The sequence below is a fragment of the Haemaphysalis longicornis genome, unplaced genomic scaffold (assembly GCF_048455015.1).
Source record: "Haemaphysalis longicornis isolate Haplotype H1 unplaced genomic scaffold, Haemaphysalis longicornis Haplotype H1 scaffold_5, whole genome shotgun sequence".
Classification (NCBI taxonomy): domain Eukaryota; kingdom Metazoa; phylum Arthropoda; class Arachnida; order Ixodida; family Ixodidae; genus Haemaphysalis; species Haemaphysalis longicornis.
The window spans coordinates 7,647,141-7,719,229 of record NW_027526385.1 but is presented as its reverse complement, the minus strand read 5'-3'; positions in this window follow the sequence as shown (position 1 = coordinate 7,719,229).

The following is a 72,089-nucleotide window of genomic DNA, read 5'->3' as shown; positions in this document are numbered from 1 at the left end:
GGTGTTGCGTCATTTGCGCCTTAACGCCTCCGCTGGCTCGATGCAAAACACTTTAGAAAGCGAGCTTATCATTTACTATCTTTGGTCATAGAGTGATATTTCTTATAAAGACGTCCTTTCTATTTTCACTTCATCGTTAGTTTTTGATCCTGCTTGTCTGCAGCTTGCCTTAGAAGCACCGCTGATTTTATTTCTCCCTATTTCCGCAAGGCGAGGAGCGCGCGCACCCGCAGCTGTTGCTATGCGGACGGCGGCGGAATGCGGACGGCGGCGGACGCTTCAGGCTCGCTTAAGAAGTGCATTCGCACTTAAAACGTTGAACCAATACACTGTATTACCACACACTGATGCTTCTGCTGCCTCACCCACCGTAACCTCAATCCACTATATCCAAAAGCATTTAGACCTCCTTTAGCTACACCGCAATATAACGCGTTGAAAATGTAGGACGAAGCCAATCAAATTTGTCCTAGCGGACGCTTACTATCCGTGCAAATGGTCAACGAGCGATTCCCTTAGAAATCGGCTTCGGCAGTGCGGACAATTTGGCACACCGTCGACGCCGTGTGGCCGGTTCGGTTCAGCAGACGGCGTAGACGACGCTCCCACAGTCGCTCCTCCGTGGCTACAGCAACGCGGCGCATGCTCAGTAAGCAGTGAGGGTGAGGGCAAAGCGCTTCTCCCCCCTGAACGGAGCGGCGGAGAGCGCGTGCATCCCGGCACCCAAATTAGTCCAATTAGCTTCGAATACGCGAAGACACCGGCGGGATATCTCTAGAATCGTTTTCTCTAGGGTTCCGGGATATGCTGAAAAATACCCCAATCGACGCACCGCTCAAGCCACAGCGCTTTTCACAAGCACAGTTAAATGGCTATACAAACTTCTCCGGCCTAACGCTACTGCGATCGAAATCACACCGTGACATGTTTGCCGTGTCTCCGGTTACGGAGCCAGATTTCTTGGGGAGGCCACGGGGGACAAATCAGGGGTCGGTGTTTGCTTCGATTGAGACGAATGCGACGGGGTTACGGAGTCACCGGCTGGCCGACGCACGGCGTGTGCCGTGGACGATCCCCCAGACGGCCTTTGAGCGACGCGCCGGGCCACTTCCCTAATTGGCAGACGACACGTGTTGGGGGCGGAAGTCACCTTACTTCCTCTTCTTCCGCTTAACCTCTCTGTTCAGGCGCGCATGTGTTTCGCGTAATCAGGGAGCGCGGTGCAGAGATTCATTTGGGCCCGGAGGAGTTCGCCGATTGCAAGGATATTGAACGGCTCAGCCATATTTTCTTATGCGACGCGTATGATGGCGAACCCCGGCGGGTTTGCTAGCGGAGGCTTTTGGGGGTCAGTACTCCGGCCGCGCTTTTTTGAAACCATTCTCACTGACTTAACCACCGGGAACCGCATATCGTAACAAACAGCATTCCTGCCTCAACAAAACTTATGAACGCAGTGTGGGCAAGACTTTTCGAAACTACAACTGAAACTGGTGGCATGTTTTCCGCATTTCATATTTGTTCGGCACATTAGAAGCCATAGGCGTATTTTTGAGGCAAAACCTAAATACGGAACGGAAAGTATCGATGTTCTTTTAATCAAAATAAACGGTTCAATATTCTGTACGTAAATAAATAAAACAGAATAAATTGGCATCAAAGGGAGGCGAAGTAAAGGCAAATCAAAAATTAAAAAATCTATTCAATTTAGGCGATTTTATTTAAAACCAACGTGTACGGTACACAAGGGGCAAAGCCTCTTAACTTAGCTTGTACGGGCATGGCCATTTTGTACACAGAACAGCAACTTCTGCACAAGAAATGCAATTACAGTTGAAACTCGATTTTGCGAAACCCGATTTTACGAATTTTCCGATTTAACGAACAAATTCGGATTCCCACCGCAGTTGCCTACAGGTTTAATGCTTTTACGCACTCGAAATAACGAAGCAAACTTCGCCACCAAACCCAATTTAACGAAGCAATCCACGAAAAAAAGATGCATAGAAAAAGAGGTTTTTCCAAATTTATGGCGTCTAGAATGTCTGGAAGTGTGCTGCCAGCGCAGGAGCGTTAAAACACTGCCTCCCTACTTTCAAAGGAGCTTCCACACTTCTACTTCAGTGGCTGCGTCGGGCTCCGCAAGCCCGCAACACAAGCAGGAAGAGAAACCACCGAGTTGGAAAGAGCTTCGTCGGAGTGACGAGGTGGCCGCAGATCAGGACTTCGACCACTTCGTGAACGCCGGACGTAGACCCGGACACTGACACAACAGAAGTTCTCGACGACGAGAATATAGTGCAGTTTGTTTCCGGCGCACAAAAAGAGTCTGGAGATGCGAATGATTCGGACACTGCCGAAGCTTCCGTGCCCACACCAAGCCAGGTGATGAACCGCCTTCTGAGGCGGTTTGCTGGGGCACACGAGGGCGCCGAGGTCGCTTTGACTTCACTGGCCAGCTACGAGAAGTGTGTGCTCCCGATGTTCGCGAAGCACGCAGATGAAAATCATGAGCTTTTTCATTTGTCATTCTCTCAATTTTACGAAGTTCCCGATTTGACGAAATAATTCGCGGGTCCTGGTGACTTCGTTAAATCGAGGCTCAACTCTATATACCAAGTGCAGTGCAGTTTACAATACAAATCCAAGTCCGCCCTGGTTTAAAAGAAATTTCACCATGATTCAATGGGCTTACAAATCACACAACGCCAGTGTTTGTATGAAATGGCTTAGGTAAAAATGCCTTTTCTTTTTACGGAAGCAGTGTTTTGCAGTGTAAGAAAAAAAAGGCTGAACCATATATGATAAGTAATACAGTTAAAGATGGCTTATACCATTACAATCAGGCACACCGATAAATGAAGCAACAAAATGGAAAGCTAGGCGAGTTGGTACATATTCATGATGTAATGTAACAGCGCAATGAACGACGAGGGTCACGGAAGAAATCCACAAGACGGGTGCTGACTCGTAACTAGTATATTATTTGAAAAGAACACAAATTTATAGCGGGCGCGTACACGGTTTTGTCAGAGGTTTCAAATTTTGTTTGTTTTCACCACATCAGCTTGTACGCGTCGGCTATAAATTTGTGTCCTTTTCAAATAAAATATTGTTGCGAGTCAGCGCCGGTCTTGTGAATTTTTCTGTGTCCCTCGTCGTTTATTGCGCTGTTATATTACACCAAGAGAAATGATGCATAACGGCAGACATCTTTATGCGAATAATCAATGATATTCTTCGCAACCCCTGAGCGACCCTCGGGGAGATATCGAGTTTTTTTTAGCATTCCGGCGGGGTTGATTGGGACGAAAGGACGCCGACTTGGAGAATAAATTATAAAGTACAACGAGTTTGGTTTTGGTGGGTGCCTACCACCAATATATACCCACATCAATTCCCCACTGTAAACGATTGCGGCTCCAATTCTCTGGATAAAGCGATTTTTTGTAGAATTCTCAATTCAATCATAAAATGTATTTAAAAGAATCCATTATTTCTCACAGGAATTGAACTTGTGGCGGGAACGGAAGTTTCTGAGGTTGTGTTGGTGCCATTTACAGCGTTAGCTATTTTTGCGAATTCCGGGAATTCGAGTTTAGAATAAAAAATTCCTCACCATTAGATGCGACTGCATCTCATTCACTCGCCTTATCCCTGCATCCGGCGTCGGCGTTGTTGTCGGTGTCCGCCCCTCCCCCATTCTCCCCGCCGCGTGAGCTGCGCTCTCCGCCGCTCACCCCCTGTCCTCACCGATAGCGAACACTCTCTCGCGAGGGGCATTAGATTGAATTCGAATGGATTGGATTGGCTTGGCTTGGCTTGGCTTGGCTTGGCTTGGCTTGGATTTGGATTGGATTGGATTAAAGTGGATTGTGTTGGATTGTGTTGCGTCATAGCCGCGGCAGACGCACTGGCGCCGGCGCGTCCCCTCACCGTTATGCGCGCTATAAAACGCGGTGCCTGCGCCGCTCCGCTCCATCGTTCCAGCGCCGTTCCTCCGCTATCCAACGCTGCAACGTGAACCCCCTAGGCGTCGCATCTAAACAGGGGTTCCCGCGAGGGGAGGTGGGAGATTTTTTTCCTTTGTAATCTATGCCTACTATGGACTGGCTAACAAGGGTTATGACGTGATATTTTTGTGGATGCGTTTATAAACACTAAAACCCCTTAATTCGGACTTCCTGGGATCGGAGAGAATGCCCGAATCACCTTAGTTTCCTGGTTATCACGAGAATAGTCATAACAATTGGGAAATTATTTTAACATCTCCAAACATTTTATTTTTTTTAAGTGATCGATTGTCGTTTACTTCGCGGAGGTTACGTGCCATTAAATCACTAGTTGTCAACTTCTTGGAGGTGTTTCAGTCTGGGCGCACTGTCCGGCGAAACCATGCAAATTTTCTCTGGAACGCTCAACGCAGATGCGCACAAGCGCGTTCGTATCCCGTTCGAATCTTGAAGTTTTTTTTTATTTGCGCCTTTGATTTCTGCTGCGAATACGAATCAGCTGAATGATGGCCGTCGCGGAACGCGCTGCTGTTTCCCCGCCCGAAATCGGCGGGAAGTCCTAATTAACGAAATGGACGCCGAATCTGCCGGAATTATGGAGAGTTTTCAGCTATACAGCAATACAGAATCGTGACGGGACCAGACGCCGCGTCCGAATTGATGGGTCAGAATTACCGCGGTTTTACTATAACATGTTACATTAAAATGGACGGATGCTTCGTCGGGCTGTACAACGCCACAGGAGAACCAACAAGAGCAATAGGAGGGAGGCAGCACTTGCCAGCTCAGACATAGAGCGTCAGAAAAAACTGATTAACCACACTCGACAGGTGACAAAATCCAACGGAGTCTCGAATGTAGTCTCCAAGCCACCGGTCTGGAGCAAATATGCATTTCTATTTTTCTCAGTGAACTTAAAAATTATGATCAAAACAAGGTAAATATTTTTGATTTCTTGCCGTTGTCGTCCTTGTAAAAGCACTCTTGTCCATGAAGGTATTATTGCAGAGATGAAGTGGAATTGGTATGTTTGAAGAGTCAGCAAAAAACGTGCGAGTGTTCCAGCTGATGATAGCGCTGTTTAGCAAAACATATTGCCCAAAATGGTGATTGCTTTATCATCCATCTAGTTAAATGTTTGCTCTCATTACACTGCCTCACGTATTTTCTCCCGCGCATTTGTTATGAGTATTCTGTGCTCGATTCTACCTCTATTTTGCCGTAAAATGAACTGTATGCTTATGATACCATAGATTAGGTCACTCCTGGTATGACCTAAGTGACAAATTTGACGTAACAATTCTCTACAAAAATATGCATCAGCCTCTTCACGCAGGAGAAAACCTTTTCTAGCCTTCGATGTTGCGTTGTTCTTTTAGTTATTTTGTCATGTCTTCTGTGTGCCCTTCAATGGAGCAATGCAAGGAATTGGGCTGGCTGTTATTCCATCGTCATTTGATTGTGCTTTATATTACAGTTATTTGGCAGAAAAAGTTATGGAGGACACTGAAATTAAGTGAACATAACGAGCTGCCCATTTCGTTCGCAAGTCGTATAGCTTCTTTCACGTTGTCTCCCCATAACCCAATGCGAACATGAACAATAACCCATTAACACAGGTACTTAATGAAACATAGCTGATGTGCACTTTCAATGGGAATGGTATGTATGACGGTTATCTACGGAGTATTCTCGTGATCCTGAGAAAAAACTGTTTCGCCAGACCGAACCCCTTGATTCTTCCAGTAGCACATCGGACAAAATTTATTTTTCGACTTGCGTAAACCATAAAATGGCATTGTAAATATACTTACAGGAAGCACCCTGCCTGCGCAGACAGAGTGGACGCCGGTCACAACATGGTGATAGCCGCAGATGAAGAACACATTTTCGCCCAAAATCTCCGCCTATTACCAAGCGTACCCATAGTGACGTCACTGATCCTAATAGTAAGTTACACTTCGAGACCCTGGGACAGTTTCTGGAGCATGAACGGTCCGGAAGCAGAGTTTTGATATCTTGTTGGTACTTGTATATAGGATAGCTGAGAATACCAGGCCACAACCATGGAGTATAGAATCAAATTATGTTCCAGCAGTATTTTGCAAGGATAATTTTTTGATGGGCACCATAATCATGTAGCGCGAGGGAATGGCTAAAGGGGGGTCCCCGATCATACGTTACCAGCGGAGTAATTTAGCAAGGTTATTTTAAACAAGTGCAGTGGTCTCATAATCTAAGAAGGCAAAATGAAAATAATTTGCGGCTCTATTTCGAAGCCCCCAGGTCGTATTACATTTTGTTGTGCCCTAAAAATAACCTACAATGCACATCATTCATGCACGCCGTCTTGCTCGCACGTCTTTTTTATGGTTTGACAAACCATGCGGAAGGTTTGCGACTCTACACAGAGGCTTCAACAAAAGCGGAAGTAGAACATTTCGTGTCTGATGCTTTTCGCTCGCTGTTATTTCGCAGGACGAGAAAACGCTCAAAAAAGGCGTACACGGTTTCAGAGAGATGTTCCAGCCGAACAGTTCCGCTTCCCCTTAAAACCTGCGCGAGAATTCAGGCTGTTCCGAAAATTCAATTTCGAAAATGCACTTTGTCGGAGCTGCTTAGATGGGAGAAGGGCGCGTGTATACACGATCGCGAAAGTGGAAGATGTGCACGCTACCATGTCTCTCTGCTCAGCCTAACATTTCATCAGTCACGCTATCAGTTCCCTGAGGAAGGCTCGAACGATGTTCCAGCATTTTTTTAGTTCTTGTTGGAGAATGAGACGTATTCGAAGTCATTTGTTTCACTTGCACGACGACACGTTACAAAACTCTTTCCCTTCCTCCGTTCGTATTCACTTCTATAGTCACCACCATGGAAGGGGAAAGTAGAAACGTGGTAGCATATGAAAGACTAAATGAGTTACACGAATGAAAAGACGTGGTTGATCAAAGCACGTGAAACCTTATTGGCAACGAGTATGAAATAGCCGATGTCTTTTATTAGGCAAACTCACTTTGACGGTACAGTGCCATGTTGATGCCCTACGATTGGTGGTGGTGGGGAGGCTCCGACCCACGTTCCGTCGAGATCCTATCATTGCCAGCTGTCGTTAGTCTTTTTGTCCATGCTAGGTTAACATTTTACTTTTGTTACATGAGTCATAATTTGTACACGCACTGTTGTTGCTACTCGTTTCGAAGTTTGTAAATTAACTGTAAGGCCGCACGCTGATCGCTGCTGAAGTATATCCCATCCTCCAGTTTCTTCCGTGTTCCAAACGGAGGGGAGCGATAAGCACCAGCCCGATACACGCAGATGAAAAGGATGGCTATGACGTTCCTTGCCGGACGTTCATTTGAGAGAAAAACGAGTGTTATGGGGACAGCGCAATACACACAGGAGTTTAAACGGTTTAGAAGAATGGTCGGACAAGAGTAAAAAATAAATCACAGTTGAAAGCAGCAGAGTGTTAATTAGGCAACAAAAATGTCAAATCTGTGTAAAATTATTATTTTTCTGCATGGACAAGGGCTGGGAGCGTTACATAATCGGGAAAGCTTAATGGCTGTTTTTGGAGATTAATTAAACGCTTCTTCCCAAAGAGTGCTATCAGACAAGCGGCTCCAAATGCAGAATAAACATGGCGAAAGAGTTTTTCAAAGGCATCTTCTTAAATAGGCCGACTACTGAGTGCAAGTATGAGCTGAATTCTTGTCCGCTTTATCACGAAGGCTGGTTTCGATTTTTTTCATTGTTTGCAAAGTTTCAATTAATATGAGGTGCAACAACACAGCACATGTTCGATTGTCTCCTCAATCTCGCAGACATCGCAGTGAGCGCTACTGGCCATCCCGATAAGAAAGAAGTAGGCTTTCGTGAAGGCCACTCCCAACCACATTCTACAAAGTAAAGTAGATTTTGATCCAGAAAGCCCACACGGAAGACCACGCTGGAGTAGAGGGTCCTGATTGTAGAGGCGCGGATGAACAAAGTCAGGTGTATTCCATTGAGTAATGGAGGTCCTTCACGCGAACTGATGAAGCATCCTAGCGGCATCAGTCCTTGAAAGCTGAAGTAAGATGGTATTTTCTCTGTCATGGCCTGTCCCGGCAGTGGCATAACCCAAAAAAGGGCCAGTTATTCCACAGTGACTTGGCAGCCACTGAAATAAAATATTATGGCCCTTTATGACGTCCTGGTGAAACAATTCTTGAATTTCTGTCGCCAGTGTGGAAAAGACCTCAGGGCATGCAGGGCTGCTGGGAAACATTGCAGGTAGTCTCTGGAGTCGGTAAAAATAGACCATTTGTGGGGAGGAGCTTCCATTATGTATTGGAGAGCTTCACGGATTGCTGTAATGAGTATCCGTCGAGCTCGTGGCATGGGCGACAGGGAATCGAATTTTCGTTGATTCTGATGGTATGTAACCACCGAATCTGCCGAGCTCTAGGACGTCACAGAACCATCAGTGTATATATGCTTCCGGTCATTGTGTTGTTCGTACAGTAACTGCATGGAAAACTGTCTGAGAGCCAGTGGTGGCAAGTCTGCCTTCTTTCAAATGCCCGGAACGTGAGACGAATGTCTGGTGTTGCCAGGCACCAGCACGGGGAGAATGGTGTGACTTGAGGCGTGCAATTTACGGCACCTCAGCCCTGCGCGCTGAACAATGGCTGCGAAGGAAGAGCGTGGTCAAACGAGCGCCTCGGGTGTGCACTTAAAACGGCTGTAACTGCTGCACCATGAAAAGCATCCCGAAATCAATTTTGTGACAATTAGCCACTAAAACGACTCTACCATTACGCCGAGTTTCATTTACTTGTCAAAATTTTTTGAGCTTCCATTGAAGTTGTAAACGTTACAGAATTACTTTGTGCTGTCAACGCACGGCGATCTACGAAGAGAGTACGGTTAGAGAATACGGCTGCAATCTTTTTTTTTTCAAAACTATGCAAAAAAAATTATGTAAGTATTAGCCGCTAAAGCTACTCTAACGTTACGCACACGAAAAAGGTCGAAGCTGAAGAGAATCTTCGTAAAGACAACCCACAACTCCTCTGTTTCAGCAGATTGCACAATGGGTTGAAGTGGGCTCAGTTTTTTCATATCTGTCATGACCAAAAAATGCGGATGTTTGTGAGTCACATGGATTATGCACACATACCCGCCCACGCACACGCACGCTCGCACGCATGCATGCCCGCACCAGGACGGGAAATATGAAGCTACAAAGAAGGGATAAATATTCTGGCATCCGATGTTCGTCCGGCTGCTTTTCATTTCCAGCATCTAATTCAAGTTTTATCAACTAGATATTCGTAATTTCGCATTGTCCATGGCAAGCGTACACGCTTTGCTAACCGAAAATTGCTTTTCGCTAAATTGCTAACCCCTACCCTATGTGCTGGCGGTGGGCAACATGTGCAGGTTTTTCCGAAGCCATAGTGCGTATTTCACGAATAAAAGACCGAGAATATGTATACACAGGCGAAGTATGTTTTCACTGCAGCATTTTATAGTGACAAATCTGTATGCTTGACTGAAAGACAGCCTGCATCTCTTTGTGCCCTCTGGGATGCGCTTCGCCGGTGACGGCAAAAGACGTTCAGTTCGAATGGGCCTCTCTGAGCTAGGCGGCGTTTTGCACTTCAAGTTTCTTTTCGTCGTCTTCTTCCTCCTGTTCGTTTTAGCAATCTCAACCGAGGAGCTCTGTCCGATTCAAGTGTGGTCGTGCATTCCAAACGTGTCGTGTTTTATTTGAACTGAAAAGTTTTTGATGTGCAAATGTATATATATATATATATATTCCTTTTGGGACACAGATATCTTTCTGAACTGAAACAACCAACATTTAGACGCCTTGAGAATTTAGTATCACCTCACAAATCTTGCTTCATTTCTACCTTCTGAGTTTGCTTAGTAGAATTTGAGGCCTACTGACTGCAAATCTGTCAATCTTTCAAAACAAATAACATTTTTTTGCTTCGTTCATAGATATAATACCAAGCAGAAAAATGGAAACAAAAAGCAGTCGCTCTTGGCAGCAAAACGTGGCTGAGAAAGATGTTGAACATTTTTAATGTAGACGGTGTCTACCTAAACTTCCTGTGCGTGACTAAGGTCTACTATTTTTGTGAAGTACTTTTCAACTCGCGAACGCAGTGGCCTAGCTGCAGTACAACTGAAATCCCCGTTGGCGTATTCCTTGCCATAGCTCACAACGCTGAATTTAAAGAAAATTTCAGACTTTGAACGTTCTTTTAATGCTCACTTTACACGTGCGGGAAAACGCCAACGTTTTGCAAGAGGCAGTACCGCAGTCCGGGCAGATGAGCTTTAGCTGTGAGTGCCAGAAACCTCGAACTGACAGCAACACACAATTGCAGTTGGCATAATTAAAGCTAGCTTTTTATGGTAGTACTGAGAACCTGACTTGTTCCCACTGAGCTCTCTGCGCGAGGGTACGTCTTCGCAAATAAAACTAAAAGGGCTTACACGCCGTTTTAAATTGAATTCAGGCTATTTTATTTTTCAAGCGTAAATACACAGATATATATCGTGGGAAAAACTTTTGCGGTGCGGCAGCACGACACAGGGTTGCATATTGGGCATATTGGAACCTTGTATTAAAATATTGCTTCAAACCACAATAAATTATCATTTTTACCTGCAAAGAGAGCTCATCCTGCTGCTTCCGTCTTTGTGCTTTATTCATCAGAAGTAATCCCACATATATTTTGATTCCCACAAATTTTGGAAGCAGTGAATGCTATGTTGGTTTCAGGCGCCTGTTCCTAGGACACTGCAACTGACATATAAGATTCTAGGAACTCTTTGGCCAGAATAATCCGGTATGGGCACTGCTTTTGCCGTTTGGCCTGAAGAGACCTGATGCACTACAAGATAAAGGCGTTACCTTTCCCTGAAAACTAAGAAAGGAAGGTCTGCTAACAGTTACGTACACAAGATTGTTTTGGGGGAAGTGGGATGAGCGCAAAGTAGACCAGATGAGCCAAAGTAGACCATTTCCAGATAACCATCAGAAAATGGAATCTTTCTATCTCTCCGGAACAGAAATCGCCAAGTGCGTGTTGTTTGAGAGGTGGTAGCATGCTATCGTTTATAGCTGATGTTGGCTTCACCTTTATAACCACAGGTATGGTGTGGTGCACCCTTTACAAGCAAAATTGATGACAACAGGCTGGGCTTATTGAAACATGTATTTCCATCAAAGAAATATTTCGCGTTAAAAAGAAGCAGGTCATGTTGTTATTTATTTAAGTATTTACTCACACATACTGCTACGCTCACCTATGGAGGCTAGCAGGAAAAAAAAAGAACCAGGAAATTAACACTGGCCGATAGGGCAGGGAGTGGCCTTGTCCATCCCCCTCTTGTGTACTCAAAAATACAGGGCGGCGGGGACACCGTGGTCCACGCTGGCAGCAATGGACACTGGCGTACGCAGTGGGATAGACAGTTGAGTGTGGGGGAGGCCGAATCCCCCCTCCCTCCCGTGATATTTACAGGTTCGCAGAGGAGGTGTGCGTGCGGGGGAGGGGGTGCCTTTAATCAAACATCCCTTAGCGTTGCCTCTTGTTCTGGCGCAAGCGATGCACCCAGCTGACGAGACTTGGTACTCAGCTAGCCTCGTTCAAGAACAGACATTTTGCGGTGGCGTTAAAAAAAATGAAGGAAGCTCACACTAACGAGTAATATTTGAAGGTAGCGTAGCTGTACGCATCCTTCACTACTATCACGAAGGTTTAAGCCCATGATTCCAGCCGTTTTGTTACTTCTATGCCGCAACAACCTTCCGCTGCCGCGACAACGAGTGTCACGAAACTTCTTATATCCAACGCACTCAATACGGCAATTGGCACTAGGTGCGGTTATGTCGGTTCGCTCTGCTACGTAGACAAGCAGGGACGTGTAAAAACTAACTCATCCAGGTGGTTTCATCAAGTGATTGCGTCTGCCGTTAAAAAATACCAAACACGCGTAAAAAATGAAGGAAGCTCACACTAACACGTAAGCGATGGCGCAGTGAAGCTGCATGCAACCTTCACGACCACACGAACTTTTCACCCCGCGCTCTGAGGAGCAAAAAAGGTCGGGGACCCCGAAAGAGAGATATGCGTACGCTGGCGCGAGTATCAACTGGCCCGCCGCTTTCTCAACTGTGCCCTGCCTGAGTTGCGGTGGTGCTTACAGCACTAAAGAACACCACGCTAATTTTGGAATGACATTTTTGGATTTTATGGAGAAATGGCGGCCACATAGATGCTTGTTATTGGAAATGATTTCCAATTAACCGATATAATGGGTTTTAGCTAGAAACTATGCAGCAGTTTCATCTACTGACTTGCATGTAAAATTGTCGGGAACAGCATACCAATAACATTTAACCGAAAATTCAAATGAGGCGACCTTTTTCATACGTCAGATGTGTGCTGAGTTGAGGCAACACTGTTCCGTGAATGTCTGCCGACCATCTTTCCTCGTGTCTTATTGTTTCCTATTAAGTATTTTCTGAGAACTTTGGTTTATTGACAACTAAACACAATGACGTCGCAAGAGTTCGGGACATACGGGGGAAAGACGAACAAAGCACTAAAACGAACAGCGAATGGTTCGAGCGCTCTCGCATAGTCTTACAATTACCGCTAACGTATTCCTGCTGACTCACCATCACCAAACCTAAAACAGGGGACACCTTCAAAGCTTCGTAGAAACAGAAAGTCTACTGCGGGGTTCTGAATCCATGTAGGCAACGGCGGGCTCTTTCCAAAGAGGAAACTCGTATGATCTCGGCCACGCGCCACCACTGGGATGCGCAAGTACGGGGCACGGTATACCCTCCAAGGTGGGAGTTAGAAGCAGGCGCCACCACGCGGCCAGCCAATGTGAAAAGAAGCGGGAGAAGAGGGAGGACGGGGAATAAGGCAGATGAACGACTGCGACCCTTAAGCCGCCGCTATCGCGTCGAATTAGCGGCCTGACTACAAACGCGCTCCGCCCCGACCGCGCTCCCTTACTTGCTGGAAGCCGCCGCACGGGGCGCTGCACTCGGGGCTCGCGACGCCCGCGGCTACTCGCGGCTCACGCCACGCCGTTGGTCGCTTTGAGGAGGTGACATGCTACCGCTGATAGGCGGTGCGTGTGGCGCACAACTTCAGAGATCTACCAAGTCTATTAAAAAAAAAAACATCTGTGTAAAAGCAGCATTGAATTTGCAACAGAAGGGGGCCAGGCAATCGCAGACAAAACATTTCCCGTAATATACACTTACTAAAAGCATTTCACAAACAGGCCGACGAAATATGCGAATAAAAGTTAACATTTACCTATGACATAAGCATCCTGAAGGGCATCCGCACTGAAAATTCGACGCTGTTTCTGTATAATATGGACGGAATGTTATGTGCCAATGCTTGGAAAAAGTAATTAGTTCGGGGAAATGGTACTAGCCACATATCAGGTTTGCGAGTTGAGTAATTCTGGCTCCGGATTGTTAGGCAAGATAATCGTTTCAGGAACTGCTGATTGAGAGCATCAGAAAAGTGGAATTGGAAAAGCAGGCGGTAATCGTATAGATTATCGATCTTTACTAATTTATGCTGTGTAAAAAGTGCCGAGTGGGATGAAGGTTGAGTACGTTGTTAATGCAGCGAACCCCATTCTTCTCTGACAACATTAGGGTGGTAATATTATTAGATGCAGAGCATCTGATTCACTCGCCTTGTCCCTCCGGCGTCGTCGTCGTCGTCGTCGGCGTTGTTAGCCCCTCCCCCATTCTCCTCGCCGCGCCAGCTGCGCTCTCCGCCGCTCACCTCCTCTCCTCTCCGATAGCGAACACTCTCTCGCGAGGGGCATTGGATTGGATTCGATTGGATTGCCTTGGATTGGATTGGCTTGGCTTGGCTTGGCTTGGCTTGGCTTGGCTTGGATTGGATTGGATTGGATTGAATTAGGATTGGATTGGATGAAAGTGGATTGTGTTGGATTGTGTTGCGTCATAGCCGCGGCAGGCGCGCTGGGGCCGGCGCATGTGCAGTACTCTCTCTCTTCCGCGGTTTCCTCTCCTTCGGGCGCGCTGCGCATATAACCGGTGTGCCGTTCTCCGGCGAAGCAACATCCACGCTTTGCTCAAACACCTAGAGTCCACGCCGCTTTACAAGTACGCCAACGTCGTCATCGACTGGGACCGGCTTACGCAGTCCCCTCAACTTTATGCGCGCTATAAAACGCGGTCCCTTCGCCGCTCCGCCTATGCGTCGCATCTACACAGGGGTTCCCGCGAGGGGAGGTGGGAGTTTTTTTTTTTGTTGTTGTTGTTGAAGTGCCCTAAACCAACGTGCAATAGTTTAAACGTGATCTAAAAATACAGCGGCGAATTTAAAGTTTGATACTGAGTGGGAAGAAGTCGTATAGCAGCATGCGTATAGCAGCTTTTATGCCAGGGTGACTTTCAACATTGTATTGTTGAAAATAAAATTTGATTTGATTTGATTTGATTTGATGCAGTTTTGGCCTTCTCGCGGTTTCCATTTCTTTTCACGTGGCAAGCAGTTCCTGCGAAATGTCAGTGTTTTTATGGAACATGGTGAACGAGGGAAGGCGGCAAGAGCGAGCCAAAGCCATTAAGAAAAGGTTTCAAAATTCTAGGGACGTGATCTACGTCGATGCGGCAGAATAGGCCACGTGTGATTCCATGTCAATGGCAGCAGTAGACTGTGAAGGTAAATTAACCTGTTGCGGAACGGTCGTAACCGCAAAATCCGAGACGGCCGAGGAATGCGCCATCGCAATTGCGGTGGCCTCCACGACAGATAAATACATAATCAGTGACTCGAAAACGGCAGTTCGAAATTTTATTAAAGGGCGCATATCGCCGGAGGCACGACGCATTGTGCTAAATTTCCGAGACGAGAGAAAAATCCAAATATAATGGGCACCTGCACACTCTTCCCTCCCGGGTGACGAGGCAGCTCACAACACGGCTCGAGGACTGGCATGCCAAGCCACCGAGCAGCCTCCGCTGAGGTCGGGAAGAGACCGCATGGTCTCATACAGGGCAATGACTAATCATTACAGACTCGAACGGGCCCGTTATCCTCCCGCTCATCCATCCCTAAACAAAGGGCAGTCGGTGGTCTGGCGTCTCCTCCCAACGAATACATATCCAAACTCCGTGGCATAGTCATTACTACCCTGGCCAATATTCAGGCATGCGCGCACTATGTAAGGACCGGGCGGACCTGTCACATATACTGTGGGCTTGTCCTCAGGCGACCCAAGAAGGCCGTAAGATCGCGAATGACGAGCAGTGGGAGACCGTCCTGCTCAGCTCTGACCCAAAAGACCAACTCTGGGTGTCCAGTTGGCTGAAAACGCCGCCAGGGCCCAAGGGCTACTGGCCGCCGTTTAGGGAGGAGGACTCCTTACAAACAACTGGACAAAAATAAAGTTCTCTCTCTCTCTCTCTCTCTCTCTCTCTCTCTCTCTCTCTTTCTCTCTCTCTCTGTGGCATTTTATGAAGCAGTATTTTGAAAAGTTTCTTCATAAAAGCAATCCGCAGGGTATGAATTACTCAGCAGCTCATGGCAAGTAAGTATAAAAAATAACAAAGCTTAGCCTTTAGGCCGATGTGTAAAAAAAAATTTTTTAGGAGTGCTACTTTTGAACGACATTTCTCTCGCAGCTATGCTTGAGAAATATTTTTAGAAAAATATAAGAATAAAGAATTCAATTTTTTCAAATACAGCACAAAAATTTCCAGATATATGGCCAAAAACGTAGGAAGATATGGAAAATTCTCGCTTCGTTTTACAGGTCGCCTCGCGAGGGATCTACCTTTGCGAATAAAGTTTACCACCACCACCACCACCCACAGGTCGCCAGATTGGCCACGCTAAGCAATGGGGAAAGTAGCCCTGCCCAATCATGTTATAACTAATTATTAAACAAACTACAGTGTTCCTCACTAAAATAATGCCAGTTCCATGGTAAAGATACAGCGTTCTACACAATGTTGACGTTTCATCTCAAACAAAAATAGGTCATGACTGTCCTTATCTCAGCACACCCTGTGGTTATTCATCTAAACTTTTCTGGTGAACAAAAGTAAGAAGCAGCCCCCGAAAACACCTGGATAACGCGAGAAATTATCCACATAGCGCGAAACATTCAGCTTACTAGAAAACACATGTCATAAGGTTTCCGGTTTCAAAAATAAAAGAAATTGACTAAAAAAAGTGTGGTCTAGCAAAAACATTTTCGAATCCGTAAAATTACTGCAACTCAAGTTTTTGGCGCCACATCAAAGCAAGCGTTGGCGCCACATAACAGTTAGTAATCAAAACTTTCCAGACTGCATTATGTTCCGCAATCAAATCGTTCGAAAGGAGAAACAAATAGTTCCACCATTCAACTGGTACTTTCACTCGTTTTTTCAAAACCATGCGTGTTCGAGAATGCAAGTGCTAACTGCGCAGAAATTCAGGCTGACTTAAACATTTGAGGGTATCTTTTCTATGCTTTTAAGCATTGAAACAAACCCTTCTTGCCGTCCGGATCTTAAACCCAATGTAGTTTACGTCCCGAAGATTACTCGCTTTCCCGATTTCCTGTAATATTTAGTTCATCCTTGTCACAAGGCATTGTACACGCGGACTGACGCATCTCTCGAGTAATCCTAGTACTTAAAAAATGGAACAGTGTCTTCATAATGAACTACAGACCGTTATCGCTTACTAGCATGTGTTGTAACCTCCTGGAGCAAATAATGTCAAATTACATGATCAAAATGCTCTATGGCCATTTAAACATGGCTTTCGCAAAGGTCTTTCTACAACTACCCAACTAATTTTTTGCGTCCAAAGCTCCTACTCTGTTCTGGATAAATCAGACTAGACCTATGCTATCCTCCTTGACCTCAGCAAGGTACTTATTATAATATCGCACTGCGAAATATTGCGTCAACAAAGCAACTACTTATTTACAGAACACTACAATAGGAACCCCTAGTTTACTAACAGATATTAGAAATATCTTGGCGTAACAGGCACTAGCAAACTTATTTGGTCCTGCCACGTTGGACGCATTCGTTCATCCGCACGTAGGAAACTACCCTCGTTAAGGCATGAACTCAAAAGGTCTCAGCCTCGTACAAGCACCCTTGCATACAATGCAGAAATCTGCTCTAGTTTTTAATATGCATCCGAGGTTGGGATCAACATACCACAAACAATAGTAAAACATCGAGAAAATCTAACGACTGGCTGCTCATTTTAATTTCAACTGCTTTGTCCAGCCTGACGGCCCAAACTAGCTAAGGAGTAATAACGAAATTCGAACATTCGAATGTCAAAGGAAAGGAGCAAGGCTAAAAAAAAAATTTGACCTATTTAGAAAAAAGGCGTACTTTACCTAACAAACGTCCTAGATCGGTTACCTTCGCGTACAGCAAGACGGTCTCAATACAACCACTTCACTCTTATCTTTGCCGGGACTTCCAATTTTAAATACTATTTTTTTTCGTCGCACAATAACAGATTGAAACGAACTAAAACGTCAAATATCTGAGCCTGGAAACGTAAGAAATTGTGCTATAAATATATTGTGAAGAGTGATTTTTAACTTATACATTACTGTGTTGTATATCTGCGTGTCTCGTTTGACACTCTTTTATTATTTCCTGCTTGGTCATGGTTATTTGTTTTGTAACACCCCCTTCTTCCTGCTTGAGCTATTCTTGGCATGTAGTGTTTCCTAAATAAAAATGTATTTTAATTGCACATAATATACCATCCCGTTAGAAAATTTTTATAAGAAATATTTCTTGGTAGTGCAGTTTGGACCCCGATGTGGCACGTTTTGACGACGCAATGTATTCTGTCTTACGGGTATTATCTTTCCGCATGTTTTTAAAGATTAACAAATGTTTTTTCGCGAAATAGCTTCCGGCTACCGCCGATGCCGCTGAATCAGCTCCCACCGCCGCCAGCCAAGCTCCCTTCTTGCAATTATCGAATTGGAAATATGTACTAATTTTTCTGCCGGTGAATGCAGCACAAAACTCTGACGATGATAATAGCCGTGGTTCAAACCATTTCGCTGGTTTCAAAAAAGACGGTATGAATTGCGTGAAATATCCGTGTTGTGCTTCTATTGCGTGACCAGTTCGCACGCTATAAAAGCTTGACCGGAACGACATGATGTGGCGTCCCCTAGCACTGTCCCGACAGTTTCGCGCTAAACCGAGGATCAATCGCCAGAAGCCCCGGCGCTAAGGAGAGGCTCGCCTCTACAACTCAGCCAGGGAAGCGGCAGCCGGCAGTCATCCGTGATGTCTAATCCTTGGACGATGGTGCGTGAGTCAGACGGGAGATGGCGCTCAGATTGGAAGAGAAACACCACCATCCACCGCCGTAGAGAGGGCACAGCGCGGAGAGCCTCCGCCTCATCGCCGCATATATTTTACTCGCGCTTATCACTCCCCAGCGGAAGCGATGATGGGTCGGTGATAAGATCTATCGGGACGGGAACTCTCCGTTCATACGAGCACGTCGGGAACTTTTGTGGCGGCGCCTCGGAGGGACCTAATCATTCGCCTGGCAGGCAGAGAGGGGGGGAGAGTGAGTTTGTTATTACCTTAATTTTCTTGGCGTCAGGATATCAATTTGTTGGAATTGTTTTAACCCTGACAGGAAACAATACGGACATACGCTCCGAGTTTCCTATTAATTATTGATTTCGAATTCAGGTCAGACAAGCAACGATTGCGGAATGAGGCAGTAGATTATTTCCAATCTACGCTGGAGGGGGACACGTAGCTTTGAAAGAAACTGAAGCGAGTGGACGTAATTCCGATACTTCTTCGGAACTTTCCACATGGATATGCGCCATTGCTGGTCAAGAAAACAGCAGTGCTGAAGATGTTTCCCACGGGATGCTAGACTGCCAAATATATTCCCCCAATGACTTGAACTCTACAGCAAACTGCCATTCGATAACCATCATGTGGTGTGTTTAGCATCTCTACTAAGACCATGGCCTGAAGCTGATCTTCAAAATAAGGTTTTTCGTGTCTTGAATGTGGTTTTTACCTCTAATGAAATCGCGTCAAACTGTTATGCTTTTCCCGTGAATCCATGAACACTAAGTCAGCAGGACATTTTATAGACAACCATTAGAACTCATAAAAATTGTCGTGAACAGTTGATTTTTATTACCGGGTCTATGACCCTTTACTGGTGAAATGGAGTGGCGGGGCGCATATTCGCTTCCAACCTCTTCAATCAATAAACAAGTTTACCAGACAGCGGAAGCAAGATGCGAAAAATCTAATATTTTATTTGTGCTTTTCATACACCGAGAGCTTACACATTTGAACTGACTAATAATGCTACCGTGCAGTATATCATGTTGGCCAGCACCTCACCAGAGGTGTTGGTTCTTAAAGACATTTCTATTTGGTCAGCCCATATCTCAAAAAACGTATGAAGGGCTAACATGAATGCATGTCTTCTCGTGTATCTACTTGTCCATAATTATATGTGTAGCGCAGAAAACTGAAAAAAAGGCAGACGATCACACAACGCCTTCTGTCTGTTTTTTTACGTACGGTTTGGAAAGCATCAAAAGCATATCTATGCAACTTCATGGAGTCTAATGTGCAGATTTTTAAATCGGCCACAGGAGACTTGTGTTGCTTCCTAGAGTTTCAGCGTTTAGAGGAAAGTATAGGATAGTCAAGCACGTTTTGTTTCATATGTTGACTTAGTCAAATATCGAGACCAATCCCACAATAAAAGTGGTCGTATTCAGCTTGAGTACACAATCTTTATTGTGTGCTGAAATGCTTTTCTTTTCTACTGCGATATTTCTGCGAGAGCTGTATGGTTTATCTTCCACCTGTATATTTGCATTTCGTGCGGATGTCGAATTTTCTCTTTAAACAAACCTACTCCACCTTGGTGTTTTTCTAAAACTGGTCGTCTACCACTACTTATGAATCTGCGCGGGCGCTTGTCAGCATTTTCCTAAGGAATGAATGGGAACTAAAATAATGACTTTGTTATCGCAGAACAGAACTCCATAATGTTTCCGCTGGGACCCATTACAGTTGCCGAATGTTGACAAGAAAGTTTGGAAAATTGCGCGTGCACTGTGCTCCTGTAGCTGCTTCTTGAGTGTCTACTGCATTCGCGACCCATATTGCAGCTAGCTCAACATAACACTGAAATTTTCATCTATTGGTTCTTTTTGACTCAAGGGAAAATGCCAAAGCAAGCTGCAGGTATTTAGAAACATAAATAAGAAAACAGGGACAAAAACGACTGCCCAGGATGTCATCCGTCAGTGAAAACCATAGGGGCGATCACCAAGACTTGAAGGCCTCCAAAGAAGAAGGCCTCCAAAGAAGCAGGAGCAAATCCCCTCGAGAAGTGCTTTTGCTTTGTTGATGAAAGCCATTAGCCATTTAGACAAATAATCATGCACCCTTCCGCCTAAAGACAACGATGGTTGAACGCGTAGCTTTCTCGTGATCGATTTCTTGCTTGGCCAACCGCATACTGCCAGCATGTGCTACTCTGTAGGTACGCACCACTTTTTTTTAATTTACCCACACCAACTGCCGGGTGGACACTCCGTAGGCCTAACGTTTGGGTTTGGGGTGTACTGCACGAATCTATAGCTGTTGCTTGGCGTTCAGTGAGCAGCTTATATGGTGTAGGTCGGTTTCAGGTGTTAAACCCCAAGATGGGACATTAGCCAAACGCCCTCAACCTCAAAACAGGAAATTAGGCCTAACATTTTGTGGCTAACAGACTTACTGCACTCAGAGCAATGCCGTTATGTCCTGAATTATCCTTTAATTGTCGCCTGCATTTTTCAAACCGCTTGGGCCATTTTGAAATGGAGCAATCGTGTAGGCGCCGGATTCATAACGCGAGGGACCCAGGTTCGGCACCGGGCACGGGAAGGTTTTTTTTTTTTTTCCAATTCACCCATGATCATTCTAATCACCAGGGAAAGTTGGCTTTCCTGCTGAGAATATTGGCGTACAAAGGAATCAGTGGCGGCACTTCACTTTAAAAAGCTGGAATTCACATGTTTAGAATCGCACAACGGAGTAAAAACTTGCTGAGTAAACACCTCGCTCCGTAAGCGTTATATTGAAGCTTACAGCGTTATTGATATTACGTTACCGCTCGACGTCAAAAAAACGTGGTGGCACTGACGCCAGTTTCGAGAATGTCCGAAATAGCGGTAGCTTGAATCTTTTAGCATTCATGCGGCAAATGCGTAGAGCTTTTATCACTAACGTCCGCAGCACCATCGTGCTTTTTTTTCTCCAACAAGTACCTTCCCTGTAGGTTGACAAGCCAAGAAAGGGAGACTTAGGGCCGCATTCTGAGTCCCTCCTCCAGTACAGTCGCTCGGTACACTCGGCTGAGGGGAGGATTCCAAATGCTTATGAATAGAGAAATTGATTTCAAGGATATCCTCCGCTGGAGGATCGAATGGAGGAAGGACTCAATACCAGGGTTAATGTCCCTGAGGAGCGCTCCTAGCTGCGCTCCCTACAGCCCCCGTTTCGTATCTGCCATAGCTATTCTAGATGTGTCATGTGTAAGCGGTACCATTTCAGTACCATGGCTAGTGATAAAAATGCTACGCATGATGTTTGCACTGAACAAAATATCCTGCCGTTTGTCCTTTTATCTGTCCCATCTTCTTTGCGGGGTCCTGTGCGGATATAAATCAACCCCCCTTCAATTTTCTGGGACCAAGTGACAGAGAACAAACGTGCCCTGTTTGCTGTAGGTCAACCCTATCTGCGATGCAAGTACAGTAAAATCTGGTCAATTCGAGCTCGAAGGGGACCATAAAACTGTTCGAATTAAGCGGAGTTCGAATTAGCGGGTGGGCGCTAGAATGAATGGGAATCGCACCACAATACCTCAAGGGCCTCCGCAGTGGAGGCATTACATGAGGGGTGGTACAAAAAATACACGTGGTACAAGCATTGAAGGGTGACATGACCTTCGTAATAACAAGAAAAGAAGAAAAAGCACGAGCGCCGGTTGGAAAACATGGACAAGAAAGTTTGCAGTGAATAGAACATGCAGTAAATAGAACAATACCGTTTTCCCGCACGCCGTTCATTTGAATGAAATTATTTACCTATAAGTAGGGGCGGGGAAATCCAAACGTGTGACAATTGGAGAAAGGTGCACAGCATCGTGATACCTTCATGGCAGTTGGGTGTCACGGGATCGGTTCGACACCATCACGATATTTGGTATAGGGCTTCGCAACAAAGGAAGAGAGAGAATAAACATATATTGATAAGCGTTAGAGCTGAAAATAAAAAATAGGCAATTATTTATCGGTGAATGCCAAGATATCGGCTGATTTTTCGACATGTCTGCCAGAGAAAAGAAATATCGCCTTATCATAGTGGGGGTATACTGATGGCATTTAACGGGGCAACCAGAATACCGGTTACTGAGTAGAGTGCATTCGTATGCATTGACACTGCAAGCAGCAGTTTTCTTGATGTTTTTTTTTAACAGCGGAGATGTTTAAGCTTCAGCTTTCTACAATAGCGTTAGCAAAAAATGCTAAAAAGACCTGGCGCGAACCACCCAGCATGAACGCCGCGCCGAGCCTCGAATAACTTCGTGCAGCTGCGTAGGCGGAGCCAAGCCTCGCCGAGCTATGATGTGACTGCGCCAACGCCGACGCAGCGATACACAGAGTCTCGTGACTACACGCCATACACATCGTTTAGGTTCCCGCAAAACATCAGTCGGCCGAAGAAATATGTAACGCCGGAGGAAGAGCAAGCGCAGAGCGAACGCCGTCATATCGCTGCTCGAGAACGTATGAGCTGCTACGATCCGACCCCGAGTGTCGCGCCGAAGCCGCCACGCCTAATCTTTCGCGAAGGGCGGAAGGTCCCAAGTACCGCGCTGGTGATGTGGACTACAAACTGATTAGAGGGCAATACGACGCCGGCCTTCGTGTAACGTAGCACTTCCAACGTCAAGCCCGCAAATCCTTGGGTGGAACAAACGGCCTGTTACAACGCGAATTCCTTAGAACCTAGTTTCGCCACAGCTCTCGCGTCTGCGACAGGCTGTGGTTTGACACCAACTTGTGACTGAGAGGAGCGGAAGATTGCGATGCAAGTTATATTTAGCAAAGCCTAGGAAAACGTAGTGGGAGGGGGGTGTAAAGGACGAGTTGGTATTTGGCGTTCCGACTGGTTACAGGGAGCGATTATGAATCAGACATGATCGGTAGCAAGAATGTAATTTGCAGTTTAAGGACCCCTTAGCTCATGCAATAATTGGACCTCATATATCTGTCCATTACGCTTTTCACTGCTACAACCTTGTCTCTTGACCGATAACCGTTATCCCTTTGAGAGAGAGAGGAAGGGAGCGGGAGTTGTACTCGTCATTCCTTTCATAGCCAGCAAACTTACTAAAGAAATTCATTCCGCACGACACAACTCGTCCTTTTTTGTGCAATTTTCATTGGCGAAGTCATTGAAAATAAACAAATGGCAATGGTTGTCCCACACTGTTGAGGCCATTGGTCTTCCGATTCGAAAACACGCGCCCAGAACAAGACGTGCTCGCGGCTCTACTCAGGAGTACTGCGTGTCTTGCATTGTAAAGCTGGCGTAAAAGCACAGAGTTTCTTCACCTGGCCGCTTACGCTGCGATTTCAGTTATTTTGCGTTTTGTCCCCCACCTGTGTATTACATGCACTGGCTTGGTGTACCCAGTGACGCATCAGTCCCTGATGTCCATCAACTGCCCCAAAAGAGTGAATGGAGGAACCGGCAAAGGCACAGGAATACTCCTAAAGATGACCTCATCAGTGTAGGGCATTGCGAGTGGGGTGCGGCAGCACTTTGCCATTTACTCTGCATATGGGCTCATAGCGATGGGATGGCTTTCGAAGGCAACATGCTGTATGATGTTTGTGTTTATTGTTCTTCATACGGTATAAAGGAGGGGGTCCCGAAGTCGCAGTACCTGTCTAGGTCACCTTTTATGAAAAGATTTGACCCACGTACAACCCTTAGCAACTAAAAATAGCTATTATTTCATATTGTACTCAAATAAGCATTATAGTTTAAACATCAGCAAATAATTATTGATGGCTTTTTAGAGTGGGAGCGTGGGCGTGTTGGTAATTCGTTTTGGAAAAAGGTTCATAGCGCGGGAGACGAGGACGACGAAGAACACAGGAAAAGCGCTGGCTTTTGTATTCGTTTGGGTTTATTTTGGTGCCAGATTAGTATTTCGAACTATGCGCTTTCAAGCGTAAGAGGTTTTACTTTATGCCACTGTAAACGAGTCGTGGCTGAAATTGCTTGCTGTTCACTGAAAACCTCTTTGAAACTGTGATGAACGCTTGTGATGTTGATTATCTGGCTAGTTGAGGGTACGGGATGATTGTAACGGGAAGATAGAACAAGTAGTAGAAGCGCATGTATTTCGTCTTCAATTTTCTTGTGTAAAGCAACTTGTCCAGCAAATAAAGTAGCTCAAAAATAACAAGACAAGAACGAAAAAAAAAAACACAGCCTTGCTGACGGCCGCATAATGCGTTGATACATTTAATTTTATTTTATTTCTTCACTGTTTGAAAGTCAACGCTAAGAAGCAGAGGTTTGATTACGATGCATAAAGAGGTACCGGAGTTTTAATGGGTACACTTAAAAAGAGGTAGCTTGAAAGTGTAAGCCTAATTAATAATTACGAATAATTAAGATGGAAAACCATCTGCTTGAAGAATAAATCCGGGTGGATTAGCGCACAGGCCGGGAAAACAAAGCGAGCTTTAATGAGGCATCCTATCCTCGTGCTCATGAAAGTGTTTGCGATAGTGTGGTCGGCTACACATTTTCGTTTTTTCTCAGGCTTGTTACCAAAAGTTGAAAGAGTTCAAAAGCTGTTTTGATGCTCCGGAGCCACTGCTCTTTTGTTGATGGCAAAATGGTTGGAGGAGTGTAATGTTCTTGGCAGTATTCCGAACGGCAAATCGTCCAAGCGTCTCTGGGTTTGTTTCGCTTTCGCCGTGCACGATGGACGAAAAAAGGTACAATGAGTCCGACTTACAACGAGAAGCTACCGCTTAACAGGGATGAGCTTTTTATTAATTTTCGCTTGGTGTGCGCTACGAAACTGAAAGGAAACAAAGGAGCTGAATAAAACCCACTGAATGCCATGGAGCTTTGGGCATTGCATGAACGAGAGTGTAAAACAAGCGTGCGAAGAAAAGGAAGGCCATTAACCCTATGGAGGAAAGAAATAAAGAAATTGGGGGTAAACTGTGTACTTGAGCAGCACAGGACAGCAGCAGGTGGCGGTCAATGAGTGACGCCTTCGTCCTGCAGTGAAATTGAGCAGGCTGATGATGATGATAGTGACGACGATTATAGTGATGATAATTTGTAATTATCTATAGATAGGAGGCTCGGTTATTGGTTGCTCAGCGGTTGCCGTGAACATATTTGTAAGTAAAAGCGTTGCGTAAATTAGATTAGTCCTATAAGCATAAGGTTTGTCGACAAATGCACATAGTTTCGGGGGGCAGAAATGTGCACCTCATCCCCATCAGTACTAAATATAATCTTGGTATTCCAAGAAGCATATTATCTGAGTAGGGATGCTCCCACATAAACATTGTATATCTCGGACTGGCAGAGTACCATGACATAATATCTGAGAGGGCTATTACAGAAACCGGAATGGTGCATTTACACAGTTAAAGAATTCTGTGGAGTTATATCTTGAAAATGGTGCCGATAGAAAACTAGTGGGCTCTAAATTGCACAGCCAGGGGACGATAAGGAAGGTGTAAGTTATGTTTTTATGTAGAAAATAGTGTCTGCTATTAAGCGATCTACTCGAAATGCGTATCCAAGTGATGAGGCGCATAAGCTTGAGGTTCAACTTAGGTTTTGAACGGCGTGCGGCTTTGGTGGTGGCCGTGTGCTAATAGCACTAACACCACGACGTTCATTCACCAACGCTTCGCGCTCTAGAACACCTCGCTCCAAAGACACGTGCTGCCTCTATAGATGTTTTGTCGCGAACATGAAAAATACATAGGGTCCTAGCCAAATAGGCCCTGCCTAAAAAATGACGTGTAAGAATATGCGGCATCGCTGTACGCAGAAAAGATTGTGAACAAAGCTATACGGATGTGCGTGCAATTCGCAGTGCAAGCGCTTTCTGTTTTGCCGCAGGTGCCCATATTCACATCAGAAAAACAAAAACATCAATGAAAGTTGAGGCCGCTCTAATTAGGTAAAGCATACATGTACAACTTACAATCCGAGAGAAAGACTTTTTATGCCACCAGGACCTACTTTTTTATGCACCGTCCGTGTCATGTTTTATTTATCACATGCCCGGCAGTTGGCTGCGCTTGCACGAGCTTGGGATATTGTGTGTCAGCCCCGGGTCGGTGTCATCAATAAATGTACACACGAGAGGACATGGGAAGGTTAGCAAGTACTTTTGAACTTTTCCAGCGATATTTATTACGTGATTCATTTGCCTGCGTATCTTCGCAAAATCTTCGGCCACAAGTTCGGCCACACCTAGGGGCTGGCCCGAGCTGGCACGGAATGAAATTAAGGCCGTAAATTATGTACCTTGCTGACAGTATTTGTATTAGGGAAAAACAGATATGTGAGTAAAGCTATTTAGGATAAAAGCTTGCGCACAAAGTAAAAATTTGTAAGGAAGTTAACCCGCCGTAAAAAATAGCACTGAGAAAAATAACGAAGAGTACTCTGCTGGCGTGCTGTGGGCTACGTACAGAGCTGACGCAGGACAGTCTACACCTTCACCACCGTTTATAATTTTGTATCAGTTTTGATTCTTGCCGAAGGTACTGAATGTGGAATTTATAAGGCACGTAACAGGCGAATATGAACTGAACTGGATTTCAATATATGAGCCTACGGCAAGTCGATTAACCGTTCTCGTGTGTTACATACAAATGTAGCACTGCACGTTCCCATATTGTATAAGAAATCACACAGTTACGAAGTCACGCAGGAAATGCTCTCTTCTTCACAGGACATCAACTGTAAGTGAATATGGAAATATATTATTTCGAAACTGCTGTGCAGTTCCTTGGGTATTGCTACGGAGATGACACATGTGCGCGTGATATCACCCTACCGCGGAGATTTTTTTTTTTTCATTTCTTCAGAAAAAAATCCCTTGTCAGCCATTGTCAGGCCGCCAGGAGTTCCAGCGTATCGGGCAGTTGCCATTGGCTTAAATGCACACAGTTTGAAATACAGTTACAATATGAGCAATCAAAATATGAGCAGGTGCCCCCTATGCTGTTAAAGTCTCGTCATTGGAAACATTATGCCATTTTTTTAGCACAGCGGTACAATTCGCTGTCATGTAAATAGGTGTAAAGAGGAAAATTTGTCTTTTTAATCTAACGTGTCAGGTGTTACGAGAATGAAACGAGGGTACGTGCTGCTATAGAGACTAACACAGTACAGCAAAAAGCAGTTCTGTTCCGTGTCAGTGCTAGTGCATCAAATATGGCGAGTCGTTGGCTAAAAAAAAAACTCCCCCATGAGAGATAACAGCTATAAACCATGCGTGAATGCTAGTAAAAGGCATCAAAATCGGCAAAGACCCTGAATGTGGAACAAATGTCTGTTTTTGTTTTTCTAACAAGTCCAGTCGGTTTCTATATTGGTAGCGCTATATTGAAAGCCTGCGCTATTCGGCAAGCGCATGCTTTCAATCTTTCATTTTGTATCCTCTTTCGCTGTCTTAGTACCAAAATGTTCAAGAACGAAGGAAATAATTGCAAAAGTTTTCTTTTTCTTTGAGTGTGTCACGCGTCTCACGCGGCGAAGAAATGAGGCTCAAGTTGGTTCATTTGATGGCAACACAATATATTTACAAAACAAAACTACTCAAACGAACAGAATCATAGCAAACCCACAAGCATGTCATATAATACACAAAAAACAAGCAGAACCTCATACTATCCCAAAACTCTAGTCAGATAGTCACTATACCCCATTAACTGTCTATTCCAAATCCAAACATCCTACCGCCGGTACCACGGTGCGATGCCGATGACGTGGCCCAGTGGGTCGGTTGGGTTACGCGTCACCCAACGTCGCCGAACGTCGCGATGGCCCGTGCTGGTGCGTCGTGGTCCGGAGCTGCCCGCTGTGCGATGACTCGGCTTCGCTGAGCAGCGCGGCTCAGCAGGAGGGCCAGCAGAGCGAAGCTGCTGGTAATCGGTGGTCTTGAGCTGCCCGCTGCCAGACGGTGCGATGCCGCTGGTGCGTCGTGGGGCACGGCTCGACGGGTCGCCGGCGTTGCGATGCCGCCGGTCAGCAGGAGGCCAGCAGAGCGCAGCTGCTGGTAATCGGTGGTTCCGGGCAGCCCGCTGCCAAACGGTGCGATGCCGCTGGTGCGATGTGCAGGCACGGCCCGAACTTGCCACCGTTCCTCCGAAGAACCCGCTCCACTCTCTCCACTGCAACTTCGTTCTCTTCCTCTTCACCTCGCATCCTATCGTGTGAGGCTCCAATTTGCTGTCGTAGATAACCTTCTCCTCCTCTTCGGTCACCCTGTGTATCTTCTTTATTGGTTCCTTCCGAATCCTCCTTGCCATCCCGTGCGCTGATTCTTCTTCCTCTTCGTCTTTTCTTTCGTCATTTTCTTCTCGGGCCAATCCCCCTGGGGGTATGGGTTCTTACCACATGACAGAGTGACACGTATCAGGCTACAGACATCACCATCGACAACAATAATTCCGTGGACCATACTTTATTAGGCAGGGCGTAAGAAAAAAAAACCTTGCGAAACATGCACTAAGCCGCGGAAGGCTTAAAACATAACGAAGCTGCAGGATTTATTTTTTCGCGAGCCCTGCAGAACGCAACACCACACATTTGTACAAGTGTGAAATTGTTCATTTACATGTTCTGTTGTCGCTTTGCACTGTGCTAGTAGTATTCATTGTCACATGCATCGATACCGTCGTGTTCCCCATGCCAGGCATTACATGCGTGTTAGCGCTTGACGTCAGCTAGGGCGCAGCGGCGGCGCATACGTCCACTGAATGGGCAGGCCTTCCTAGAGGCGTTCGAGGTTCCGTGGAGCAGTTGTTGCGCCAGCTGTGGTGTTGTTGGTTGCAAGGCAATACTACGCGCCTCTCGGGTATTTCGCGTTTTTTTTTTTTTGCCAAAGCTACTGCGCGAGCCGGGGACACTCAGCGGTCGCCGCGAGGCACGCGTTCACGAGCGCTCGGCATTTTCTCGCTCCTCGAAGTTTTCGCCATTTTTTTGCTAAAGCCACTGCGCCTGCTGGGTACGATCAGCGGCCTCCGCGAGGCACGCGCTCACGAGCGATCGGCATTTTCTTGGTATTTTTTGACGCGCGACGCGCCCCACATTACTACCAGGTGCAACAGCTCTTCTGTTAGAAATGAGGCGAATTGATCCTGTGCCATTAATCAATGTAGCCTCTGCTATAGCCTAGGTATCAAACGTGCCACTTAAGGTCGCGAATGCGCGCGAAAATGGAGAAATGGCGGCCTATGTATGAGAACACGGTACAGGAGAGGTCATCTCCACAGCTGGCAAACTGCGACCTGGGGCGTTCCCTTTGACTTTTTAGATGAGATGCGGAGCATATCATGCTCGGGGCTGTGTCCCTCTCTCTCTTGTCCACCGTCCGCACTCCACTGCGCGTGCGCTTCTTTTCAGCCCCGTCAGCGTTTGGGCTGACGTCAGCGCAGTCCACTATAAAAAGAAATGGTTAGGCGGCGGTAGCCGATTTCGATCCCACGACTCTGGCCGCAACGGGAGGTACGTGGCGCGCTTCTCACTGCGCTACAAACCGAGACGGGAGCATGTGCTACGAACGCGTCTTATGTCCTTCACTCATTCAAAATACGTCAAGAAGCTGCTGATACAACGAAGGCACGCGAAGCTGAACGTCAACGGAAACGACGAACTGAAAACTAATGGGAACTTCAGTTGACCCCATGGCTGCTTCGCATACTACTCAGGGTTCCCCTGCGGGAAAATGGTGTAATTTTTTTTTCTTCAAATTAAATTTGGTATATACAAACTATCTCATCGTAAACGGTAATACGATTTAACTGTACTAAAGTTATAATAAAGTAAGAACGTAATAAAGTAGTAAAGTGATAATAAAGTGATAACGATATCAAATAACGATGTTTGCTCTTGAATTGAAATGTATCCTACACTTTGTTCACCCCCCCCCCCCCCCCCCTATGTAATGCCCTTCGGGGCCTTTAGGTTATCTGAATAAAAAAAAAGGGCTAATAAAACGGTAATGAGGTGATAAAAGTAAAAACAGGCGATTTTTTCTTCTGTATGCTTAATAACTTTTGTTACGAGAATTTTATCACAGAACGTTGTGTAATTGGCAGCGGGCACTGGGCGCCTAAACATTTAACTCGTCTGTGACTACATGGTGACATCAATTGTTCTAAGGAACACGTTAGAAGCGGCATCCTATTAAATCGTAGCTTTGCTTAAACTATTCCCTGAGCTTGGCAATCGCAACTATATTTCTGGTCATTAGAATGCAGCCTTGTGTACCAGCCAAACCAATCTCAAGCGCAACATCGATAGATACTGTTTTTTAAATCGTACGATGTGAATATTACCTCGTACATTTTCGCCGTGGAGTATTTCTAGCCAACAAGACTAGGAAATGCCGCGACGCCAGGCAACATACTTACCACCCCGTCCGGGGTCAGAACTTGCAAAATGGCAATTACGACGTTGCAAAGTCGACTGGTGGCACAAATTAAAGAGCCGGCAAATCAATAAAACGGGTCAACGCAATCGATCAATTCTTTCCTTAATCATCTGCTGGAAAGTGGTTTTATGAGGCCCCTCGGGGTCTGCTGGTTCCAATATAGGCGCGCGTAGCGTTGAGGGCAACGCCGAAATGGCTTATACCAGCTGGATTGATGCCCGAAGTGCGAAAGACCGCTCACGCTGCTTTGAATCGCGTTCGACCAATTAGGCGAAGAATCTCGCGAAAATAACAGTAGAAAGACCGCCGACTAATAACAAATGACAAAAAATATAACTTCCCATGCTGGCGCTGGTGCTTTAATACGGTTGATAATTATCTCTCACACGCATAATGGCGGGGGAAGTATTTAATAATGAATCGATGGGCTGTAAAATCCTCATCAACGCTGCAAACGTGCGATTGGGTGAGCGAGGGTTCCCGCTTGGGTCGTTTCACCCTGGCGTGACGAGGCAGTCCCGCCTGAGGGTTACGAAGCATCTTTTCATCATAAAAATAGGAATAACCAAGCGAAAATAACAGAGTGAGAAAGATATGCTTCGCTCCATGTCGAAACATCTATCGAAACACTCGGCAGCTAATAAGCTGGTGGCAGTGGGGGGGGGGTGGGGGGGGGGGGGGGTGGAGTCGACATAAAATAAATAAGACAACCAAGTAGGGCAGTAAAAAAGATGTCGGTGAGGAAGATAGAGGGGGGAAGGTATCTCTTTGGTTCTGGCATTGGTTTTACTCCAAGGGTTTCTTTTGCTGAATAAAACTGGCTTGCCTAATGAGCGACTGAAAGGGGTGTTACCGTGGCCGGAAATTAATTGTGGCAACGGAGCCTCTCGCGCTAATCAATTAGGGAAGCATCGCCTCACAGGGAATTAAAGCGACACAAATAGACATACACTAGGTAGTAGTAACGACTATGAAGAGGAAGGGGCTAAGGATTATTAAACAGATTCTTCTGGGACATTAAATAGGCCGCCAAGCTTCCAATAAGAAAGTCACATGCCTTCTCACCACCATTTATTTCAGCTTTGTTTTGACATGCTACCGCGGAAAGAACATGAGGTTTCGCAGATTGATTCATGGCAGCCACTCAAGACAATAGTCGAGAAAGCAAACTTTTTTGAGTGTCAGAACACGATTGCCTAAGCGAAATAGGGAAGACCATCCAACTTGACAACATTCAAGTGTGGCCCCAAGAATAAGTCAAGCTACCGATTAAGAGTGTCGGACCGGCGATGAAGCCACGGCGATGAAGCCAATCCCATATGTTAATTAAGAGTTCCCTCCACCGGCGCCGAGCCATGGATATCGTTTAAAGCTGCGCGCTCGGCTTGCGAAAGGTAAGGAACCCAGTGGTCGTTAATCAGGAACTCTCACCAACATGACCGCCTATTTGTTTGGCTTGCCTTTTTTCCAGACAATGGGGGCCCCCAAACTGGGCTTGTTTGAGCAAACATTGTTCTTTTCTGTGTCTCTCAGGGTTACCCTCTGCTACCCTACAGGGTTCCTTGGGCGAGCCCCAGTTTAACTTCGTCGAGCGGAATTTCGCCCTTTGAGCTCTTTCGCGCTCCTTCGCAACTGGTGATGATCACACTGAATTAACTTCTCTCTCCTTTCCTTAATTTCCTCAATGCAAGTACAATGCTGTTTTGAAGATGTTGTCCCTGAAAAGTATTCCATCTCTTGCGGCCCTAGGAGCCACGTTGGTCGCTGGAGTGCGACTACCCATGGAGGAATTCTTCATCGTGCTTCTTATATGTGTGCCGAGCGTAAATATTTTGTTTATTTCCGAAATACTGGCCGCATTTGTAAGGAATAAAGTTGGCGCGTTTACCTGTTTTAACTGACATTCTCCTGCAGTCAGTACTATCCTTATCATCCCCATGCTATAAAAGCGGTCATTTCAGCCCCTCAGAATGGCTCCGCTTTATTGAAGGTTGCCTGCTCTGCAGTTTTTTTTTCTATTCCTCTCCCCAACGTGCCGCCGCTGAGATGGGAAATTATTTATGGAGTGCTCCCTTAATATGTGGGCCCATAGCAACTTTGCTTTGTAAAAACATTCGTCCGTTGCCTTACCTTCGCAGCTTCTGTTGTTACAGGTTATTTCTCTTTGTTGGAGACCCGGAGCTCACTACATTACAAAAAAAGCCTCGGAAACTTACACCATAGGTCCTTAGAGAGTGACTAGTACGCAGGTTAAGCTATCGGAAGGGGTGGAAACAGAGGAGGCTAATAAGAGTGCCCGATGGTGCAACACCGCAGCACGAGCACTAGATGCAGCTTTTATACGGTGAATAGGTAACAGTTAGATCTAGCAAAATTTGGTTCGTGCTGAGTATATTTTTTTCAGAGATATTTAAGGCAAAACTTCAATGCATGACTTATGGCGACCATCCATAATAAAACGCACGGCTGGAAAGCCAACTTTTTATGACGACTATGATGATCGTGGGTCAAGCGAAAGATGGCTGAAACACACAGATTTCTTTGGTCGAAAGCCAGTGTCATAAAACCCCAAATTCACGTACCAAAATCCAGATCATTACGCCCAATACTCACTACAGGAAAGCCCACTTACCGAATTTGTTTCCACAGAGGGAGATCAAGCGCCTCAAGGGAAAAAAAAAAAAACCGTTGTCATGGTCGCAATGGTTCCAGGGTGCTCCGTGTTATGAAGCCGACGTCTTTCCCATTGCGACATTCCGACACGATTGAAGCAGTATGCATTTTGGACCTTGATTTTAACTTAGGTATTATTGGAGAAAATTTCGCTTTTTACCCATCTTTCTCTTTAAAAAGGTACTTTTGAACTTTTTTCTGATATATTTCTGTCGTTTCCGCATTGAAGCCCCTTTGCGCAGCGGTATATGATCACTAGGCGCCCGGAGACACGACCTTACGCGCTACGTACAAGTGATTGCAGTCGAGAATAGCTGAGGGCTGCCGCGGCTGTTACGTATAGATTACGCGAACAACGTTGACACAAAACGTGGCAAGTTTAGTGAAATGAGGGAACCCCATTCAGGCTTAAAATACTTCCATGCGTGACAAATCAACGCGCACTTCACACCACATGTGTACGTTATCCAGCACAAAGGCCGTAATTTTTTTCTTTATTTGAGTCAAATCGCAAACACCCCAGTCTTTGGATATACTATCCTGTTGAGTGTGCATGCTATCATGGTAAAACGCAACAAAAATAAGCTGCAATAATTTTTCACAGTTGCCTACTGATACCAGAGAATTTTTGCTGAGCATCTTCTATCTATCAATCATACGTTTCCTTGGGCCGGTGAAGGATCATGCAAACCCAGACAGCACCTTTCTTGTTTTTTTATTGTTTTTGTCAATCAGGCGGGTACTCCATTAGACAGATAGACCTCTGAAAGTTTTGTGAGTTGATTTCTTGTTTTTTTCTTATTTCATATTTTTCTTATGAAAGAAATTAAGTGCACACGCGTTCGTAAACACCTACCTATTCGTATGCTATTATTTGTTTCAATAAATGTGGCGTATACCTTCCAGGGTAAGCGGATTACGAAGACCTTTTTTCCTGACCGTTCTACCCGTGCAGTCGCATCCTGCCTTTTCGCTTAATAAAACACGCAGCAACCGCCCGTACAGAATGGCAACAAAATGCGGGGAAAAAACTATGTAAAGGAAAGCCACAAATGCAGTTATACAATTTCGTTCCCCTGAGCCGCGACTAACACCTTGGTGCTGAAGGCCCCCCACAGGACAAAAGAGTTTGCGGGGGCTGCTAATCCGAGAGGGATCATCGCCAAGCAAAGTGGATTAGGCGAATAATTTAGAGCCCCCAATCCCCAACGGAGTGCATTGACACCCACGTCTCCTCCCTAAGCCTCACCTTCCACAATGACGTGGCGTCAAATCCATAGCCAATCCGACGTCCACGCCAGCGATTCCGAAACGTCAACATCGTTTGCCATCAAACCTTACTGTCCCCTATCCGAACCCGACTTAGAGGGCGTGTGGTCGCTGCATCGCAACGCAGCCTTCAAATAGCTCTACACAGCCGCCTGCGAAGCCGTCGGGGTCGTCTGCTAACTGTGCTTGTGCTGGGCTTCCCACCGCACCTGCTAACCACCCGAATGGACAAGCAGACGAAGCTCATTAGGTCCCCTGCAAAACCCTTAAACGACAAGAAGGAAAAAGATTCATTGCGGACTTCTAGGCAAGGTGATATTGCATTGGTTACGAGTAAAGCGCCGAAACTTGCACAAGGGACGAAGAAGCGCTTGTCTCTGTTGTCCTTTTTCATCGCATGTGTAATTATTTGCGCTTTATTTGTCAGCAAAAGATTCAAATGGCGAATCATTCAGAGTTTGCTTCCTACCGCATCTCTCTTCCTCACGGTTTCCGTCGTTGCAGAACGTCGTGATCACCAAGATACGCCAATTAATAAATGTCCAACTCACAATCTCAGCATCGCTTCTAGCCCCTCTCCTTCCCCCGACGCTGAGGCCTGTCGGCTCTCCCGGTGCTGTCAGTCCCGCTACCTCCCCCTTCGTTCACAGCCAGTGCTGCGATGTACAACTCTACGAGTGGTACAGCGCTCGCTTATTCCCCCTTCCTCTTTTCCTACCTCAGTGTTTTTGTGGGTGCTGGTGTGATTTTTATGAATTTTTGTAGATGTCCGCGCTTTCCCGACCCCAAACGTCGGTCCCACAGTGAAGAGGCGCCGGTATGTGACGCTCCCTAACTTTGAGTGCACATGCGTGCGGGAGGTGGGAAGTTGGGGAGGAAGGGAAATTCTCCAGGGCTTGAATATACCCGATAGAAGGATGAGGGCGCCGTAGACAAGCGGGCACCATCGTTTACGGAACGACTCACACGGGGAAAGGGAATCTGTCCGTGCGGGAAAATATGGGGAATTTTGAAGCGGGATTGGGTGCTCTCGGGGCTGCAGCCAAATGCGGAATCCACAACTGCGCACGAACGCGCTGATAGCAAATGCACGCACCTATAACTGTGTCCGCGTAGTTCATTTTTATTTCGAGGAGTCGTTGTCAAGAGGGCCGTCGAAATGAGTAAAGGAGGGGAGACACACTGACTTCCGACTTGACGCCTTCTTTCCTAAACGTTCGTAGCTTTCAATACGGACGTGTTGCGGTTTCGCCTTTGCTGGGACCTAAAATGTAAGTCGGAATTTGTGATCACGGCTTCTGCTCATCCTGTTGTCTTTTATCGAATACCTACTTAGCGTATGTTCATTTATTTCAAAGTCTGCAATGCTGGGTTTGATTTTGGAGGACATTACATTGACCACGCCATATGGTTCGTCAGTACTTGAGTGGCGACTTTTATTCTGTTTTCTAAAGGGTGTTTCAGTTTTGCGTCAAAACAAGCTGTGAAGACAAAATTTAACTCTGTTTCATTTCAAATAACAAACCTTTGGGAACTAACTCAACATTTTTCTAATCCTCTTAGGAGCACAATTGTAACGAAAGCCTGAGACTTCTTCTATATATTTCTAGGAGTAATCGCAATAGAAAGAAATCACTTCTACCCCTTGAAGTAGCTAAACTATAATCCGATGTTCATTAAACATTCCTATCAACACCAGAGGGTGCTATTGGGCCATTGTGTATCATTTTTTATCGCCTCTATCCACTTACCCGCTCAACTTTACGCAGTGTGGCATGTTAATGAAGCCGATCCCGAAGTTCGCCTAAGTCAAGTGCAATTCATTTACTTCGTTATGATAAAAATGTCGACAACCGAACAATTCATTTACATTTTTCGGTGTAACCCACGGGTGCAGAAGTCAAATGGAAATATTTTCGGAACTGTAAATACTCAAGCAATGACGAAAAAAAAACATCAAAGTTCCTATCTTAAGAGAAAGATGATTACGACACGAAGCTTGCTCCCATGCAAAATGAATCGAAGTCGAAGTCGAAATCTGAACTGCTTCGACGGTGTGAGAGTGGCCCAATCGGATAGACATGGGATTCAGAACGCGAGAGACCCATGTTCGATTCCGACCACAGGAAGCGTTTTTTTCTTGAGGCGCTTGCAGTGCGCCTTCGCTTATCATCATCATCATCATCGTGTTGTGAAACGCATTGCGTAAAGTTAGCGTTCCTGCAGTGCGTTTGCGCTTTTTGACGTCATCATTGAGGAAACGAAAGCTTCGTTCTAAAACTGACTTATTAGTGCGTTAACTTCATGTTAGCATTCGACTGATACCATCTAAAGAAAGTAGGGGCGCTGTAAAAACTCTTCGTATCATCATCGCTGATTCACCGAGGACATCATGATGATTATTATTACGAGGACAACATCATCATCACCTTCCCATAGTCCTATCTTGTAAATAGAACCTCAAGCCTATCACCATGACGTTACGGCCCCTGGCCTCTCCCCTCTTTTTTACAGGCGCAACTGCAATCGCAAAGGAGTCATATTTCTTTGCAGTGGCATTGGATCGCGGTTGCCAATCGCACACACAAGCGCACGTGACCTCAAAGGGGCTGGGCAAGAATACGGCTGCTGAGTCGCCATTGGTTTGTCGGCTCTTCCTAATATCTGGATAAATTGTTTCAAACTGGCGTTAAAAGTGGTATAAGCGACATACAAGAGCACTGACGAACAACTGGGGAAGCATAAGGTCAAGCTTTATGTTCACTCGGCTGTGTCTAGAGTGCCTTCCGCGGGTACCCTAAGAACTTCACTAGAGCGACGTCCATCGCCTTTTCGCTTGAAAAATACCGTGACTGGCAGCACTTCGTTCTCCCGAACGTACCCTAACGTAAACAAACTAACCATAACCTTATGAACAGAAAGAAGTACAGTTAAACCTGGATGTAACGAACCTCCATGTAACGAATTCCTGGATTTAACAAATTTTTTCCAATCCCCAACTCCATCTCCATAGAAGTCCATGTATTTGTGACCTCCACGTAACGAAGGTGTTGCGGTAATCGACCTGAATGTAACGAATTCGCGGCACTGATCATTTATGATTTTGAGCCGTAACACTACTAAAAATTTGTAAATACAACGCGCAAGTTCTATATAATAGGGGAAAAAATATGGGGCAAGATGGCGGGTAGAACGCATACGATTGCAGCAAGCAAGTGCGTGCCATCCATGCGAGCATCGATGTTTTGTGACGTCTGGTGGCGCTGCCGTGCCGAACGGGCGAGCGCACTCTGGTTAGGCTGGTCCGGTAGGTGTTCTGTTGTTAGGCGTAGCGCATTCTCAGCGCGGCGACGTCGTGGGTATCGTTGTGAGCGCTCGCTGTGAAAATGAGCTCCGTGCCGAGGAAGCGCAAGGTTTTGTCACGTCGGCTCGCAGGATGATGAGGAAGCATTGGAGGAGTTCGTTTCTCTGGACCGCCGCGTTGCGTCGTCTTTGACGCGAAAGACACAGGCGAAAATAACGCAGTTTTTTTGTGTTAAATAAACATTTGAGGTAAGTTGCGCTAAATCGGCATCTGCCGCATGTTTTTTTTGGTGTTCGTGATGATTTCCCTGGTGTTTACTTGAAAACTGCATGTAACGAAAACCTGGATGTAACGAAAATTTGCGAACTTTTTTCAATTTCGTTACATCCAGGTTTAACTGTAACTTAGAACACCAAAAACTATCCTAAGACATAAAAATTACGTTTGAAACTAAATATGTCAAAAAAAAAATAAAAGAGGCAAAAATCGGGCTCCAGACCACCGCTTTTGCGAGGCGGTGGCTGGGACATAACCTCTACACCACAACGGCAGAGGCCGAAACATGCTTCAGCGCAGTCTTAAAAATTCTAATATAGTCGCATGGCATCACAGAGCTAGGGAAAGTCGGACGGAGCTCTACACACTGCGTTGGTTTAAATGATTGCCGAATGATTGTTCATGACCGCAGGAAATATGCCGTACAACGCGCTTCATCTTCCGCAAAGACCGGGGAAGATGGTGCCGTATTCAAATTTCAAATCCTTCTTCGTCATGTGAGACATCCTCCCGGACTTGGGCAAACAGTCAAGTTAGAAAGTCAAGTTACACGAGTTCCACAGCGATGATTGCATGATTTAACGAGTCGAGAGCAGGAACCATGCGCCGCACAACGCTGCATAATTCTGAAAAGCGATTGTGCTTGATACTGCGGCTAGCATTGTGCTGTGTCCCACTGCCCACTGCGCCTGGGTGTCGCCAGCAACAAAAACGCCGTTTTCTCTTTTTATGGGGGCTGGAAACTGTACCCCGCACCGCTTCATGTGCCACCGTGTTTATGTCCACTGCGGGAAACAGGCATTTCTCATGCACTTCAACCGCTCCTATCCTGTGACGTGCAAATGCATTGTTTGCCCCATGCCCGCTTCCACGTTCTACAAGGAAGTTTTGTGAAATAGAATTCGAACTTGCGTCCTTCTCGAAAGCAGACAATCAACCTTTCTTGCATGGCGCTGTTCTTCCATGACCCCAATTACTCACGAGGTCGAGAGAATACGATTTTCTCCTCGAAAAGAATGGGGTAGAGATTTGTATTGCAGTGCTTCCGAAGGCCTTTGCATAAAGCGAAATGCCAGTTCGCTCCGCTGCAGTGAATACTGCTTTCACAAGGCTTCGAGCGCTTAGATTTCGCGTTACACAGAATCAGACTCGTTTTCTGATTGGAATTTATCAAGAATCCTAATCAGGTCAAGCACCCCACAACTCTTCCCGATCTCGTTCATTAGGTTAATGATTGCATTCTTCTAAATGATCGCTCGAAACTCACGCTTCACACACCTCTTGCAGCCGTCGGCATCAATGAAGAAAGGGACGGTCGGGATCATTCATCGTACACGCTAACACCCCAGCCGGTCTGGCAAATTCATAAACGCTTTCAGGCTTCCCTCGGAAGCAGTTCAGGGCCTGTGCTACGCAGATATCCAAATACAGATAGAAGGAACGGAATTCGGAAATGACGCCATAGAGGCAGGTGAGAATGACGGCTCACGTGACCTCCCCACGAACGCGGTTGGCGGCACGCACACTCGCACGCCTCCATTGATCACGTGATGGATGCCGTTGTTCATGCTGCCCACGGGCCGTACTCGCGCTTTGTTCGCGACCACCTTTGGTGCGGCAGGAAGCGCTTGGCTCGTTTCAATTAGGACGGCATGACGTCTTCATCCCCCGCCAGGTGGCGCTGATCACGCCGCTCTCTGGAAACTCCCCCCGACACGGCACCCAGACACGTCCTCTTCTATCGCCGGTGGGGTCCCTTCGAAACCCTCCTCAACTAACGGCTTTAAAGAAAACAGCTTGTTGTTCACTCGAAGTTTTTTGGGATACGGTATTGGAAGTTCAGTGCAGCACTGACGAATGCTCGAAGGGCATGGTAGTGACGGCGTGCAAATTGCATCCTGAAGACATGTCGGCAGTACCTTTCTTATTGTGGTTCCATGGTTCATGATTCGTTGTCTATGATGCAAGGTCATGGTTCCAAACCAGCGAGGTGATGTAAATATTTGTCGGAACTCGGCCGTACCCATTTGGTCTACCTCATCTTTGTCCATGGTGAGTAGCCAAAGAAGTCTTCACGTTATTATTCATTGTTAAACATGTTCTGTGGTAGTACATCTTCCACTGATACCGCATTTAAACAATGGCATAACTCTTCGCAGTTGCGTGACATTATTTATTCAGAGAAAGCGGACAAGCCTGGGCTATAAATCGATGTAAAAAGCTTCAGCAGCAGCGCAATATAAGTATAAAACCTTTTATTTACGTCTTCCCGACGTGCGAGCTGGCCTTGGCTGAGCTGCACGAAACTGCGAGACCTTGTTCTAAAGTCCCCACGCGAGCGCACGCACGATTGCGGGCTACTGGCCCATTTCCGACACCTGAAAAGTGGAAAGTAGACCGCGATAAGAAATAATGGTTCACCAAGGGCGCCTACCTCTCTTTCCTCTTTGCGCCTCACTTTCCAACCTTCGCCCCCCTCACTTCAACTGTCCCTCGTCGCGTAAAATGAAGCCGTTTCAAGCCTAATGGAGCGGACATCCCTGTTTCGAAGGCCTCCTCAAACTCCGTCAGCTGCAAACTGAACGGCAGCCTGTCCTCCCTTGCTTCTTGTGTCGTTTGTTGTTGTCTGTTTTCCACGACCCGATGGTGTGCTCGCCCTTCGTGTGCCGCGGCAATACCGGAAACAAGGGCTGCCCCCTTGTAGTCCACGTAAAACAAACAGCACATCTTGCGGCCACCACCGCTAAACCACGCGTTTATTGCGCGCCTTCCCCATGGCCTATTTTATTTTTTATTTGATTGGGAAAAACGGCTCTTTTTTTGTAGAGCTTTACACAAATACAGGGCGCTTTTTTGGTGTTTCGGCGGATGTTTTGCAATGTGAGCCATAAGCTTTTTGCCTGTGCTTTAACCCCACCAAGGACGTAGATGTGACGTCCGCAGAGTGAAGCGCGATGAGCGAAAATGCAACAGTTTAAAACACGTTTGTAACATATCACATAGAAACTTATGGGAGTGTATGGAGCTATTAAGCCTATTTACTCAGTGGGCGTTTTGCATGCCTGCTTAATAGCTGCCGTGCTTACGGAGCCGGGGCAATTTTTTAAACCGTCAGCATGTGCTGACCTTGTCAAGACTGCTTATTTGAGGCAATTGTGTATTTCCCACCCAAAAAAGTGAGTGTCCGTGCTTTGTTGCACTGCTTTTTTTCGTTTAAAGGTTATAAGAACACGGCATAAGGCTTAATAAACTTTCCCACCCCAAAAAGTGAGTGTCCGTGCTTTGTAGTAACTGCTGTTTTCACGTTTAAATATTATAAGAACACGGCGTGAGGCTTAATAAATAGAAGGGCCGAAATCTTCCACCCGGGTCGTACAACAGAATAATTTTCCGTTGGTCATACCTGACGCTACTTGTAGTATCACCGCGACAAGTTTAAGAAGGCGAAATAGAAAAGCCATCAAAGCATGCTGTGTATGGTAAAGACTAGTAAAACTATAACTGCAGTGGCTTACTGACCTACCAAACAGAGAGATGAGAGCCGCCCTTCCTTCAGTTTCTAGTAAGTTACTAGGGCAGTTTTCTACGCATGGTGGAAGCAATACATAGGTGTTTAGTAAAGCGGCGATTTTTCTTTTACATGGTTTACGCTCCAATTATATATTTCCAAAGATAATATTTTTCAAATATGTTGAAACTTCATGGTAGTTCTGAGGTCATAGCTGGCGGGGAGATGTGGGTAATAATATAATTAACGGAAGTTACTGTCTGACAACCCCTACTAGAGCAGTTTACACTGAAGTCGCAAGGGAACAAGAATAACACAGTGCGCCATTCGCCGCGGGTGTTTGTGGCTCCATTATTTCTGCCTTCACTTCACACTTCAAGATAGCCCCAAGGGAAACGTTTCAACTTGAGCCTGTAGCCTTTCAAACGTGTTCGCGATGCCCGAAGGTAGCAGCAAATAGGCGCCTGCAGTAAGGAAGGGCGTCCATAATGACAGATGTGATGAACGAAGGCGGGTAATTTCTTGTCCAAACAACGGTCGTGCGAATCCAGAAACCCAATCGCGAACGAGTTGCGCTTTTCAAGCCTACATCAAATCTTTTTAGAGCGACGACGAGGACGAGAAGTGAAACACTCAATCCCCGTTGCGACCAACCATTGAACACTCATGAAAAAAATATGATCTTTGCGTTTGGCTAACGTCCTCCAAAAATTGGTGTGGCGGCTGTGCGAGCAGGTCCATGAATTGTGTGTAGTACCGATGGCGTTCAACTTGCCTGCTTGACAGCAAACACTTATTTTAGTCTTCTGAAAAGTGTGACTCCTTGTGATTTCATCTACCTTCGGTGATGAGGACTTGTCTGAGGGTGTATAAGCAACATAAGGTGTTTTCTGACCAAATATCTTCCTTACAACCGTTCCGAGGCACACAGCTTGCTCACAGCACACGCTTCATGAAATGATGCCTTACGGGGTATTTGCTCACGGAGCTTAAATTTGTTTGCTTAAGGATGAATTTGAAAATTGCTGTGCAAAAACACCGCACCATTTTCAGAGATCGATCTATGTGGCAAAACTATTCTGAATTCCCCCCGTAGTAATATTTAAAGAATACCTGGTCTACGTTTGGATATGGAGATACTGGCCGAATGAGCGCAAGGATTTACACCCTCAATATTTTCAGAAGTCATCTTCGACTCCCTTTCCTAAATATTATGGCTCTTGTTTATGGTTAATTATTCATCTTGGCGGGATCGATGTGTACAGGTTAGTGGTACAGTCCATGCATAGCTCCAATTTCGTGTTTGTCGATTCCTAAAAACACGCAATAAACATGGCGATAACTTTAAACCATGGTCAACATTCCCTAACGCGCGCACACGCTCATTAAGTTCGTTTAATATTACCTGCAGAACAAAGGGTGAATTGAGATATGATATCAGAGAGAAGAGAAGTTTTCAAAGGCTACGGTGCACCGCCAAGCATAGTGGCTAATTCAATCCTCCTAAGTGCAAGAACCAATGTGTACTCAAACTGTGAATTTTCGATAAACAGCGCGGTACTTACTCCATGATTGAAAAGAAGCAAAGAAAGTAAAAAGAACCCCTTAGGGAAGAACCTATTTCGCACCTCTCGCCAAAGGAGGCTTTGTGGGCCCGCAAACACTGTGCCACGCATGAACGACGGCAAAGATGCCTCGCAGGTCACCGTGCAAGTTACGTGTGGAAGGCATCGGCGGGCGAGAGGAGGGGTCAAGGGTCAACCTCACCGAGACGGCCGCTCTGGCAGGTTTAATCAACACAGCGCTGCGGGAGGGCGTTCCTTGGCGCACGAGCCGAGAACGCGCGGGTCTCGAGAAAGTACGAGATCAAAAGAAGCGCTCGCTCGCGGAACTAAACTCGGCCTTTGTCAGTGGCTCTGTAGTGCTCCTTCGGTGCACCGAACGTGTTTCCTCCTGGTTACGAAGCACCATCCCAAAGTGTCAAAGTAGTGCTCGGTAGTCATAGTCTAATGTTTTATGACTTTGTTGGGAGTTGCGAACAAAGCTTCTTTGAGGTACGTCTCAAACATACCATGGTAGGGAGTTTGGGCAGTGACAAAAGGTCACGAACTGACATAACGGCGCCTCCGATGGCACTGAGCCGAATCCGCAGTGAGAGAAGAAAGCATCAAGTGCTTTACCACGTCATTCGTGTCATTCAAGGGAAAGTTCGCAGCAATCAAGCAGATTTAGTACGCTCCCTTAACCCTTCGCCACACACCTGAACACCACGGCCGTATTCTTTTCCTTCCTGCATTGTTAGCCCGGAGTACCTAATACCCTACCTCTGAAGATTCCGCTGCAAATTCTATGAAGCCTCATTTATAAAGCTTGTTTCTGAAAGCCTCCCATGGTTTTCAGTTTATAACTCTCCCGCGCTAACTTTTATGCTCAGCAGATAGAGGAGAAGCCACGAGCTTGCGAAATCCTGTACCTTCGGACTACAAGCTCTGAGGTCACCGTCATGAATATCTGCCGGCAGCTTCACGTACAATGAGTGGGAAGTACGTTGCCTGACACGTCGTAAGGGGAAGCTTGAGGGTTACTTAACGTTATTCCTAACAATTACGCGTTAGGTCTTAAGTCTCACCTGGAAGTTTAACGTCGCGAAGTGCCAATAAAAAAAGTACTTTTTACCCCCTGATTTTACTAGCAGCAACAAGCAGTCAACGTTGTAAACGTTCAAAACCAGTGTAGTTCAGTTGAGTAGAGTTGGGTTCAGTAAAATTGTATTGAGATTGAGGAGAGGAATACAGGCCGAAACGGGGGTGGAGTCCTCTTTCCATGGCCCCATAAGCTTGTGGGCACAAGACATCGATCAGCTTTCGCTAGTCTTCGAAGGCCTCGCTGGCCAGGTTCTCCTCCCATGCTTTTAGAGAATGAGGTGTTGAACTGTTGTGGGTCTGCCAAATAACTGGGCAGTTCCATATGGTGCAGATAAGGGTGGCTTTTTGTTTCATTTAGGGCAGTTCTCCCTAAATGTGTCTGCGACATAGGCGCCGGCGTGGATTTATGTGGGAATGTGTTTGCTTTTATTCTTCTCACTGTTCGTGCTTGGAGGGTGTGTAGTACCGTGGGAGGTGTGGGTAGTGTTCTCCTTTCAAATTTTTTCTGCTGAGATGTTGTCCGTAGGATTTGTATGGTGGAAGGGTGTAGGACTGGTCGTCGTCGCTGTTAGGTCTAAGCCGGAGCGTACCAATAAGTTGGTGCTGTTATTTTAGCAATGTAATAAATACCCACACAGTGGGGCATGCACGCAGCGGGAGGACTGGCAGCGCATTTTGGGGCTGTACTGTGCATCTTTTCTGTGCACTATGAAGCCAACCAAAGGTTTACATATTCAAAGTTCGAGTAGCAGATACACGTGGTATTGGGGAGTGGTTTATAAGTAGGGTTCTTTGTATTCGATCAAGACTCAATGCTACCTTATTTTTACACCCAAAACAAGTTTCAGGAGAATCTGTTTTAACCCCGCTGCTCCCTAAGGGACATTTTAGAAGTAGCGATCTGCACAGCTGTGGGCTGAGAGTCCGCCGTTCCCAACCAGTAGTTCCTGAAAGCAAGCCCCACAAACACAGATGATGAACTCATGACCTACCGCTCGCTACCCGAGGCTGGCAAATGCTGCACTGAAATTGTTGTGCCTAGCCAACGCAACCTGTGGTGTCGAGAGAACCTAATCCCTGCTGAGGTACGCTTAACGGTCAGACAGGTCTCGAATGTTGCGCATGCAGATGATAATGTAGGTGATCAAACATGTCTTAAAAATCAGTGACCGACTTTTTGTGAATAAACTTTTTAGTTTTTAGAAGTTATCAACTCTCTGTATTCTTATCGGTACTGATGCATTTCCAAAAAACATGAAAGTTTAGCATACCGCAGGTGAAGGTGCGTGAAGAACAAGCAGCGAAATTCACCGTCGCCGTCAAGTGTGTCAGTACATGACGGCATGACCTAACAGCTGCGCAACACGTAGCAGACAGGTCGAAGCCATCCGAAAGCAAAGTGCTTCTCCAGCGACATTGATTGATTGATTGATTGTAGGGTTTAACGCGCCGACGCAACGCAGGCGATGAGGCGCGCCGCAGTGGAGGGCTCCAGATTAATTTTGACCACCTGGTGATCTTTAACGTGCGCCGAAATCTCGTACACGCGGGTGTTTTTGCTTTTCGCCTCCATCAGAAAAGCGGCCGCCGCGGCCGGGAATCGAACCCGCGACCTCGTGCTCAGCAGCGCAATGCCTTAGGCACTGAGCCACCACGGCGGGTTTCTCCAGCGACAGGATGGCAGGGCTATTCGACAATGTGAGGCCAAAAAATGCGTCGCAGCCGTACAGCCGCCGTTATGGTTTTAGACTGACAATACACAGACATACCGAGATTCGCATTCTAAAAAACCGTAATTCCTCCCCTATTACAGCTTGACACAAACAAAACCTTGAACGCGTTAGAGTTAAGAAGCTCATAGTAACCTGTGATAAATAAACTGAGTGTAATATACTATTACGCACTACAAAGGTACATTTAAACCGAAAAAACCGAAATTTTAGAATGGTATTGTAGAAAAAATCGCGATTACTCCCTGACTAATAGCATAAAAATAGCACCCCATTTTCCGTGCTGTCTTAAGAATCTAAAACCCCCCAAAAAACATATTTATATGTAGATATGTATGCTGCTTTCGCCTGGTGTTCAGACTGGCGCCGCAGCCAAACCCTCTGTAAAATCTTTATTGCGCATTTTAATAATTTTCTGCAGTAATGCCTAAAAAAATAAGAATCACCTGCTCAATAATAGGGTTGTTTACGCCAAAACATGGTTTTATTGAAAGTAGGCACAGCTGATCAGCACCCTTCAGCCTTTAACCTGTTAGCGTGGTTTTAAGGATGTGTTTGTGGAAGCACTCCGCGGTGCAATGTTTGTAGCTGTCTTGTGTGGGTGTCCAGTATGTTCTCGCGTAGTGTCCAAGTGTACATCACCTTCCAAGTGCATATCCTTCCAAGTGTACATCAATTTGCACAAATGGCCACAGTGGTGATGTCATTGTCACAATGCTTACTACATGACTATCGCTCAATGTTGCATTTCAAATTGTCGTAGATCATCATCAGAGCAAACTTGGATGAAACCAGTAAGAACGGCAGAACATCTCTATTCCAGGAAAATTATAACGACTCTGTCTTTGACGATATCTTTTACCCGCACAGTAAAAGCCGCCGTACAAGTTCGAGGCATTAAACGATTTGTGGTTCTGTGCTCGCTTGCCTTTTTTCCTCCATCTTTTCTCTTTTCTTTCCTGACGTAATACTTGGTAAGGTCAGGATGCCGAGGGTGGGATCGTAACCACTAGAATACAATTAGCAACATATCCTTTGTTTACGCCCTGCAAGAGCGGAAATTGTTGTTTGAATGCAAAAGGACGAGACTTGCGTTGTAAATAATTAACGTAGTTCTACTAGCGGCGAGGAATCCATCGTCCTCGAAACCCACCAGCACCCTTCGCTCTTCCCCTTTCATTGCACGACCCTGGTTTCATTCACCAGGATTTCAGAGCTCGGGATGTCGATTACGAGATTACGATGGGGATCAGCGACCAGATGCACGCCCAAGCAGCGATCGGTAGAAAGCGAAGGTCCAGGTGTGTTTCGACACAGATGTACACACGGGCGCCGTGTGAGCGTTCTGCTGGCCTTGACCGCGTAGCCAACTGTCTTCAGAAAAAGCCGTAAATGTTAAACTGAATAAGTGCAGAAATCATGTCGCCCGGTTATATAATCATTGTTCTGAGGAATAAACCCAGATGATAAAAAAAAATTATTGGTTCGGCATATGATATTGCGGCGAACCATACATTGGGTTTGTTTGTTTGTGTTTTGCTTTTGCCGCCCGGCTGCGCCGGTCTGTGTTATCTCTGCGCCAAGGGAAGTGCGTGTTCCATTCTTTCTTTCTGTGCAGCATGTGTTATCTGTTGTGATAGGGAGAGCATTCCGATCTAACGTGAACAGCCCAGAATAATCTTCTTGGATCTACTATGTTCTCGATGCGAATCGACGTTTCGAGAACCACGCGCGCCAAAAGATAAAAAGCCTTCAGTGGGGACGCCGGGGCATTCGATTCGACGACACTCGCCTGTGCAAGTCACTTTGTTGACCGCTGCTTCGCCGCCTCTGTATTTTTTTTTAGTTGCTAGGGGAGCACAAGTTCGCTCCAATAAACGTGTTTCTCATTCAAGACAACTGCATCGTCCTTGTCTTCGTGACATCTGGTGGAGGTGCGGGGTACGCACCCTTCATGCCCACTACAACCTCGGGAAGCCGCCAAGCCAGTCCAACAAGAGCCAGCCTCCGCCTGCAAGATTTACCACCCGAGTTCGGTTTGATGCCAGAAGGGCCCAAGAAAAGGAACGCTGCAACCAACACCATGGTGCAAGAAACAACGTCGCCAATCGTCCTGCAGCAGCCCCGGGAACCGCCATCGCTCCGGGGAGCCCCCGCTGAAGACCCCCAAGAATGGTTGGAGTAGCTGGAGCGCGTCCGCATCTTCAACAGGTGGAACGACGAAGAAACTTTCGGGCATGTCTTCTTTTACTTAGAAGATGCTGCTCGAACTTGGTTCGAGAACCATGAGAGTTCTTTGACCGACTGGACTCACTTCAAAAGGGAGTTCCTGAAGACATTCACTACCGTTGTGAGAAAAGAGCGAGCTGCGCTTTTGCTAGAAACTCGGACACAGCACCCCAACGAAGGGGTCGTGATCTTCGTTGAGGAGATGAAGCAACTATTTCGCCGCGCGGACCCCGAAATGACGGAAGAAAAGAAGTTACGCTTCTTGATGCGCGGTGTGAAAGAGGAGCTATTTGCTGGACTTGTCCGCAACCCGCCCAAAACCATCGCTGAATTCGTGACTGAAGCCAGCACGATTGAGAAGGCTCTCGAAATGCGTGCTAAGCAGTATGACCGGAACTTTGTTGGCGCGGCCAGTGCGAACTACGTCGACAACATGCGGATTCCGGCTGATAGCCTACGCGAGACCATCCGCGCAGTAGTGATGGAGGAGCTGCGGAAACTTTTCCCTATGACGCCGCAACCCCAAGTCGCTTGCCTAACTGACGTGATCCGGGAAGAAGTTCAAAACGCTTTGGGAACTTCTGTGGCATCCGAAGTACACTGCAAGCCCCAAGCTATGACGTACTCCGCGGCTGTTCACCGACCCCGCCCTGCTCCAACACGTCGTCAAGAGGCACGTCGTCAAGAGGCCCCGCCCTACCGCCGCCCACTGTCGCCCGCTCGACCCCCGGTAGCACAAACCCAGACGCCGAGGAAGACTGACGTATGGCGAACACCGGATAATCGTCCTCTGTGCTACCACTGCGGAGAGGCCAACCACATCTACCGTCGCTGCCCATACAAGAGACTCGGACTACGTGGTTTCTCCATCGACGCACCACGCCCCCGACCCGGCCAGCACCCGTCTGAGATTGAAGAATACCTGTCGAACACCAGCCGTGGACCAGCCCGTTTCAACCGTTTGCCGTCGCCCTACCCGCACCAGTCGCCGGATTGCCGTAGCAGTGCTGACTTCGCACGTGGAAGGTCTCCCAGCCCACGCGGGGGAAACTAAAGGCGGCAACTTCTGGAGGTGAAGTTGCTCTACGGCGAAAAACTGGAAACCCTCCAACGACGCAAGGACGCGCTGAAGACAGTGATTCACGACATGCCCTCATCCCGACGACCCGACGTAACCCTGACGAGACTCCCCAACACGACGACAGCTACACGGCGCGACGCGTAAACGACCTGACCGAGACGTCCGTTGAGAAGACGACGACAACGACGATGCACAGTGCCCGACCATCAACACGTACAAGCAGAGATACGACGCCCCGACGAACCCGGAACTCGAGGAAGACTGCATCTGACGTCAAGGTGTCCATCGACGGCTTTGACGTAGTCGCCCTCGTAGACACGGGAGCTGACTATTCGGTAATGAGCGGACCATTTGCGTCTAAACTGAAGAAAGTTATGACCAGATGGGACGGTCCGCACATACGCACAGCAGGAGGCCACCTCGTGACGCCAAGTGGAACGTGCACATCGCGCGTCACCATAGACGGCACAACGTACCCTGCGGCGTTCGTCGTTCTGCCTAACTGCTCCCGCGACGTAATTCTTGGAATGGACTTTTTGATGGACAACGGCGCAATAATCGACCTGCAGACTAAGTCAATAACTTTTTCCCCCCATCACTCCATGACGCCGGAACAGAACCCCGAACGACGTGCTGCTGTAAGGATTGCGGATGATCATGTCACCCTGCCACCCCGCGCAAGCTTGATGGTCGCAGTCTACTGGGAAGATACTGCTCCTGACGTCGACGCTATCGTAGACACTGATCAAAGGGTGCTTCTCGACCGTGGTGTGTCTGTCGCAAGAGGCATTGCGCGCTTCAAGGAACACCAATCCCACATTTTGGTTACTAATTTCACCGAGGAGTACCAGCATTTAAACAAGGGCGCGGCAATTGCATTCCTCGAAGAAACGCAAGAAGCAAGTGACGTGATCGCGGTCGCCGACTTTGAACGCACACCCGTAGAAACCTTCAAGCTCCCACATCCATTCGACGTGAATCCGGCGCTACCGCAAGAACAACGGAAAAAATTACTGGCTTTGCTGTGTCGCTATAGCGAATGTTTTTCGTCGAGCGCAAAACTACGTCAGACCCCTCTAGCGAAGCACCGAATAACAACCGAAGATGGAGCCCGACCTACCCGACAGTCACCGTACCGCGTCTCTTCACACGAACGGGAAGCCATCCGGACTCAAGTCGACGACATGCTCAGCGACGACATTATACAGCCATCGAATAGCCCCTGGGCTGCGCCCGTCGTACTCGTAAAGAAAAAAGACGGCACATTAAGGTTTTGCGTTGACTACCGGCGACTGAACAAAATCACGAAAAAGGACGTGTACCCCCTCCCCCGAATCGACGACGCCCTCGACCACCTCTGCCACGCGAAGTACTTCTCATCGATGGACCTCAAGACCGGTTACTGGCAAATTGAAGTGGACGAGAGAGACCGAGAGAAGACTGCATTTATAACCCCAGACGGCCTATACGAGTTCAAGGTGGTGCCGTTTGGGCTGTGCACAGCACCAGCGACGTTTCAAAGAGTCATGGACACTGTGCTAGCTGGCCTTAAGTGGCACACCTGCCTCGTATACCTCGACGACGTAGTGGTATTCGCCCCGACTTTCGACGAACACCTTGAAAGGTTGGAGTCTGTACTCGAGGCCATTCGTACGTCGGGGTTGACGCTGAAGCCTGAAAAGTGCCGTTTCGCATACGGGGAACTCAAGTTCTTGGGCCACGTCGTCAACGCCGCGGGAGTCCTACCTGACCCGGCAAAAACTTCAGCCATTGCGAATTTCCCAAAGCCGAAAGACAAAAAAAGATTTCTCCGGCTGTGCGCATACTACCGGCGCTTCGTCGCAAACTTCGCACGCATTGCAGAGCCACTCACGCGCTTGACGAAAGATAGCACCCCTTTCAGCTGGGAAAACGACCAAGAAAAAGCATTCGGCGAGCTGCAAAAACGCCTGCAAAGCCCGCCCGTGCTCGCTCATTTCGACGAAAATGCCGAAACGGAAATGCACACGGACGCCAGTGATATAGGCTTGGGTGCCGTCCTTGTCCAAAAGCAAAGCGGCTGCGAAAGGGTAATCGCCTATGCCAGCCGTGGTCTGTCGAAGGAGGAGAAAAACTATTCTGCCTCTGAGAAAGAGTGTCTGGCTATTATATGGGCGATTTCAAAATTTCGCCCATACGTGTATGGAAGGCCATTCAAGGTTGTAACAGACCACCATGCGCTGTGTTGGCTCGCCAATTTGAAGGACCCCTCTGGCCGTCTTGGGCGGTGGAGCTTGCGCCTGCAGGAGTTCGACGTTACAGTCGTTTATAAATCCGGATGGAAACACTCCGACGCCGACTGCCTGTCCCGCGCCCCCGTCGACCCACCACCACAAGACTCTGATGAAGACAGCGCGTTCTTCGGGATCGTGACGGAGAGCGACCTAGCCGCCCAGCAGCGTGCCGACCCCGACTTACGCGTCATAATCGAGTACCTCGAGGGATGCAACGTTGCCGTTCCTAGGACCTTCAAACGCAGCTTACCAGAATTCAGCCTGAGAAACTCCGTCCTTGTGAAGGAGAATTTCAGCCCCGGAACAAGAGCGAATTACCTTCTCGTCATCCCCGTGGACCTTCGTGACGAAATTTTGGAAGCGTGCCACGACGACCATTCTTCCGGACATCTGGGCACAGCCCGCACTATTGGAAAAATCAAGGCGAGGTACTACTGGCCCGGCCTTACCGCTGACGTCACCCACTACGTCCGGAGCTGCCGTGACTGCCAGCGACTAAAAACGCCGCCGACAAGACCCGCCGGACTTCTGCAACCGATCGCCGTCCCATCGAGACCATTGCAACAGATTAGAATGGACCTTCTAGGCCCGTTCCCTACGTCACGATCACAGAACAAGTGGATTGTCGTAGCGACTGACTACATGACGCGCTACGCAGAGACCGCCGCTCTTCCGAGGGGGACTGCACAAGAAGTGGCGAAGTTCTTTATAAGCCAAGTTGTGCTGCGACATGGAGCCCCGGAAGTCCTAATCACAGACCGCGGAACGACATTTACTCCGGAGCTGATGCAAGGAGTATTACGCTACAGCAACACGGATCACCGAAGAACGACGGCGTACCACCCCCAAACGAACGGACTAACAGAACGTCTGAACAAGACAATCGCCGATATGCTGTCAATGTACGTAGACGTTGAACATAAGACTTGGGACGAAGTGCTCCCGTATGTGACGTTTGCGTACAACACGGCTATCCAGGAGACGACGCAGCTGACGCCGTTCGAGCTTGTCTACGGTAGAAGGCCGACTACGATGCTCGACGCCATGCTTCCGCACGTAGAAGACGACGACCTCAACCCCGACGTCCACGGATATCTTCAACGTGCGGAGGAGGCCCGCCAGCTCGCTCGAGTTCGTATAACGACCAGCAGCTGGTGGATGCGGGCCGCTACAACCTCCGACGCCGAGACGCCGAGTACCAACCAGGGGATCGTGTATGGGTTTGGACTCCCATCCGACGACGCGGACTCAGTGAGAAGCTCCTGCGACGGTATTTCGGACCCTACCAGATTCTACGTCGTGTTGGCCAACTTACCTACGAAGTGATCCCCGATGGTGACTCCGGCACATCACGACAATGCCACGCGGCCTGAAGTCGTCCACGTGGTTCGCTTAAAACCTTTCTACGGACGATGACGAACTTTTATTTTCACTTGTTCGGACTGTCGCTTATGTTAGCATCGGGTCGATGCACTCTTAGAGGGGGGGTAATGCCGCGAACCATACGTTAAGTTTGTTTGTTTGTGTTTTGCTTTTGCCGCCCGGCTGCGCCGGTCTGTGTTATCTCTGCGCCAAGGGAAGCGCGTGTTTCCATTCTTTCTTTCTGTGCCGCATGTGTTATCTGTTGTGATAGGGAGAGCATTCCGATCTAACGTGAACAGCCCAGAATAATATTCTTGGATCTACTATGTTCTCGATGCGAATCGACGTTTCGAGAACCACGCGCGCCAAAAGATAAAAAGCCTGCAGTGCGGACGCCGGGGCATTCGATTCGACGACACTCGCCTGTGCAAGTCACTTTGTTGACCGCTGCTTCGCCGCCTCTGTATTTTTTTTAGTTGCTAGGGGAGCACAAGTTCGCTCCAATAAACGTGTTTCTCATTCAAGACAACTGCATCGTCCTTGTCTTCGTGACAATATATGAGGTATGAGATATGGTGAGATTTGTAGCGGAATGACATCAGACTGAAAGATAAAGTAAACTAGGTAATATAAATATTTTGTAACGACAGTTGGGTGGAAACCAAAATTGCAATCGTGGTGGTGGTGGTGAAAACGTTTTATTGAGCTGGAACGGAGTTAGTTGAGCCGTTCCTCTCTTGTGGGGGGCGTCCTCAGTCCAGGAGGCCCTGGGCACGTGCGGCCAGTTGCGCCCGGGATATCAGCTGTTGCTGGTCACCCAGGTCGCCGCTAGCCAGCTGGCCCTCCCACTGCTCAGGGGTTGGGTTGGGAAGGGGGAGTAGAGTTGGGGTTAGGTGGCACTCCCACACCATGTGGTATAGGGTGCATGGGGATGGGCAGTGTTTGCACTTTGGAGAGTAGTGTGCAGGATACATAGCATGAAGGCGTGTGCCATGGGGAAAGGTGTTGGTTTGCAGCCGTCGTAAGATGCACTCGTCGGTCTTGGGAAGGTTCGGATGGGGTGGAGAGAAGTGCTGGCGTTGTCAATCGTAATACTTTAAATTCCACCCATTAGTGTATGTCGAGCAGCAAATGGTGGGCTTGTAACCAATGGGTTATAGATAAGGGCTTTAATATAACGTAAGTAGGAGGGTCTGAGCTCTGCACAAAGTTACATGCATTGTGGATATCTGCCGGTTCAAAAAAAAAAAAAAAAGTTCTTGCGATTTTGCAGCCGCCCCATTCCATAGGGGCGATTTCCCGTGCAAGCCGGGTGAACTTCCCAAGCGTTGTAGTCCCACACAAGGGCCGAGCGCCAGGCCGGGGAGTCGCTTGTACCTATTTTACCGGTAGGTGCCCGGCGCCACCAAGGAACACGAATTCACATGGTGCCTTCCACAGCCACGATGGACGCTCAACTCGCAACCGCCTGTGGCAGGACAAGCCGCCAGACTCTTTCACCCCCGGCAATGGCGCAACGCGGCATGATGGCCGGGGGCCCCGCCAGATGGACAAGGGTCAGGGGCCCCTCGATAGGGTAAAGGCAGCTTTCCAGACGTGAAATCCCCTTTCAAGGGTCCGCACTCGAGCAGGGACGCCTGTACCCATTAATAGTTACGACCCCTTCCACTGGGGCATTTCCCGACAAAGTCGGGTAACTTCCCAAGCACTGGATCCCCTGTTCAGGGGGTGCTTGTACCAATTTTTATACTGGTTGGTGCCCAGCGGTACATGGTGGGCTTGTAACCAATGGTGGGCTTGTAACAAATGGTGGGCTTGTAACCAATGGGTTATAGATAAGGGCTTTAATATAACGTAAGTAGGAGGGTCTGAGCTCTGCACAAAGTTACATGCATTGTGGATATCTGCCGGTTCATATACCACGTAGAACGGCATAAGCTATTTTCACTGAACACTAGTTTTCCATTTACAGTGGAAACACTTTCGACACACCTTTTAAACGTTTTACTGCCCAGAACAATGATTATATCAACTATCACTGCGGAATTTCTTTATGTAGGTAGTGCCGGTCAAAAAACATGCAATGTCTTTTCTTGTGCAATACAATTTTCAAATCCACGCTAAATATCACAAAAACTGAGCGATGGATTCAGTAAGGAGCAATAAAGCCATATTTTGCAAGTTCCGACGTGTCCACACGTGCAAATCGGATATCCTTTTCTTTTTTTGTGCGGAAAAACCTGTGACCGAATTTATTTGGAGCCGTAATTCCTTTCTTAACCTTCCTGACGCTTCGAAACAGTGATGAAGTAGTGGGATGCCCAAAAGTGTCTTTTTACAGATACCTATATGCGCGCCTCGCTGAGCGCGTAGCTGTGTTTGTTCTTTGTGCCCACGCTTCGGGAATCGCACTAAGTAAACACGGCACCAAAAAATCACCTGGCTCTCGCCAAGTTTCCGGCTCGATGAACTCATTATTCATTTCTCTTGGATCCCCACTTTTACACATTGTTGCGGTAAAGTTCGTCTAGCTGCAGCCAGTACAACAGCAGCAGGGGTTGGAACTTGCTTCGCCAAGGGGAAGGAGAGTCACACACCGTAAGTCCACTCTATTGTTAACTTCTTCATCCCCAAGTTGTTAAGGCTTGCTCCCGAATCACTCGTTGCCACATTTCATAGTTACGCTCGTCACCTATGTTTCATATCAGCCTTTATGCTCTTCTGAGCTCAGAACTTCGTTCTCCCTGATGCTTCGCCCAAGATCAAAAAGCGCAATTACGCTCGTGTGACCGCTGCGCGGACTTTAAGCTCATAAAATTCTATCCTGAGAGACGACGTGAAAAGAAGGCGTGAAGAAAATCATAATCCCACTCTCCCCTTCATCGTTCTTTCTCTTCTGGTCGCGGGCTTTATAAAACCGCGGCATGTTGGTTTAATACAAGGAATCTGTGATGCACGCTTCATGCAGCTTCTGGGCCGTATGTGTGACAAGACTTCCCACGCTGCATGAATTTCAAGTGAGCAGTGATTTAAATATTTGTCGGTTGTGCTTCGGACACAGGGGAGATAGGGCGCGTAATTGGGTTTCCAACTTGGGGACATCAAACAACAAACAGGCTCGGCGTCGAAAGGTTTTTCCCTGCGTATTCCCGCGTAGGATCGTCGGAGGAGTAGGGCGCGGTTCTAAAGGTTAATTCTCAAACGATACGGGATGTGTGTAAGCGGTGCGTTGAAGAGTACTCCGGGGGCATAACGTTCCGATTTTCTTCCTTTCTTTGTCTAAAGTGGGTGTGGGAGAGCTAGTTGTTGAGGGTTGCGGTTAATGCTAGGCCGAAATTATAAACTTCTTTGGGCGAATTCTTCCCCAAAATGAATTACATCTCAAAATTTTAGGGAGCTATTTTGGGGGCTCTGCTAAGGCAAATTTGAAGCCATGCGTGAGAAGACTAGACGCTTTGTTCCAACTGTCAAGTGAGCCGCTCACTTGATAAAAAAAAGCTTTTGTTTTCTACAATGTCCATTAAAACGTCATTGGCCTCCATGGATTAGTCCAACAAATCCTTCAAATCCCTGAAAATTTGTCCATCTTCCCCACTGCGGCCAATGAGCTTTTTCAGTTATGTGGGCACACAGCGGAGATCTTCAGATCTCATGTATATTTTAGAGGGAATAAGCTATCTTTCCTTAACCTGACAAACTGTAGGAGAAGAAACAAGGTTTTGTCGAAAGAAAAAAGTAGCTCCCTTGTTCGTTTAACGGCGCCTTCTTATGAAGGAAGTGGAAGATCTGTACCAGCCGCTCGGATTCTGACGCTTACTCATCTCCTTCCCTCCACTTTTGCTCTTCCCTTGTCTTCGGAGATTGATCTCAATTACGGTGACTACGCGGCCGGCTACTTATCCACATGTTCGCGCCTCAAGAATACAAATGCGCCTGACGCCAAAGAGCTGGGGACGAAAAAATGCTCGATATGATTACAAGCTTAGAACATTTTTTATGAATGTTTACGAATGTATTTTTTTATTGGCGGGATGTACTCGCATGCCGAGGAGTATCTGCGCACGTAATATAGAAGGCAATGTAGGATGCAGTAGAATGGGCGTCTTTTATTTAGATAACTGTCTTGTATTAATGTATTAGGCGATTATTAAGCGATCATGCAGTTTTTTGCACTTGTCTTAGTGACTGGTGCAAAGAAACACAGACACTAAAGCACACACCATACACGACTGCATGCATATACGGTCATTCACCGACGCATACACGGACATGCACACCATACACGTACGCATGCACACACACACACACCCCTTACACCTTACACGCACAAACTCGCGCACACACACTCACACGCATGGGCCCATGCACGCAAGCACGCAGACGCACACAAATATGAAGGCACAAAATGCTGCAATAAATCGATGTGGCTATGCAAATAAAAATGAAAATTCCGTTCGTCTAACCACGATGATTGCTGAAACGCGAAGCTTTCTTACGTGCAAAAACCAAATGGCAAAGTTCCAAAGTAAGCCCTTGCAATCAGTCAAAGATTAAACGATCAAAGTGCAACCCGCCTGAGAGCCCGAACTCGGACGACAGCAAATGAATACCTAACAAAACAGCTGAGCTCCTCCCCCATACTCGGCATTAGACTATCGCCTTCAATAAAGCTTGGTGTTGGGCACATGCGCAAGTTAGCAAAAGTGCTCTGTTGGCAATGTGTACAAGGTCCCGCTTTCTTGCAAAAAGGCATATATAGGGCAATCAGAACGATGTATCGATGAGATGCTGAAGTACCACCGTGCGTTGTGTCAGCAGACAGCTGTTTTTGGCAATCTTGCACAGCACTGCGCCAAGTGAAAATGATTTCCCAAAAACGAAGGTGCTATTTAAATCCCGTGACAGAGTGACAAGGGAAATCTGCGAAGCATTTTGAAGGTTTCGGGCATAGAGGGCGAGTGCGTCAGTACTCCGTCAGTCTCGTTGCTGGAAAGTGAGACAGATTATCTAAAAAAACTGTTGCATAAATTGATAAGACATGCACGCGCACTGGGGTGTGATACGAGGTTGCAGGGGTCGTTGTCTTTGTCATTAAACTTTTCAGAGTTGCTAGTAGCGCATCTTCGGTTTCGCGCGTACTTTTAGATGCAACGCATCTCTTTAACTCGCCTTCACCCGCGTTTTCGCGGCGTAGTCCGCATCCCTCCCCCATTCTACTCGCCACGGCAGCTGCGCGCTCCGCCGCTCTCACCGCAGCGCCATCTGTGCGTCAGCGCGGTCAGCGCGCTACTTGCGCTCGGCTGCGCTCGCTCCCGTCGCCGTGCCAGCTGTGCCTTAGCGCACAGCTTGCGCTAGGTTAAAAATTTACACCATCTTCCCGCGAGGGGAACCATGGGGTAGATGCCACGCATCGGGGGTGAACATGCTGCGTAAATACACAACACAACAACAGCAATCCACACGCTGGCATCGCTAACATAACGGAAACGCAACGGCAACCCCCGATGCGTCGCATCTACCCAATGGTTCCCCTCGCGGGAAGATGGTGTAAATTTTTCTTTTATGCTGTGGTCGTCGTGTAAATTTCAGTGCTCTATGTTCCATGAAGACTATAGTCGTCGTTACGCACAGAAGATTTCAACTTTGAAGAGAAAAGGCACTCTGTAGTGTTGAGCGTGGCTTGAAGGAAGGGGCGGCATGTAAGAAATGACTTGATTTGATATTTTAACTCAGCCAAATTCTATATCAACACCCGCGTAATGAACCTAAAGGAAATGTTAAGCGCCCGGAATACAATGATTGCAAATGCGATGAGGAATCGCATAGACGTCGCCTTCATAGCACGAGGGGTCCATGATTTCGATTTTATACATGGGAAGGTCTCGCTTGAAAATAACTCGTGTACTAGTTTCCCTCCCACTAAACCACGACCCTTGTCATGAAAATATTCCCTGATAAAACAATATTGGGTTTGTCTTTAAGCGAATATGGTCATCAGTGCTATGCACATCTTCAAGCCTGATGCCTAAAACCGGTTTACTACGCACTTTAAAGCTTCATAATTACAATGCTTCTTTCACTGCATGTCAATGATGGGACGTGGGTGTTGGAAAATCCTTTGAGAAACAAATACATTCTAGGCCAGAAGTTCGAGTCAGTTTGGTGGGGAAAAAAACAAAACAATAAATGTTTAAACGTTTCAGCTTGACCGTTCATGCTCGAGCCGAAACAGAATCCCTGTAGGCTACGGGCTGACGAACACATAGAACACAACAGCATGGGACGCCTAATTGAACACAGCATATACCGCTTGTCCATTGCAGCCGGGTCAAGCAGATCCAAGCAGAGCAGGCTTAGCGCCGTGCGGCGTTTGCAAAGACAGGAGAAACTAAAAAGCAGTACAAAGCAGACGAGAGAACTTCACATACAAGCAGGACATGACTCAAGCAGGTTTTCCATGCTGATAAAAATGTTTTACAGATATCTATGCATGCAGTGCTGTTTAGCCTGGCTTCGGTACTTGCAGCGCTGCTCGGCTTTCCGCTTTAGTGTGTTGGTGGGACGTGGGTCGTCGTCTGTTGCTTCGTGTCCCGTCGTGGTAGCGGCCGAGACACCATCGCCACCCCGGGCAACAAAAAACGAGAAAAAGTCCCAAAAACAATGACAAAAAAAGCGCAAATACTACAGTCAAAACATAGATAATTCAAAATAGGGAGAAGGGCTTAGACGATGCTGCCAAGATGGGGGAGAGCAAAGAACAACTTAGTCCGGAATGGTCCTGGGTGTTTGTTGAGCCGCAGGCTTTGTCCTGTGGGGCAGCGGCAATTTGTATGCAGGGCCAAGCCGCTTCTACCGAATCGGGGCTAGCCGGTCGTGCGCGGGTGTGTCGGCAGCACCCGGTTGGGTCCTCATTCATCTTTATTTGGCGAGCACGAAGACCCTCTTCGTCGGGTTCAGGAGGCGTTCCCGATTGCGCCGGAGAGCATGCATTTCTGCCGTAGTGATGGGTCGGGAGTAACGTGTATATACAATATTTCCTTCATGCACCGAATCGGCGCACAAATTTACGTTCTTTTTTCATTAATTTACATTACACCATGTCACAGAAATTAGCACGTTTATGTTCGCTTTATATATCTCGGCCTATTATGTTCAGAGGTCAAGGTGTTTTTACACCACTAAAAAATGAAGGCAAAGCGCCGCAAAACGAAATGATGGAAATGAATCAAATATTTCCTAAGCAATGCAGCATCAGGTGATGATTTTACGTGGCACGTAATAAACTACACCGAAAGCCTTCTTGGTATCTTGGATCTTGGCTTTTGCCTAATGGGACAAACAATCGATTTTTATGGAGTATGTGCTCTTTGTACCAAACTAAATGACATCACTTAAAACATTCAAGCGAAATGGTTTTTCTGACATAGCCCTAGAACCTTTGAGAAGGAAATTTTTAGTTTTACCAGTCTAACGTAGGCTGTCAAACGGAAGGCTGTCAAATATGACACTAAGCCTCGGAGCAGCATGCTTTTAACTGAACGCGAAATCACGAAGGTACCTAAAAAATGTCCCCTGCACTTCAAAACAATAATGAAGTGTAGCCTTTCCTCTTCAGTTATGAAGTTTCAGGATCCCGCATCGAAACCGACATAGCTGTTTGTTACGTGGGGTAGTGTCACATTGAAGCACTACATAAAGCCAGCTTTTAGGTCTCAGAAAGTTTAGTGCCAAATGTAAATTTTAACAGCGAAGCTGGTTAGCAAATCGTAATTTTTATGTCCACAGTTAAAAATACCAAGAAATGTCCCAGCGCGCGCACGTAAGCGCGTGCATCACGACGACCGCCCAGCATTTCCGGCGCATGTTTTTCAAGCCATACATACCGACTTAGAGAGGTTGGCCAAGATTGCGGCTACCGCTCGGCAGTAAAAAAAAAAAAAAACAAAGAAAATTCCGAGTGCTCGGGCGTGCGTACCGTGCGGCCACCGCCCAGCGTCTCCTGCACAAGTTTGCCAGCCAAGCATACCCACCTAGGAATATTGGCCAAGATTGGCCAAAAACAACTCCACCCCTCGCCGTAATCGTGGCAACACTTGCTCGGAACGAGAAAGACACGTCATACTGTCTGCCCTTCAAAGGGGACATCTAATGATTATCCCTTCCAAAAAAAAAAATAATGGAGGAAGCTCACACTTATAGCAACGGTGATGGAGTAAAGGTCATTGCGGCATGTGAAGAAAAAGCAAATGGGCTGCAAGCGTAGAGTAAAACCTTCGTAATGGCCGTGAAGGTTGCGTACAGCTTAGCTACCTTGAAATCTTACGCATTAGCGTGAGCTTCCTTCATTTTTCCCCCAAAATTTTGAAATATTCCACGTGGTTACCCCCCTATATAGAACGCAAGCTTCTATAGGACATGAACACCCAAAAGATCGGCTGTCTGTCCCTTAACAAAAACATGAAGAATAAGCATCAAAATGTCGTACCAGTTTTCGCGGTAGCAGAACGATTTCAAACATAAATTTCGTACGAAACTGCACTAAGGGTTGTGTCGGGTGGTATCAAGGAACTAGCGAAAAGATCATTGCCCGCTCGTTCAGCGTCCATTGGCATTGCTTGGATAACACAGCCGTTTTATCGTCAATGCTAAGATTACAAAAAGCAAAAAGGAGCCTTCTGATAAACCTTAAAGGGACAGACAACCGATTTCTGTCGCGTATATGTTCTCTAGCTCATATGAAAGCCAGCGTTTTATATAGCCCGGTAACCACAAGCAATTTCTAAACAAACTGGCGGAAATAATTTTAATTTGGTAGCAAACTTCCTGAAATCGGAAGGGTGGCGGTTCGTAGTGTCGAAACTTGACACTACAATATGTGTCCCTGTCACGTGACCTGCAAACCTAGCAGCTACTGCAACTGCTGAAACGTTTATTTACGTATTGAAAACCTTTTAACACAAGTATTTGTGCAAGGTTAAATAGTATATGTATTTCTAAACATTACTTTGAAAATTCTAAAGACACGCCACCCGCCGCCGCTGGGTTGCTCTCAGTGTGGCTAACTGAGCCACCGTGCCCAGAATCAACGGCAGCGTTCAGTAAACAGACCCAGCGAAGGAGCTTTGACGATTCTGTCCGAGTCAGGGGCGTTTGTTCTGCCAAAATATTTGATTCCAGTTTCCAAATACGCCAACGGCAGCTTAAAAAAAAAACAAAAAAACATCGCGCCTGGGGAGAATCGAATTTCCCGCGCCTCCACAACGTGAAGCCAGATTCTACCTATCGTCTATCCCAACAGATGGCGCATTCGTGCAAAATAGACCGTTGCATTAAAAACCCACATAAAGGAACAGGAAAGCCTGTGATTCAAACTTTTTTAGCTGGGAACCAGTTTTTAAATATCGTTTTTTATTTCGCATACAGACAAAAGTATGTTGCCGAGCTACTCTATGTCATGGTTACCAGCATTAGTTTTGGGAGGGACACATACGGTTCGTAGATCAAAAAATTCGATTTAAAAAGTTCTAGAGCGTTATCAGCAAAACCGTTTCTCGTCAAGGTGCTTTAAGTGATGCCCTTTCATTTGGGATAGAGAATATATACTCGACAAAAATCGGTTGTCTGTCCCTTTAAGAACGGATAATCTCTTGCACGAACAGGTGAGTTATTTCAGTCTTAGTGATATCATAGTACCCCTCAAGGCCCTCAATACAGGGTATTACATGTAGGGGGGGGGGGGCATACAAAGACTGTGAACTTAAACAGATGTTTCACAGCCGTACTGGAAAAGGAAAAAAACAATACATAGGCGAAAAAAACTTCTATACAATAAGATATGCAAGTACGGCAAAGTCTTTATAGGGAAAACAATTTATATAAATGGATTGCGTATAAGCATAAAAGAACTTACAAAATGCAAGTAATTTACTACGCTTCGCTAAAAGAGCACAGAAGGAAGGACCTACCTTCAAAAAAAGCAAAAAAGAGAGCGCAGATGCACAGCAAAACATTTAATCGAACAATGCAATTCAACTCGTCCGAATAGTTGAAGCAGCTCTTGAGATTTAGTGATGTCGGTTTCGGCCGCTATACTCGGTATTCAATGGCGTGGAATGCATGCAGGCAACCATGCGAGTGCGCCGCCATATTTGTGGCCAAGCGTCTATTGCCAAGGCGACGTTGTGCGCACGGCCTCCAGATCAGGCACCCCTCTTCTCCTCCATGCCTTCATGGCGGCCAGGCAGGCCGCGGGCCGCGATTTGAACTTGTGTTTCCGTGGAAGGCGTGTGCGAGTGATTCAATAGTCAATTGTACCGCGATAGCGTTGGTTACGTGAAAAGTCATGATTGCACTCATGAATGTGACAACCTTATCTGCAATTCAGCCCCAGCCTCCGCGCACACCTATAGAGTGAGTGCGAGTCGGTCGTGGCACAAAGGTTGCAACGTGAGCGCGGTGGTCCCTTTGACAGCAGGAAGTGTATCATTTCCAAACTGTTGCCCACTGAACGCAAAGTAATGCCTCAACTCCAAGTGCTGTTAAGTGCAGCGCAGTACGATCTACCTATCGCAAGACGTGTATGAAGTATCCGCCGCAGATCAGCTGCTGCCAGCCGCCGCGCTCTAACGTAAAACGTGAGTTGTTTTGCTGAGTGTGAAACATTTAGCGCACGAGAAAGCCAGCGCTAAATCGGTGTACGCGTGAACCATTTCTCCAAAGAAATTATTCGGTTTTTGTACTCAACCACGTATTAGAGGGAACTTACCAGGCATAACTTACCAGGAACTTACCAGGAACTTAGTAAGCCTCCAAGTTTCTGCCCCGTAGGTGAGTATCTTACCGGTACTCACCTACGGGGCAGAAACTTGGAGGCTTACTAAGAGGGTTCAACTTAAATTGAGAACGACTCAGCGGGCAATGGAGCGGAAAATGATAGGTGTAACATTAAGGGACAAGAAGAGAGCGGAGTGGGTCAGAGAGCAAACTGGTGTTAAAGACATATTAGTAGAAATTAAGAAGAAGAAATGGACGTGGGCAGGGCATGTAATGCGAAGGCAAGATAACCGCTGGTCATTAAGGGTAACAGAGTGGATTCCTAGAAAAGGCAAGCGTTGCAGGGGGCGGCAGAAAGTTAGATGGGCAGATGAGATCAAGAAGTTTGCGGGGATAAATTGGTCACAGTTGGCACAGGACCGAGGTAATTGGAGAATAATGGGAGAGGCCTTTGCCCTGCAGTGGGCGTAGATAGGCTGGTGATGATGATGATGATGATGATGATGATGATGACCAGACATAAAGTCATGGATGCGGTGCGGGTGCAATTTCTCGACATCCGCGGCGGCAGCCAACTGCGCGTCGGACTTAAGCTGCTTATACGCGCCGTTCGCAGCCGCGGTTTCATTCTCCGTGGATTCGAAGTGCTCGAGGGCGGGTACAGCGCCACCACTTAATGTGAGTGCAATTAATATTATATCTGTTGACACCAATACCAATAATTGGGCTGAAACACAGCAGACGATGTATGCTGGTGTTTTTTTTTTCTCTTCGAGATGAGGGCTCAACGCGCATGCGCTGGCACGATGGCCACCGACATGGCGGTTTTTAGTGTTGCCAGGTGGACAAATCGCCTGCTAAACTTTACATTGAATACCGCCTATATGTAAGGGCAGATCGTTCCGGTCAGTTATGGTGTGGAGCAGGAACGAGAGTTGCTACGAATCAGCGCGCCGCTACCCCGTTCGCTCGTGCTGCAAGCTTCGTGTAGTGCACCAGTGCCTGGTGGAAAGCCCTGTCGTCCTCGAAAAACGTGTTGACACAGGTTCCGCCAGCGATGGCTGGAGCAACGGCAGTTGTAACACATGAAACAAACTTCGTGTCGAGACGGTTACCGGCGAAGCGGGCGCCGCAGCCGAGATCTTTTGCCCCCCTCTCTCAGACTCAACGAGACTCAACTACCTCAGGAAAGAGTTTTGTGTGTCTGTACTATTTTCGGGCCGCGTGCACAGACGAGCCGGAACAGCCTCACAGCCGTTACGGCTTCTGTGTATGAAACCCACCTTCTCGGTAGATTCATTCCTGTGACATAAATATATTTATTCTCGCGGTCGCTCTATTCCAGCCTTGCTGTAAGTTCGCCCGGAAGAGTGACGTTTCTGTATCATCGCAATTAAACTTTCGCCATGCAGTAAACCAGTTAAGTTTGCCTTCGACTTCTTGCCGTCATCAACAAGGCAACACTTCTTCTGGCGGCTCGTCCACCACGCTATCACGCATGACGGAGGCGACGGAACCCGTCGCCTCCCGTCGCCTGTGACAGCGGGCATACAAGGACGAGCGGCACAGGGGTCGTTTAATTTTGTTGTCATGATCCCTGCGCGGAAAAATAGCTGAGGGAGGGGGAAAGAAGTGGGTCTGAAATTTTGTGCCGAAGTATATTTTTGGAACAGTGAGAGGCGAGCATATGCGCGATGAAGACATAGCTTATCCATTTCAGCACGCTGTTTCAATGCTGTGACACTTGAAAATCTGAATGCATGAAACGAACAGTACGGCTCTGTAATGACTCGAGGTTATTTGAAATATATGCTTGATCAGGATCCAAGATTGCATCATCATCATCACTATTTTAGGATTGCATAGGTGTATACAATGTTTGGACGAATAAAAGTGATGTATGCAAGTCTTTTTACATCAGATGAGGCTTGTTTAGACTACGCCTGAGTAGTCCTAAAGAGCGGTTTGCTGAGGCAAGAGCGAAGTTGATGTAATGGTGCCATTTTAAAGAATTTTCGAAATAAAGACCAAGAGAGCTGACGCGTTGGTGAACTCTATGGCATCATCCTTTATAAGTATAAGAAGTTGAAAAATGAGGGATGCCAGCAGAAAACGACATTTGCTTTGTTTTAGATATATTAAAGCGCATTAACCATCGTATGCACCAAGATCTAATATATCTAGGTCAGTCTGCAGACTACAATGGTCGGTATTGGAAAAAATCATACGTTATATTACACGGTCATCAGCAAGGTCATCGAACATAGCATTATAGACCCGGCGGGAGGTCGTCGTTAATATATACGAAGACAAGTAATGGACCTAATGCGCTACATTGATGGACACCTGATGTTACTTGAGCGAAAGCGGATGCGTGATCGTTTGTCCACAAATGTAAACTGAAGTCTAGAAGGGCGGAAATCTTCATTCCAAGCCACAACGTCGGGTTGTAGGTTAAGTTCAATTTAGATAGCTTGTGGGGTAGTCTTGGGGAGTAGGCGTGGAATGCGATCGAAAGCTTTGAAGAAATTTAAGAATACTCCATCGACTTGCAATACAGTCTGTACTCCAGAAAAAACATGTCCTAGAAGATTTAAAAAATGACACTTGGTTCGAAACCGCTAGAAACGGGATTAAAACAACAGAAGAAATCGAAAATGCCGTGAACACATTGTATGATAAAATAGAAAAATTAGTAAGTAAGCATAGCAAAAAAGTTAAACCATCCCACACACAACCAAAACCGAGGTGGACAGTTGAACTTGAAATCGAGAGAAAGCGAGTAAGAGCACTAAGAAGGAGGTATCAAAAATCGCGAGCAGAAATCAGGGAACAATTTAAGCGCGAGTACTATAATTAACACAAATCTTACAATGATAAATTAGCCACAGCAAAAAGAAAAAGTTGGGACAGACAGACAGACAGACAGAGAACTTTATTGAGGTCCAGAAAATCCGTGGCAGTCTTAGTGACTGCGTCCTGCGGATGCGGGCCGCACTTGCGCAGGGGGCGGAAGTCCTTGTTCCTCCGCTCTCTCGCAAGCAATCTGGACAGCCCGGAGTTGAGTCATGTACTCTTCACTTTGTAGGGCTTCTTCCCACTCTTCTTCTGTTATAAAGTCACCGCGCGGTAACGCAGGGCATTGCCAGAGCATGTGGTTTAACGAGCATGTGGTGCTACTACATTTTGTGCAGTGCGGTTGGATGTCGTGTGCGAAGTGGCTAAATACGCTTCTCGAGGGGAATGTACCCGTTTGGAGCATTCTAAAGGCAGTGGATTGTGATCGCTGAAGCTTGGTGTGCGGGGCTGGATATTTCTTTCTCTCTAGCTTGTAGTGTGCCGTGATCTCGTTGAAAGTTTGTAGCGGATCTCTATACTCTTCCCAGTCGCTGGTCGTCGAGCGTCCTACGCTGCCGCGGCGGGTGATTTCACGCGCGCAGTCGTGGGCCATCTCGTTGGCGTTGGGAATGTTCTCATGTATTTCATGTCCCATGTGGGCAGGGAACCACGTAATGCAGTGATAGCAGTCCTCGCTTCTGTTGTTAATGATTCGCGCTGCTTCCTTGGCTATCGTTCCTTTGAGGAACGCACGGACTGCTGCCCTTGAGTCCGAGTAGATGTTCGGTCTCGAAGGGTCGGCCATAGCCAGGGCAATCGCCACTTGTTCTGCGATAGCGGGTTTGTGTGTAACTACGGATGTTGCGTTCAGTAGTTTGCCAGCAGGGTCGGTCACGACCGCCACGTATTTACTGGAACGGCCGTATCGTGCTGCATCCACGAACGTCGACGTTCGCCGCCCTTCTTGTGCAATTTTCAGTAGCGCCTTGGCCCTGGCCGCCCTCCTGCCTTCGTTGAATTGCGGGTGTATGTTGCGAGGGTTTCGAAGGTCTCCCTGGTTTTCCCATCGAGTTTTACTTGGTATGCTTCAAAATCTTCGGGGATGTGCCCCGTGGTGAGGAGTATGGCCCTCCCTGCTCTCGTAGTTAAGAGTCTTTGCTTTTGGGCTTCCCTTTGTGCCTCGATGATCTCCGTTAGTTTGTTGTGTACACCCAGTCTTTCAACCTTTTCAGTGCTGGCACTAATAGGGAGACCAAGTACCCTCTTGACGCATTTCCTAATGAGCGTGTCGACTTTGACCACCTCGGTTTTGGCCCAGTCTACCGCTGCTGCGACGTAGTGTACGTGACTCATTAGGAAGGCGTTGTAAAGTCTTAGGAGGTTGTCTTCCGTTAAGCCCCCTCGTCTGTTCGATACTCGTGCGATGAGTCGGATTGTGTCTTCCGATTTCTTGGCGAGCTTTTCTATAGTTCTTGTATTCTGTCCTCGGGATTGTATCATTAGCCCGAGGACCCTCAGTGTGTCTACTATGGGGATGGTTTGCCCGTATTGCGTTTCGATTCTTATGTTCATTTGGTTAGGGGGTGGTTGACCTCTACCGCCCTTCCTGTTAGACCTGTACAGGAGCAGTTCCGATTTCTCCGGCGACAGCTGGAGACCCGAGTCACGGATGTAGCTCTCCGTTGTCTCGAGCGCAGTCTGCAGGGCGTGTTCGGTTTCTGCTTCTGATCCTCCAAGACTCCATACCGTGATGTCGTCTGCATAGACGGCGTGGTTGATTCCTTTAATTGTACTTAATCTGTCTGACAGTCCTTTCATGGTGAGGTTAAATAGCAAGGGAGACAAGACGGCTCCTTGGGGTGTTCCTTGCGGCCCCAGCTTGAATTCTCGTGATTGGAGGAGTCCGATCTTGATTGTTGCTTTCCGGTCTCTGAGGAACGACTTAATGTACGAATGGAATTTCGCCCCCAGGTTCTCTTTGGAAATGGCTTCAAGTATGAATTTGTGCTTAACAGTGTCGAATGCCTTGGTTACGTCGAGTGCTAGGACGCCTCTCACGTCTTTGGAGTAGTTGTTCAGTATCTGGTGGCGCAGCATTAGCATCACGTCCTGGGTCGATAACCCAGGCCGGAAACCCACCATGTTGTGCTTGAAGACATCGTGTTTCTCGATGTAGTCCGATACTCTGTTTTGTACGACGTGCTCGAGTACCTTTCCAATGCAGGAAGTAAGGGATATGGGTCGCATGTTGTTGGGGCCCAGAGGTTTGCCGGGTTTGGGGATCAGTATCACTGATGCCGTTTTCCACTCATCAGGAACTTGTCCAGTTTCCCATGCCTGGTTGGCCGCATTCGTCAGCGTTCTTACTGACTTAGCATCCAGGTTGTGGAGGAGCGTGTTGGTGATCCCATCGGGTCCCGGGGCCGATCTGCAGTTTAGGTTTTGCAGGGCTTCCCAGACCTCTTGTTCCGAGATCGGCTCGTCCAGACCGGGGTTCGCTTCGCCCTTGTACTCCGGGTAGTCCTCTTCTCCGCTTGTCCCAAGGGGGAGGTAGGTATTTGCTAGTTCTTCTAGGATGTCGTCGTCTGTTAGACCTTTCTCGCGCTGTTGATGTAGGATCCTGTCGATCGATATCTGTTGATTGCCCAAAAAGTTGGGAACAACTTTGTTCACAAGTTCATAAAAATCCATTCACATTACCGTATAAATTAGCCAGAGGAACAGAAAACCAACCAATCATCATTTCAAGTTTACAAAAAGAAAGTGGAGGAAAAACAAAATCAACCGAAGAAACAGTTGAGCATATATTAAGGGAGTTATACGATGTCGACAAGGTTTGTGACGAAGAAGAAATTCTTCTTCTTGAAAGCGATAGCGATGAAGCTGTTATTACTGAAAATGAAATTAACGCAGTCATTTCTGAATTACGCAGAAATTTAGCTCCTGGACCAGATGGCCTACGAGCCACATTTGTACAATGTCTATATAATTACCAAAAATTATTCTTTCTTGAACTTTACAACGCATGTATCAAAACAGGATACATTCTATCACGGTGGAAGGAATCAAATGTAATCCTAATACCAAAATCAGGAGATAACCAAGGAGCCAACAAATATAGACCCATAGCGGTCAACTCTATACTAGGAAAAATACTTGAAAAAATAATTAAAGACAGAATATATTATTTCTTAACCAAGAAAAAACTCCATGGTACAAAACAGTTCGGATTTACCCATAATACGTCTGCAACCATCGCCTTAAACGAGCTTCAAAGGTAACGTACAGTTGTATACTGATAGCCTATCAACCCTAAAAGCAATTAGCAATCCAAATAATCGGAACCCAAATATATTTAGAATTGAAGAAATGCTAAGCAAAATAGCAAAACAGGTCAAAATAACGTTAACTTACATTAAAGGTCACAGTGGCAATGTCGGTAACGAAATAGCGGACGAAATGGCTAAAAAAGCCGCAAAATATGGCGAAAAAATTGACTGGCCTAGTTCACTACAATTTATCAAAAAACAGCTCAATATTAACTTAAGAAAACATTGGAATGTTGAGTGGCAACAAGAAGGAAACGAAAGCTACACATTCCAATGGATAAAGAATATTTACAAAGTTCCGGACCACTTTCCCACCAATTATTACACGTCACAGTTTGTCACTGGACACGGTAGATTTCCGTTTTATTTTCATAGGTTCGCCATTGCAAATAATAACATATGTAAATGTAACCTACCAGCAGACAGTTTTGATCACTATTTACAGGACTGCCCAATAACAAACAAACACAGAGAACAACTTCTTGATATTCATAGAAATTGTCTCGTAAAAAGGAAACCGGAGCTAATAAAACATACAAAAACATTAAAAATTTTAGAAGAAATGGCAATACTAGTTAACGCTAATATTCAACAATACTAACCCCTCAAATATTTTGTCACAATTTCACTCACACGCAGAAACAAAGTCAGCGGCAAATAACGCGATAATAGCCGCTAGATCGTTTGTATTTACCATTGTTCTTCAGTAAGTCATTTTCTGTGTAATTATCTTGTTTAATTACCTTTTTACGTTTTTTTAAATTTTAAATCTCTACATCCAATTTCAATTTTTTAATTTACCCGTTATACCTCGGTGGAACGGGAAGGGTTTCAGTTCTTGAGCCCGTATTAATAAAGTAAATCTGGTCAATTGAGTCTCGCACGAGTAACTCTTGCGAAAACCGTTCTGGAATTTAAAGATAGTGTTATGAGCTTCAAGGTACTTGATAACTTTGGAATAGGATAATTTTACAAATAGTGCTGGTCAAAGAGATTGGCCTGTAATCGTGGTGGACAATGATTTATTTTAAAATAGGTGCAATTTTTTGCTACTCGCCAGTAATGCGGAACTGAACCTTCAGAAAAGGACTGACTGAAAAGTTCTGTCAGTACTAGAGCAATACTTAAGGAACTATTCTTTCGAACCGTATTGTCACAGCCCATATGTCATATGTTAATAAAATGTTAACTTTATTTACTATAGATAAGTGCCTGCCTCAGTGATGACGATTTCAGGCCTGATTCCTACCGTGGTGCTTGTTGTGTTCCGTAAACGCAGACGCAAATGAGCTCTTTAGTATGTGCGTGCATTCACTTTCAGGATCTGTTTGGCCGTGTTGATGTATATAGCATTTAGGATTGATTATGCACCAGAATGTCCAAGGGTTGTTTCTTGTGGTGAATTTCAAGTGGTCACTATAGAAGTTGGGAAGAGGGGATTTAAAGAGGGATTGGCCCTGCTTTTCTTTTCACAGTCTTTATAGCGCAGCCAAGAAACCGAGTCTGCTTTTTTACCTGCTTGCCTGTAAAAGCACTATTTTAGTTCTCATATACACTAACCATTTACTGGTTGCCAGTTTACCATGAAAGGACACGTTCCCACTCCTACCGATTATCATACGGGGGCTCGGTCCAGCATTTCCCATAGACAATTTCGATGCTGTTGCAGAACGTCCCTTTCGCCGTAACAATTTCTAGCTTTTTGGTATATGCCTTGTGAGGGCAAGCGTTAACTTGTAAGCAGTGGTGATAATTTTTGGCTATCACCAATGGCGGCAAATTCTTACGGGACGAGGCATTCACAGCAGGCGCTGTAGAACGGTTAGGTCGAGGCGGTGTATGTAAAGAACGCGACACCACAACAAACACTAACAACGTTGCCCTATCTCCCGGACACACAATAAAACGCGAAAACAAAACGCAAAGACCACTCACTAATTGTGTGTTAC